The sequence below is a fragment of the Gossypium arboreum genome, chromosome 6 (assembly GCF_025698485.1).
Source record: "Gossypium arboreum isolate Shixiya-1 chromosome 6, ASM2569848v2, whole genome shotgun sequence".
NCBI lineage: Eukaryota > Viridiplantae > Streptophyta > Magnoliopsida > Malvales > Malvaceae > Gossypium > Gossypium arboreum.
This window is the reverse complement of record NC_069075.1, coordinates 35,378,489-35,450,577: the sequence shown is the minus strand read 5'-3', so window position 1 is coordinate 35,450,577 and position 72,089 is coordinate 35,378,489. Positions and strand designations below refer to the sequence as shown.

The 72,089-nt window shown below is 36.2% G+C and overlaps 1 long non-coding RNA gene, 1 other non-coding gene and 1 pseudogene across 2 annotated transcripts; 2 read left to right on the top strand and 1 right to left on the bottom strand.

Annotated features, from left to right (window-relative positions):
- The first annotated feature begins 20,262 nt into the window (after positions 1 to 20,262).
- LOC108468804 (pentatricopeptide repeat-containing protein At4g33170-like) lies at positions 20,263 to 33,912 on the top strand (annotated as a pseudogene).
- Positions 33,913 to 54,545: 20,633 nt separating this feature from the next.
- LOC128293979 (uncharacterized) lies at positions 54,546 to 56,559 on the top strand. The gene is made up of 2 exons (XR_008284144.1): positions 54,546 to 54,653; positions 56,374 to 56,559. It is a non-coding gene; the product is annotated as an uncharacterized LOC128293979 (long non-coding RNA).
- Positions 56,560 to 67,610: 11,051 nt separating this feature from the next.
- LOC128294260 (small nucleolar RNA R71) lies at positions 67,611 to 67,717 on the bottom strand. Its single transcript, XR_008284574.1, has one exon. It is a non-coding gene; the product is annotated as a small nucleolar RNA R71 (small nucleolar RNA).
- Positions 67,718 to 72,089: the final 4,372 nt, after the last annotated feature.

The following is a 72,089-nucleotide window of genomic DNA, read 5'->3' as shown; positions in this document are numbered from 1 at the left end:
TACCGACGATTTGTAAAGGTTTCTCAACGATAGCCACGCCGATGACGGCTACTCCAAAAGGATGTTAAGTTCAAATGGACGGAGAAATGTCGAAAAGTTTCGACCAACGAAAACTTATTTGATGAAGCCCCAATTCTAGTGCAACCCGAATCGGCAAAGAGTTTGTCATCTATAGTGATGCCTCCCTACTTGGGTTAGGTTGCGTATTGATGCAAGAAGGTCGAGTTGTGGCCTGCGCGTCGAGGCAATTAAAGCCACAAGAGAAAAATTATCCGACCCATGATCTCGAATTGGCTGCCATCGTATTCGCCTTGAAGATTTGGCGACATTACTTATTTGGTGAGAGGTGCCATGTGTACTCGGATCACAAAAGTCTCAAATATTTGATGACCCAAAGAGACTTAAATCTGCGACAAAGACGTTGGCTCGAGCTGTTAAAGGATTATGAGCTGGTCATTGACTATCACCCGGGAAAGGCGAATGTGGTTGCGGATGCCTTGAGTCGTAAATCATTATTCACTTTACGAGCGATGAATGTGCACTTGTCCGTTCGATCCGACAACGTGTTAGTAGCTGAATTGAAAGCCAAACCATTATTGATACATCAAATTTGTGAAGCTCAGAAGGTCGACGATGAGTTGGTTGCAAAATGGGTCGAGTGTGTTCCGAACAAGGAATCGGAGTTTCAGATCGATGATGACGATTGTTTGAGGTTCAGAAGTCGTTTGTGTGTTCCAAGGTATTCGGAACTTATTTCGATAATTCTGAACGAAGCCCATTGTAGCCGAATGGCAATCCACCTGGGGAGTACGAAGATGTACAACGATTTGAAACGTCGGTTTTGGTGGCATGGTATGAAACGAGACATCTCCGACTTTGTTTGAGATGTTTAATATGTCAACAAGTGAAAGCGGAACATCAAGTGCCTTCAGATTACTTGGTGATCACGATACCCGAGTGGAAATGGGATCGAGTCACAATGGACTTTGTGTCCGGACTGCCATTGTCAGCAAGTAAGAAGGATGCGATTTGGGTTGTTGTTGATAGATTGACTAAGTCGGCTCACTTTATCCCTGTGCGTACGGATTTTTCATTGGATAAACTAGCTGAATTGTACGTTTCTCAGATTGTGAGATTACACGGGGTATCAATTTCTGTTGTGTCGGATAGAGATCCGAGGTTCACCTCGCGATTGAATTAGCTTGTTAACCCCTCGTGTCCGACACCGACGATGGTCTCGGGTTCGGGGTGTTATAATTTTATTGGTATCAGAGCCACGGTTTAGTCGATTCTAGGACTACCGTAATATGTTTGGGGTCTAGCTATACATGCCATTAAGTGATAAATTCCTTACCTCCTACTCCGTGTGTGTTCTCTCATCTTCCTCTAGGGTGTTTATATAGGCTTTAGAATGCCTCAAAACCCTCCAAAGTGCCATTTTCTGAATAGAACTAGACTTGGGCCTGACAGGGACACTCCCGTGTGACATACCCGTGTGGTGTGGCTTAGGCCGTGTTAAAGTCTGCTAAATAGACACGAGCGTGTGGTCTACTCGTGTGAGGAAGTCCAGGCCATGTTGATTTCTCACGTTGACCCATTTTCTCCGTTTTGGGCCCGTTTTTTGTTCTTTTTACTATCCTATGCTCGCCTAAGTATAAAATATGAAATTAAAAGATTAGGAGCATTAAATTCCAAAAATCTAATGATAATTCATCCAAAAATGTGCTAAGCATGGGATAAAAATATGTATAAATTACGACTTATCAAAATTCAATTAAGAAGTATGTTGAGATATGTTAATTTAAAGTAAGGACTAAATCATAAAAATATGAAAAGTTTATGTTCAAGTGTAAATATCCAGAATTTGATGTTTCAAAGTGTAAAAATAAGAAATTTGAAGGACCAAGAGTAAAAATAACCCAATTTATTATGATATGGAATTGTCATGTAAGGACCAAATTGAATAAATAGAGAAATATGAAGGACTAAATTATAATTTTACCAAATTAATTGATGATTCAAAGATGGAATTATGAAGGATCATGAAGGGCAAAATAACCATTTAGCAAGAAGATAATTTTGAAGTGTAATGATGATGTTGGTGATATCTAAATTAATTAATTAGTTAAAATATTTTATTAATATTTTATTATATATTGTTAGTATAAATGGGAGGAAAGATAAGAAAGAAAGAAAGAAAGAAATTTCTTCTCTTTACAATTTGGTCTTTCCACAAAGAATCTATCAATTTCACTTAGAAATTCAAGGAATTTCTATAACTACCAAGAGAAGAAAATGATAAAGAGTCTATGGAGAGAAAGAATATCAATTTAGATTCAAGAAAATAAAAGTTAGAGAAGAGAGAAAATCAAGCTTTAAGAGAACAAGGTATGAATGTTAAGGTTTTATGTTGTTTATAAGTTTCATAGTATTAGAAAAGTATAGAAATGACACTAAAGTAAAGATTTCTTAGGAAAGTATTATGTTTTTGTCATGTTGAGGAAATAAGAAGTTGATAAAGTGAATTAAGTGATAAAGAGAAGAGCAAGTGTTTTGGATAGAAAAGAGGTAAGTACCCATGAATTCTCTTGTCATTTAAGGATTAAAATATGAACTTTGTGTAATAGGTAGTAAGTTGGTAAAATGAAGTATGAAATAATTTAATAATTGAATAAGGAAATTATGATAAAAGTTTAATGAATGTGTTATGACTTGATGGAATATGCACAAAGAATTGTAAAAGTGAAATTATGGAAAATATGAAATTTTTATGATAACAATGATTAAATTGTAAAACTTGAGGAAATAAGTGGTTAAAATAAGAAAAGTGAAATACATGGAACTTTGATATATGAAATGTGATATTGAAATAAATTAATTGATTAAAATGTTACAAGGAAGAAAATTGATTTAATATGATTAATTAGTGAATGTTAATTTTTATGATATAAAGGACTAAAGCGAAAAGTTATGAAGGTTTACAAGAAAAAATATGTGAAGAATGTAGTAGAAAATACAAAAATACATGAATATTGTAATTCAAATTATATTTTTCTTTAAGTTGTGGAAATTAAGGACTAAATCGTGAACTTGTGAAATTTATGTTTGAAATAATAAAAGTAAGTGCATATAAGTTTGATATGTGAAAATAAATATCGTGGTGAATTAATGCATTAGAGTGCTAAGTAATAGTGAATATTAAATTTCATGAAAATGAAGACTAAATTGAATAAGTACAAAAATATAGTTGGATTGTGAAAATTGTGAATTATGAATAATGATCATGAATAGTCTTAAAATGGAAATGAACAGCTAATGTTTTTGAAATTATTGATTTTTAAGATTATATGTTCATGTAATATTAAATAGTAAATCCTAAACAAAAAGAATGAGAAAGTGTAATGAAATAAGACATCCATGATTAATTATGATAAATCTAGTATCATGAAATGCCCATGTAGACTAGTATTAAATTTTGTGGATATAATTGGCATGCGATAGGAACCTGAGCACTCCCATGTTAATCTTGATCTACATGAGTTTAGCACTTTGGTGCTTACTGTTATGCACTTTGGTGCTTACTGTTATGCACTTTGGTGCTCGTGCTTCTAGCACTATTGTGCTGCATGTTATGTGATATATTCTGTGTATCCATCTAATTCAAACGTGTCTAGCATGGGCTAACTAAAAAGTCGTCGTAAGTGATTTTTGATAAAAGTCTTGTTCCTGATAATCCGTGAAATGATAAAAAGATAAAAGAAAAATAGTAAAGCAAAGTATAGGTAAATTTATCAATATGGTATAAACTATTGGCTAATAGGATATAATCGTAAAATATAATAGTCATAACATTTATGATAAATAGAAATTTAAAGAAATGATAAAATCTGAATTCATAAGTACTTATTAAGCTTTCACGAGCTTAACACGTGTTTTAAACGTGTAGGTGAAAGATTGAATAGAAGGTTTAGATTTGAACCATTCGAGGTGATATTTGTGATACATCTTATCACATCTACAAGGATTCAAAGGCAAAAAGGTATGAATTGAATTTATGGATTAGTATATGGCATGTACTTAGTAAATATCAATAGTGAAAGAAAGTTTGATGGTCTTAGGTGTAGAGTTATGTAACTACTTAATTAAGTTCAAGAAGGAAATAAGGGAATCCTTTTAATTTGTAGAACTTCTAACCATAAAATCGTAACAATACATGGCCAAGGGTATCAATACTTCAAGGCAAGTATCGATACTTTAACTAAGGTATCGGTACCAATGGCTTTTGTTGAATTTTTTTGAAACTTCGAAGCTAAAATTGGTATTAGTACAAAATAAATGTATCAGTACCAAGGCCAGGGTATCAATACCACCTATAAGGGTATTGATACATGTAACACCTGTAACACCCCAAATTTCTGAAATTTCGGCTTTTGTGATTGTTGAGTATGGAAATATCAAAACTTTTGTTTTGATACATTTTGACATAAAATATATGTGGATTAAGAGGTTATGTGCTCTAGGGTGTTTGGGAGGTCCCAAGTTCGAGTCTTAACTTGGGCTAAATTTTGGGTTTTATTTTGGGTAAAGCCTGACTTTTGGCTAGTGGGCTTATAAGAATTTATTGGTAGGAACTTAACAGAATGGGCCTACTGGCAAGGGATTATGCCTGAGATCCCGAGTTTGAGTCGTGAGTGTGGCATTAATTTTGTTGCTAACTCGTGCGGACGTTTGGGCTAGACTAAAACTCTAAAGGGGGGTAAGGTTTATCAGATGTTGCCTAACCTATTTTCCTTTTTCTCTTTGCTCTCCCTGCCATTTTCTTTTTTTTCCCAAACCCCTTGTTGCCAAAATTTATTTCTTTTACCCCTCTCCTCCGTTTTCTTCCTTTTGATTAGTTTTGGCGTGTTGCTGGGGGTTCCGTCAGCTCGGTAAGTATGGTTTTGATCAATTGTAAGGTTTCTTTTTGGAGATCATTTAAGAAAGATTTAATTTTTTGTTTAGGGGATAATTAAGGTTCTGTGGATCATTAATCTGAGTTCTAAATAGCAAGAAATTACCGTTATTCGTTGAAGGTAAGTAGAACTCTCGTTTTGGGATTTGGCTATTCTGAATTATTCGAATCAAGAGACTAAAATTTTGGCTTACGACTGATAATAATAGGTTTTGGAGTGTTCGAGATTGCATTAGGCTTCAATCAGAACCAGGTGTGTACTCTAATCGATCTAAAACCGTATTTTGGCGAAAGCCGAAAACGCTGTTGTCGACACTACACGAGCGTGTGGACTACTCGTGTGGAGGTCGTGTGGTGATACACGACCATGTGATCAACGAGCCAGGCGGTACGCGTGCCACACAAGCATGACGAACACGAGCATGTGAGGCTGGCTAGGCCATGTGCGAGGCACAGGCTAGACCAATTGGGCCGAATGGGCCACACGGACATGTGGGCTCATATGGGTGAACCACACGACGTGTGGGAATCTGGGCTAGGCTGTGTGATCTACACGGGCAAGGCTAAATTGGGCTGTGTGAGCCACACGGGCGAGTGGGCCCACACGGGTAGGGCATACGGGCATATGAGCCCAACTTGTTTGAAATGCTCTGCAAGGTTGCACGGGTCGCCCAAGTCGATTGTGACCTGACTGTAGGGTCGGTAAGCGTTATTTAGATCCTATACTTTGATTTGTTACTAGATTGTATGCAAAAGCATGTTAATTTAAACATGTGTATCTGTCTGATTTTGTACATCTGTTTTGACTTGAGGATGGTATGATCTGATATCTGTATATAAGCATGCCATGTTATTTATGTTGCATTGCATTGGGTTGAGATTGTTGTGAAGAGAAGGAAGACTGAAAGGCTTTCAGCCTGTTATTTGGCAGCTATGCTGCATGTATCTGTCATGTGCCGTTTACGGTACCATTTGGTGTGTAGGGTTAGGTGGGTCGATTCTATCCCCACATGGTGTGTTGGGTTGGACGGAGATGGTGTGCAGGGTTAGTGGGCATGTTTCCCTGATAATCTGATCTGTTATGCATGCGATAACTCTATGGGCTGAGGCCCGATTGTTCTAATACTGCACCTGAGTGGGCTAAGGTCCACACTGATTCTATAAAGGGCTCAGGCCTGGATTATCTGTATTTCATTATCTGTTTGTATGCATACTGCTTATGGGGTTGTACACATTAAGTTTGTAAAAACTCTCCCCTTTATTGTTTTATCTATCAGGTAATCCCTAGCAGTAGATGGATTGGTGCAGCAGAGGGCTCGATGGTGACCACAGCTACATATACTCTGGTTTTTATGGTTTTAATGCTTTTATTACATTAACTGCTATTATTAGGAGTATTTATGTAATTTCTGGGCTCAGACGGTTTGGATTAAATTCGGGATTTTGGAACTACTACTTATTATTTTGAAACTACAACATGTCACGATAATTTTATTTGTTTTTTTTTAACTTCCTCATATAAAGAAACGTTTTCAAGAAAATTAATCAATATATATGTTTTCTGAGCTAAGTAAAAGGTGGTAACTGGAATGGTTTTTGGGTAAACACGGTATTAAATACATTCTCATGTAACTTCGCCATATTCGACCATAACGTTTAGGCTGGGTTTGGGGTGTTACATTTAGTGGTATCAAAGTCAAGTTGCAAAACTCGACTGTAGATTTGGGTTTCAAAATTTGGTTCTAAGAAATGATTTGTAAAGCGATTTGAAATATTTTTTGATAACGAGTATGTGGCACACTGAGCCTTCAATCCTGTAAGTTCTTTAAAACTCTAATATGTGTTGTCTGAAAACATGCTTATACTGAAATCTTGTTTGTATCTATATGAAAATGTTGTGTGTGTAATGAGACAATTGTAGGTAGTACTTTACTAAAACACTATAGGTAGTGTGGACTGAAATTGTAGTGAGACTGTTTCTCACGATAACTGACTCTGAAACTTTATTACTATATTGCATAAAATATCTGCTAATAATTATCAAAACTGGAAACTGATGTGCATAAAACTTCTAAATATAGATTAATTCTATAGTTACGATGAGCGCACGTGGTACTCGTGGACGAGGTACTAGAGGTCGAGGTAGAGGCCGTAGAGGGATTCGAGCTCAGTCCTTTGCATCTAATATGATCGCTAATCTGGACACTAGCGAGACACCGGTGTCACTCATTACTGAGACTGGTGCTGAGTCTTATGACTGTGCAGCTGGGGACGACACACTGTCCCAGGCCATGTTGCGAATTCTGGAGAAGGTTGTTAGGGTCAATACTGGATCTGGAGACCGTGGGTCTGTTATAGAAGGATCCGGTTGAATGGGGCTAAGATATTTAGGGGTATCACTGGAATTGCTCCGAGTGTGGCAGAGTACTGGATGGAGGCCACAGAGCACATAATGGATGATTTGGACTTTACTGATGAGCAGAAGCTCAAGGGGGTTGTGTCTTTGCTTAGCGATAAGGCATATTAGTGGTGGTTGACCGTTGAGGAGGGCACTCAGCCTGAACGACTGACTTGGGATCTGTTTAAGACCACTTATCAGAGTAAGTATGTGGGAGCCAGCTACACTGATGCTAAGCAACTTGAGTTCCTAAATCTCACTCAGGGTGATCGTTCAGTGGCTAAGTTCCTTAGATTGAGCCTTTATACGAGGGGCATGGTGGCGATTGAGTACGAGCACTATGTTTGATTTGAGGATAGTCTCCGTGATAGTCTGTGGGTTTTGATAGCTCTACAAAGGGAACAGGATTTCTCTGCCTTGGTCGAGAAGGCCAGGATAGCCGAAGAGGTGAAGCGCTCTAAGCGTCAAACAGTGAAAAAGGGAAGGATAAGAGGGATTCTGAGACTACGAATGTGGGGATGAGGCCTAAGAAAAAGGTCAGGACTGATAGGCCCGTGAGAACTGGGCCTACTGTTGCTGTTCCTATTAGGGTGGCGATGTGCCAGCTTTGTAATAGATGCCATCCAAACGAGTGTTGGAGAGCTACTGGGGCTTGTTTGAGGTGTGGGTCGACTGAGCATTGAGTTAGGGATTGTCCACTGAGGAGTAATTAGGTGTAAGCTCTAGTTGCTGAGACTGCACAACCGTTGAGAGGGGTATAGTAGCCACCTAGGGGCCGAGGACAGGCTAGGGGTGGTATCGGTATGGGTCGAGGTCAGAGAGTACCAGGCACAGGTTAGAGATGCTCCAGACGTCATCACGAGTATGTTTTTAATTCTTGATGTACCTTATGTTGCACTGATAGACATAGGCTCTACACATTCCTATATTGCATGTTCTATGTCTAAGACCTTGCGAATACCATATGAGAGCACTTCTAGTGAGATTTCAGTGGTGAGTCTGTTGGGGCAGTCTATTAGGGTTAGTAAATTGTTTAGAGACGTTCCGCTGGAAGTACAAGAGACGATATTTTTGGCTAATCTGATGAAACTTCTGTTTGGAGAGTTGGACTTAATTTTGCGTATGGACTGGTTGGTGAAGCATCGTGTAAGTCTGGATTATGCTGAAAATAGAGTTGTTTTGAGGACTGATGAGGATAACAAGATAGTCGTAATTAGAGAACGATGAAATTATTTGACTAATGTGATATCTGGGTTTGTGGCAGAGAAGCTAGTGAGGAAAGGATGTGGGGTGTGTATGGCCTATTTCAGTGTTTCTAATTTTGTGGACTCTTTAGTTAAGGACATCCGTGCTGTGAGGGACTTTTCAGATTTTTTTCAGAGAAATTATCAGGATTGCCTTCTAGTTGTGAGATAGAATTTGGGATCGAGTTGATTCCTAGTACTGCTCCGGTGTCAATTTCCCATTATCGAATGGCACTGAAGGAGTTGGAAGAACTTAAGGCTCAAATTCAAGAGCTGTTGAATCGTGGGTTTATTCATCCTAGTGTGTCTCCATGGGGAACACCTGTTTAGTTCATAAAGAAGAAGGACGGTACGATGAGGATGTGTATCGATTACCGTCAGTTGAATAAATTTATGATTAAGAATAAATACCCACTTTCGAGGATAGACGATTTATTCGATTAGTTTAAGGGGGATTCTGTGTTCTCCAAGATCGACCTGTGGTCAGGTTATTTTCAGCTAAGGGTTAAGGAGGCCAATGTGCATAAGACAGCATTTAGGACTCGTTATAGACATTACGAGTTCTTAGTTATGCCCTTTGGGTTGACTAATGCACCAGCGGCATTCATGGACTTGATGAACCGTGTGTTTCAACCTTACTTAGACCAGTTCGTGGTGGTGCTTATCGATGACATTGTGATTTACTTAAAGTCTGAGGACGAGCACGATGAGCATCTCAGGGTTGTTCTGCAAATCCTTCGTGAGAAACAGCTCTATGCAAAGTTCTCTAAGTGTGAGTTTTGGCTTTAGAAAGTAATCTTTTTGGGACATGTGGTGTCTGCTGGAGGAATTCGTGTTGATCCTTATAAGATTGAGGCTGTGTTGGATTGGAAACAGCTGAAGAATCTGTCGAAAGTTCATAGCTTTTTGGGACTGGGATGATATTACCAACGTTTCGTAGAAGGGTTATCGGTGATCGCAGGGCCGTTGACTAAGTTACTGCGTAAGAGAGTTCCTTTTGTTTGGACAGGAGCACAGCAGGAGAGCTTTGAGAAGCTTAAGACAGCTTTGACTCAAGCTCCAGTTTTGATACAGCCAGAGCCCAGTAAAGACTTCATAGTGTACAGTGATGAGTCACATATGGGTTTGGGTTGCGTCTTGATGCAAGACGGTAAGGTAGCTGCCTATGCATCTCGACAGCTTAAGACTCACGAGGCTAACTATCCGACGCATAATTTGGAGTTAGCTGTAGTTGTCTTTGCATTAAAGATTTGGAGGCTTTATCTGTACGGTGAGAAGTGTGCAATCTACACTGATCACAAGAGCCTCATGTATCTCCTCACTCAGAAGGACTTAAATCTTAGGCAACATCGGTGGGTTGAGCTGCTTAAGGATTACGACTGCAGTATTGAGTATCATTTAGGTAAGGCCAATGTCGTGGCTGATACGTTAAGCCGTAGGGCTATTACAGATTTGAGGGCGATGTTCGCTCGACTGAGTCTTTATGACGATGAAATTCTCCTTGCTGAGTTGCAGGTTAGACCGACATGGCTAGATCAGATTAAAGATAAGTAGTTAGGAGATAAGTCCCTTGAGTTACGATTACGTCAGGTTGAGGCTAGAACTACTACTGATTTTGGGATTGGTAGTGATGGGGTATTGCGTTTTCAAGGTAGGGTCTGTGTACCTAATGACGAGGATTTGAGACTATCGATTCTGAGGGAAGCGCATAGTAGTCCTTACGCTATGCATCCTGGTAGAAATTAAATGTATAAAGATCTTCGAGAGTTATACTGGTGGCCAGGGTTGAAACATGAGGTGACCGACTTTGTTGCTCATTGTTTGACTTGTTAGCAGGTTAAGGCTGAGCATCAGTTACCTTCGGGTTTGCCATAACTAGTAAAGATACCGATGTGGAAATGGGAACGAGTAACGATGGACTTCATTAGTGGGTTGCCTTTAACGCCTAATAAGAAGGATTCTGTTTGGGTCATTGTGGATTGATTGACCAAGTCAAAACATTTCATTCCTGTTAGGATAGACTTCTCTTTACAGAAGTTGGCTAAAATTTACATCTCTGAGATAGTAAGACTGCATGGGGTTCCTGTTTCAATCATTTCCGATAGGGATCCTCGTTTTACGTCTCAGTTTTGGTAGAAAGTTCACAAGGCTTTGGATTCTCGTCTTGACTCCAGTACTGCTTTTCATCCTCAGATAGATGGTTAGTCAGAGAAGGTGATTCAGATACTGGAGGATATGTTGAGGGGTTGTGTTTTAGATTTTTGAGGTTGTTGGGAAGAGTACTTGCCATTGACAGAGTTCGCTTACAATAATAACTATCAGTCTAGTATTTAGATGGCACCGTATGAAGCACTTTATGGTCGTAAGTGTCGCACTCTTTTGTGCTAGACTAAGTTGGGTGAACGACATGTCCTGGGTCCAGAGTTGGTTTCAGATACTGAGGATAAAATCCACTTAATTCGAGATCGACTGAAAGCAGCTTCCGATATATAGAAGTCCTATGCTGATTTGAAGAGGAAAGATATCGAGTATTTTGTGGGGGACTTGGTTTTCCCTAAGGTCTCGCCATGGAAGAAGGTTCTGAGGTTCGCTTGCAAGGGCAAGTTAAGCCCTAGGTTCATTGGACTATACAGGATTCTAAAGTGAGTAGGGTCGGTCGTGTATCAATTGGAGCGTCCTCTAGAGTTGGATCGTATACATGATGTATTCTATGTCTCGATGTTGAGACGTTACCGCTCTAATCCCACGCACATTGTTCCTGTAGCGAAGATTGAGGTTGGACCAGATCTGACGTTCGAGGAGGAGCCAGTTCAGATTTTGGATCGCGACGTCAAGATTCTGCGTACGAAATCTATTCCTTTGGTGAAGGTGCTGTGGCAGAATCATAGCACTGAAAAGGCTACTTGGGAGCCAGAGGATTCGATGCGACAGCAGTATTCTCACCATTCCTGATCAGGTAAAAATTCGAGGATGAATTTTCTTTAAGGGGGTAGAGTTGTAATGCCCCAAATTTCTAAAATTTTGGCTTTTGTGATTGTTTAGTATGGAAATATCAAACTTTTGTTTTGATTCATTTTGGCATAAAATATATGTGGATTAAGAGGTTATGTGCTCTGAGGTGTTTGCGAGGTCTTAAGTTCGAGTCTTAACTTGGGCTAAATTTTGGGTTTTATTTTGGGTAAAGCCTGAATCTTAGTTAGTGGGCTTATAAGAATTTATTGGTAAGAACTTAACAGAATGGGCCTACTAGTTTAGTGGTTGAGTGACAAGGGACTATGCTTGAGATCCCGAGTTCGACTCGTAAGTGTGGCATTAATTTTTACTGCTAAGTCATGGGGACGTTTGGGCTGGACTAAAACACTAAAGGGGGGTAGGGTTTATTAGATGTTGCCTAACCACTTTTCCTTTTTCTCTTTGCTCTCCCTTCTGTTTTCTTTTTTCCCAAACCCCTTGCTGCCGAAATTTATTTCTTTTACCCCTCTCCTCCGTTTGTTTTCTTTCGATTAGTTTTGGTGTACTGCTAGGGGTTTCGCCGGCTCGGTAAGTATGGTTTTGATCAATTGTAAGGTTTTTTTTTGGAGATCGTTTAAGAAGGATTTAATTTTCTACTTAGGGGATAATTAAGGTTCTGTGGATCACTAATCGGAGTTCTAAACAGCGATAAATCACCGTTATTCATTGAAGGTAAGTAGATCTCTCATTTCGGGATTTGGCTATTCTAAATTATTCGAATCAAGAGACTAAAATTTTAGCTTACGACTGACAATAATAGGTTCTGGAGTGTTCGGGATTTCGTTAGGCTTCAATCAGAACCAGCTGTGTACTCCAATCAATCTGAAATCGCGTTTCGGTGAAAGCCAAAAATGATGCTGTCGACGCCACACGAGCGTGTGGAATGCCTGTGTGGAGGCCGTGTGGCGATACACGGCTGTATGATAGACGAGCCAGGCCATGCGCGTGCCATACGGGCACGACGGACACCGGCGTGTGAGGTTGGCTAGGTCGTGTGCGAGGCACGGGCTAGACCAATTGGGCCGAGTCGGCCACACAGGCGTGTGGGCTCACACGGGTGAACCATACGGGCATGTGAAAATTTGGGCCAGGCCGTATGATCCACACGGGCAAGGCCAAATTGGGCTATGTGAGGGACACTGGCATGTGACCCCAACTTGTTTGAAATGCTCTGCAAGGTTGCACGGGTCGGCCAAGTCGACTGTGACCTGACTGTAGGGTCGGTAAGCGTTATTTAGACCCCATACTCTGATTTGTTACTAGATTGTATGCAAAAGCAAGTTAATTTAAGCATGTGTATCTGTCTGATTTTGTACATCTGTTTTGACTTAAGGATGGTATGATCTGATATCTGTATATAAGCATGCCATGTTATTTATGTTAAATTGCATTGGGTTGGGATTGTTGTGAAGAGAAGGAAGACTGAAAAGCTTTTAGCCTATTATTTGGCAGCTATGTTGCATGTATCTATCATGTGCCGTTTACGGTACCATTTGGAGTGTAGGGTTGGATGGGTTGATTATATCCCCATACTTGGTGTGTAGGGCTGGGTGGGTCGTTTCTATCCCCACATGGTGTGTTGGGTTGGACGGAGATGGTGTGCAGGGTTGGTGGGCATGTTTCCCTAATAATTTGATCTGTTATGCATGCGATAGCTATATAGGCTAAGGCCCGATTGTTCTGATACTGCACTTGAGTGGGCAAAGGTCTACATCGATTCTGTAAAGGGCTCAGGCCCAAATTCTCTGTACTTCATTATCTATTTGTATGCATGCTGCTTGTGGGGTTGTACACACTGAGTTTGCGAAAACTTACCCCTTTATTGTTTTATCTGTCAGGTAATCCCTAGTAGTAGATGAATTGGTGCAGCGGAGGGCTCGACGGTGACCACAACTACATATACTCTAGTTTTTACGATTTTAATGCTTTTATTACTTTAACTGCTATGATTGGGAGTATTTATGTAATTTCTGGGCTCAGACGGTTTGGATTAAATTCAGGATTTTAGAACTACTGCTTATTATTTTGAAACTGCAACGTGTCACAATAACTTTATTTGTTTTTTTTAGCTTCCGCGCATAAAGAAACGTTTTCAAGCAAATTAATAAATATATATGTTTTTTGAGTTACGTTAAAGGTGGTAATTGGAACTATTTTTGGGTAAACACGGTATTAAATACATTCTCATGTGACTTCGCCAGATTCGGCCATAACGTCTAGGCCGGGTTTAGGGTGTTACAACACCCCTAACCCATATCCATCGTCGAAACAGGGTTATGGAGCATTACTGGAGTTTATAGTTAAATTACAGTTATTTTAGTCATTACTATTCATTTTCGAAAATCAATCATAATTGATCATAATGTCCCTCATATGGGTCCTCAAGGGCCAAAATATATATTAAAATCTAGTTGAGACTAAACTGGGATCACAGAAATTTTTTTACGAAATCTCAAATTTTTTTTCTTAAGTGCAGTGGACACATGCCCGTGTGCTCAGGCCGTGTGGCTCACGCAGCTAATGACACACCCGTGTCTCAGGTCGTGTGGGCATTCGATGTGAGGCACACGGCCGTGTTTCAGCCCGTGTCCTTACCCATGTAACTTTCTGACTTAAGTCACATGGCCAACCACACGCCCGTGTGCTAGACCTTGTGGACAATTTAATTTTTGAAAATTAGGTGCAGGTGTTACACGGCCAAGACAGACACTCATGTGTTAGGTCATGTGTCTCACACGATTGAGACACACGCCCGTGTCTCTACCTGTGTGCTCAATTCTGAGCATTCTATTTCTCTAGTTTTAAGATGCAGGAGACACACAGCCTAATCACACTCCCGTGCGCATGGCCATGTGTCACACATGGTTGAGACACACGCCCTTGTGTCTGCCCGTGTGGAAAGAATAAGGCCATTTTCCAAACCTTATTTCTCACCCTTTTGACCTTTCACCTACACCAACACTTTAATATATATTCACCAACCAATTCAAGGCATATAATTTAATCTAATGATCAAGTTTTATGCATGACACCTTTACTCATGTTTTCAAGTATCATTTTTACATTAAAATTTTATATTTACCCAAACTTATTTGCATCTAATATATTAAACTATACATGTTCATATGCTAAATATAATAAACTTCATTCATAAGTATGCATTAAATTTACTATCACTAGCCATTCCAATGGCTAGTTACAACCAAAACATTTACATGCCTCATTTGTTATCATTAGTTGATACATGCTATTACACTAAGGTAAGATTCCTATTTATACCAAAACGAGCTGGAGGATAATGTGATGATACTCCAATCGATTCTAGCCTTTATAAGCTTCCAAACACTATAAAATAGAGAAAACAAAACCGAGTAAGCATTTCAAATGCTTAGTAAGTTCGTATAATAGGAATTTAACTTACCAATTATGTTCAGTTTAAGTAATCATGCAAATAACATGCATCCTAAGAAATTAACCAATTGGCTAATTACATTCACTCAACCAAGCAAGTTAGTCATAAATTTCTAAATACTTTTCAGGTAAGAAAGATGAGCTCATCATATAAAAGCTTTCATAGACATATACTTTCCGTATCATATTTTCATATAACATATACATTTCTATGATAAATCATCTCAAGTTCAGATTACCATAACAAAACTTTGCCCGTTGAATTTATTTGAAATATCGATGGATATGCTCATGTAGTACACTTAAAGTGTACAAAACTAAAATCTGTCAATTCATATCCAGGGGTACCCAATTAGGGAACATAATCAGGAAGCACTCTCTTGAGCCATGTAACAAGATGCTCATGTCAGCCATGAATCAGGAAGCTTACCCAGGCTAAACAGGAAACTCATAAGAGTTTTATTCAGGAAGCTCAATGAGCTTAACAGGCAACTCCGAAGAGTTATTATCAAGGAGCTCTGGATAGCAAAACAGGGAGTTCAAGAGAGCCATGTCAGGAAGCTCATAAGAGCCTATATCAGGACGTTCATGAAGAGTTGCATTTGTGTTTGCAATAAATGTTGGATCACAACCGATCGAATCGTGTAACAGGACGCTCACAGAGAGCTGCAGTAGTGTGCAACACATGCAAGATCACTACCAATTAGGATACTCGCAGGAACTATATAACAGGAATGCTCAAGAAGGCTTTTCACAGGATGCTCGTCCGAGCTATAACGTTCGCAACATATGTAGAACTATAATCAATACGGGAAAATACTGTATCTATCGCATTTCATTATTCAAACGGGATTTATCATTTATCGAGCAACATTGGGCATGAGATTAATTCCATACATTAAACACTTATGCAATTCATACAAATACAACACTTGATTCAAACATATTAATACACATAATTTACATGAACATACCTCAACACTTGTTCGTGTATAAAAATCTACTAATCCGTCACTTTTTCTTTTCCTCGATCTAACTCTTTATTTGATCATTCAGGATCTATATAAACAAATTTAACATCAATTTAATCCATTTCATACTCAATTGAACTCAATTCACTTCCTAGGTAAAATTACTATTTTGCCCCTATACTTTTCATAAATGACAAAATTTGTTTCTAAACTCGGAAAATGAAGTTCATGCAATTTAATCCTTATTTCAAGCCTAACTGAATTTTACATGTTACAATAACAGCCCATGAATTTCACAAAAATCAGAATTTTTCCTTGGGTTTTACCATTTTTCAGTTTAGTCTCTAAACCATAATTTCATCAAAATTCTCTTTGTAAAAGTTGTTTATCTGTCAAAAAAATTTCATTTTCTATCATAAATTTCAAAATTTCAGCATATTCATCCATGACAAAATTTCTATATTTTGATATTTTTACAAATTAATCCCCTAAAATAACTAGATTAGGTTATTCCAATCTCAAAAATTTAAAAATTACTAAAAACAAGACAAGCTTGCTTTCTCTTTCCTAGGGTTTCCATAAAATTTGGGGATGAAGATATAAAATGATGATATTAAACATTTATTTAATTTATCATCTTTTATTTATTTCTATTTCCAATTTAGTCCTTTTCTTTTCTAAATTTCCATGGATGAATCATCAAAAATATCTACTAACTTTTCTTAATTGTCTAATTGTCATATAAGGGCATCAAATTTTGAATTCCATATCTATTTGATACTTATAGCTACTAGAAATCAACTTTAGCATTTTATGCAATTTGGTCCTTTCTATAATTAAACATGTAATCGGTAAAATTTTCTTATCGAAAATTTCATACGTTTTTCCTATCATAATGCAAACCATGCAATATTATTAAAATAAATTTTCTTTCTGATTTTGATTTGTGGTCCCGAAACCACTGTTCCGATTTCACTGAAAATGGGCTGTTACAACTCTCCCCTTGAAAGTTTTCGTCCTCGAAAATATTACCAGTAAAAAGGTTCGAGTATTGCTTTTTTATGGTATCCTCCAGTTCTCAGGAAGTTTCTTCAATTTCATGTCGTTTCCAAAGAACTTTTACTAAAGCCACCTTTTTGTTTCTTAACTCTTTCGTTTCACATGCTAAAATTTTGATCGGTTCCTCATTGTAAGTCATATCAGGCTAAATTTCAACTTCTGTCAGGGATATAACATGTGAAGGATCAGATCGATACGGTTGTAACATGGACACTTGAAAAATAATATGAATTCTGTCAAGCTCTGGTGGTAATGCCAGTCGATATGCAACAGGTCCAATTCTTTTTGTAATCTTATAAAGTCTAATGAATCGTGGACTCAATTTTCCTTTACGGCCAAACTGGAGAACTTTCTTCTAAGGTAATACTTTCAAGAATACCTTATCACTGACCTAAAATTCTATCTCTTTTTGTTTAAGATCGGCATAAGACTTTTGACAGTCAGAGGTTACTTTTAAACTATCTCGAATTACATTCACTTTTTCTTCAGTTTCACGAAACCTTGTGTATCTTTTTCTCATTGAGTTTTGTCCAATATAATGAAGTTCTACTTTTTTGGCCATATAGAGCCTCATACGGTGCCATTTTAATGCTAGAATGATAACTATTATTGTATGCAAATTCAACCAAAGGCAAATACTTTTCTCAATTACCTTCAAACTCTAACACACAACACTGAAGCATATCTTCTAAAATTTGTATCACACATTCTGATTGACCATTAGTCTAAGGATGAAATGCAGTATTGAAATGTAACTGCATACCCAGACCTTCTTGCAATTTGCTCCAAAATCGAGATGTATACCAGGGATCTCTCTCGAAAATAATGGAGACTGGTACTCTATGCAGTCTGACAATCTCGGAATCAAGCAATCTATCCCAAGAGAAATCCATACGTACCGGAATAAAGTGTGCAAACTTTGTTAGACGGTCAATGATTACCCAAATAGCATCTTTCTTGTTCAGAGATAAGGGTAATCCAGACACAAAATCCATGGTAACTCTTTCCCATTTCCATTCTGATATTGTAACTGGCTGTAATAATCCCAAAGGCACTTGATATTCAGTTTTCACTTATTGACATATCAAACATTTAGATACAAATCTAGAAATATCTCGTTTCATTCCCGGCCACCAGTATATCCTTTCGAAATCATTGTACATTTTGTTACTAATAGGATGAATAAACATTGTACCTTTGTAAGCTTCATTCAAAATCTTCTATACAAGTTCTGAATTCTTCGGTACACATATTTTGCCTCTGAACAATAAGTAGTTATCAGACCCAATCTGAAATTCTGAATTAGAATTCAACTCACACTGTATCTGTTTAGCTTGTAATTCATCATTACTCTTCTAAGCTTCACAGACCTGTTGTAGGAATACTGGTCTAGTTTTTAACGTAGCTATGACTGAACCATCATCAAACAAAGATAACAGGTTATTCATTGTTTTGCAAGGCAAATAAGGATTTTCTACTTAAAGCATCAGCGACCACATTGACCTTTCCTAGATTATAATCAATAACCAAATCATAATCTTTTAACAGTTCAAGCCACCTTCGTTGTCTCAAATTAGTACTTCAAAATTTTATAATCAGTGAATATATGACACCTTTCACTAAACAAATAATGTTGCCAAATTTACAATGCAAACACAATAACTGCTAACTCCAAATCATGTATTAGGTAATTTCTTTCATGTGGTTTTAGCTGTCTAAAAGCATAAGCTATTACTTTACATTCTTGCATCAATACATAGCCTAAACCATTCAAGGATGCATCACTATAAATTACAAATTCTTTACCCGAATCAGGTTGAACTAGCACATGTGCTTCAGTCAACAAAGCTTTTAATTTTCAAAGCTTTGCTAACATTTATCAGTCCACTTGAATTTCACGTTTTTTTGCAATAGATAAGTTATCAGAGAAGCTATAATTAAAAACCATTTTACAAACATCTGATAATAACTAGCTAGTCCTAGAAAACTTCTAACTTTAGACACATTTTTAGGTGGTTTCTGATTAACTATAGCTGAAATTTTATTAGGGTCTACTCTGATGCCTTCAGCAGATACTATATGTCCAAGGAAACCAATTTCTTGAAGCTAAAAATCACATTTACTGAATTTGGCATATAATTGTTTCTCACGCAGAGTTTGCAGTACAATTCTCAAATGATCAGCATACTCAATTTCATCTCAGGAATATACTAAAATATCATCAATAAACACCACCACAAACCTGTCTAGATACGGTCTAAAAATTTTGTTCATCAAATCCATAAATACCGCTAGTGTATTAATTAAACCAAATGGAATCACAAGGAACTCATAATGTCCATACTTGGTTTTGAAAGTTTTCTTCAGTACATTTGAGTCTTTCACTCGCAACTGAGAGTATCTAGAATAGATATCTATTTTAGAGAACATAGTGGCACCTTTCAGCTGATCAAACAGGTCATCAATTCGAGGCAATGGATACTTGTTCTCGATTGTAACCTTGTTGAGTTGTCTGTAATCAATATACAACCTCAACGATCTATCTTTCTTCTTTAAAAACAGAACCGGTGCACCCCAAGGTGAATGAATAGGTCGAGCAAAGCCCCTATTGTCAATTCTTGCAACTGTGCTTTCAACTCTTTTAACTCCGTTGGGGTCATTCGATAAGGTGCTATAGATATAGGAGTTGTTCCTTGAAGAATATATATAGAAAATTCCACCTCTCTAACCAGTGGTAAACCAGGTAATTCCTCCAGAAACACATCAAGAAACTCACAAACAATCGGTACTGATTTAATTTTTGATTCTGATACTTTAGTATCCAATACATATGTAAGATAAGCATCCAACTTATCAGATTCAACATGAAGTAATTCACCATTCTGACATTTCAACACAATGTATTTTTGTTTACAATTCACCACAACATCATGTTGAGTTAACCAGTCCATTCCCAAAATTACATCAAATTCATCAAAAGGCAGTAGCGTCAAATCAGCCGAGAAGTAATAACCCTTTACCATCAATGGACAGTTTTTACAAAATTTATTCACCATAACATACTGGCCCAGGGGGTTTGAAACTTTAACCACCAATTCAGTGAACTTAACAGGTAAAATCTTAATAGACACTAAATTCGTGCATATATTTGAATGTGTTGAACCAGGATCAATCAAAGTAGTAATATCAATATCAAGAAGAGAAAATGTACCTGTAATGACGTCTGGTGCAGAGGCATCGTCTAGTGCAGAGGCATCGTCTCTTGCATGTATAGCATAAGTCCTTGCTGGTACTCTTGCTTTAGATTTAACTATTGAATCTTTCGTAGCACTTCAGCTACCACTAACATTGCCAGGGTGTCGAGGTGGTCTACCTCTCAAGGCAGGGTTACTTAGTTTTGAAGCCTGATCAGTATCTTTTTCAATCCTTTCTGGACAATCTTTAAGATAATGGTCAAGAGAACCACATTTATAGTAGGCCCAGCTTCTCATATGATACTCCCCAAAATGAAATTTATTACAATGTTTGCATTTCGGTTAGGGGTTACCAACACTTCCAACACTTGTTATAGATGGAGACAAAGATCTCGGGTTAGAGCGTTAATAGCTTCGTTCTTTTCTGGAATATCCCACAAATATGGTAAAATAATCATGATATTTCTTTGATTTTTTTGAAGAGATGCTTGTGACTTCCCCATAAATCTCTTACTAGAAATTTGAGCTTTTCTGTTTGCTTGTCTCTTTTCTTTGCTTAATTCTTCAGCTTTGTGCGTCCGATCAACTAGTACTACAAATTCCCTTAATTCAAGAATTCATATCAATAGCTTGATGTCTTCATTTAATCATTCTTCAAAATGTTTAGACATATCAGCCTCAATCGAAACCCATTCTCTACCATACTTGGTTAACCAAACGAATTCTCGCTCATATTCAAATACTGCCATATTAAATTGTTTAAGCTCTAGAAATTTTTTCTTTTTCTGATCCAAAAATCTCTGGCTAATATACTTCCTTTTGAATTCTGTTTGGAAAAACTCCCATGTAACATTTTCCCTTGGCACAAAAGAAATCAATGTATTCCACCACTGATAAGCTGAATCTTTTAACAATGATACGACACATTTCAGACACTCAGCTGATGTACATGATAATTCATCCAAAACCCTGATTGTATTCTATAACCAAAATTCAGCCCTTTTCAGATCATCTTCAGCAGTAGCCCTAAATTCTTTTACCTCATATTTTTGAATTTTATCTACCGGAGGCTTACCAGTTCTAACTAGTTCAATACCTTATGGCATGTCAAGAACCGGTTGAGGAGCAAGAGGGGGAGGTTGTTGTTCTTAAAAATTTAGTTAACCACCTATTCATCATTTGAAAGAAGGCTTCTTTTACCTCATCACCTCAGCCCTCAGATACGGGCCTTCTACTACTACTAGATGGAGCTCTTTGTACTGAAGCTTGAGTAGTGCTCTCAGCTTCCTCGGATTTAGCTCTAGCTTGGTTGGATGACAATACTATATGAAAAACATGTTTAAAATGGTCAAGAAATGTAACACTATTACAAATTATATAATAGTCCAAGAATGGGCTGAACCATAGCTCTGATACCAATAAACGTAACACCCCTAACCCGTATCCATCACCGGGAAAGGGTTATGGAGCATTACCGGAGTTTACAGTTCAATTACAGTTATTTTATGTCATTTACTATTCATTTCAAAAAATCAATCACAATTAATAATAATGTCACTCATATCCGTCATTAAGGCCCAAAATATATATTAGAATCGAGTCGGGACTAAACTGGTTCACAGAAAATTTTTCGCGAAATCTCAAATTTTTTTTCGTAAGTGCAGGGGACACACGCCTGTGTGGTTAGGCAGTGTGGGCATTCGATGTAAGGCACACGATCGTGTTCCAGCCTGTGTCCTTACCCGTGTAACTCTTTGACTTGAATCACACGACCAGCCACACGCCCGTGTGCTAGACCATGTGGACAATTTAATTTTTGAAAATTAGGTGCAGGGGTTACACGGCCAGGACACACACTCATGTGCTGGGTCGTGTGTCTCACACGGCTGAGACACACGCCCGTGACTCTACCCGTGTGCTCAATTCTGAGCATTCTATTTCTCTAATTTTAAGATGCAGGGGACACACGGCCAACCCACACAACCATATGCATGGCCGTGTGTCACACACGGTTGAGACACACGCCCGTGTGTCTACCCATGTGGATAGAATAAGGTCATTTTTCAAACCTTATTTCTTACCCTTTTTACCTTGCACCTATATTAACACTTCAATATATATTCACCATCCAATTCAAGGCATATAATTCAATCTAATGATCAAGTTTTATGCATGACACATCTACTCATGTTTTCAAGTATCATTTTTACATTAAAATTTCCCAAACTTAATTGCATCTAATATATTAAACCATACATGTTCATATACTAAATATACTAAAGCTCATGCATAAGTATGCATTAAATTTACTATCACTAACCATTCCAATGGCTAGTTACAACCAAAACATTTACATGCATCATTTATTATTATTAGCCTATACATGCTATTACACCAAGGTAAGATTACTATTTATACCAAAATGAGCTGGAGGATAGTCTGATGATACTCCGACCAATTCCAACATTAACGAGCTTTCGAGTACTATAAAACAGAGAAAAGAAAATTGATTAAGCATTTCAACTTACCAATTATGCTCAATTTAAGTAATCATGCAAATAACATGCATCCCAAGAAATTGACCAATTGCCTAATTACATTCACTCAATCAAGCAAGTTACTCATAAATTTCTAAATAATTTTCAAGTAATAAAGATGAGTTCATCATATAATAACTTCCATGCACATATACCTTTTGTATCATATTTTCATATAACATATACGTTTCTATGATAAATCATCTCAAGTTCAAATTAGCCATAACAAAACTTTGCCCTTTGAATTTATTTGTAATATTGATGGATATGATCATGTAGTACACTTAAAATGTACAAAACTGAAATCTGTCAATTCATATCCAGGGGTACGCAATTAGGGAACATAATTAGGAAGCACTCTCTTGAGCTATGTAACAGGATGGTCATGTGAGCGATGTATCAGGAAGTTTATTCGCGCTAAATAGGAAACTCATAAAAGTTTTATTCAGGAAGCTCATTGAGCTTAACAGGAAACTCCGAAGATTAATTTATCAAGCAATATCAGCCATGAGATTAATTTCATACATTAAACATTTATGCAATTCATACAAATACAACATTTGATTCAAACATATTAATACACATAATTAAGTTACACAGACATACCTCGACACTTGTTCGTGTATGAAAATCTACTAATCCGTCACCTTTTCTTTTCCTCGATCAAACTCTTTATTTGATATTTCTAGATTTATATAAATGGATTTAACATCAATTTAATCCATTTCATACTCAATTGAACTCAATGCACTTCTTAGGAAAAATTAGCATTTTGCCCCTATACTTTTCATAAATGACAAAATTTGTTCCTATGCTTGGAAAATGAAATTCATGCAATTTAAGCCTTATTTCAAGCCTAACTAAATTTTACATGTTACAATAACAGCCCAAGAATTTCACAAAAATCAAAATTTATCCACGGGTTTTACCATTTTTCAATTTAGTCCCTAAATTATAATTTTATCAAAATTCTATTTGTAAAAGTTGTTTATTTATCAACAACCTTTCATTTTCTATCATAAATATCAAAATTTTAGCATATTCATCCATGGAAATTTTTTATATTTTGATATTTTTACAAAGTAATCCCCAAAATAACTAGATTAGGTTATTCGATCTCAAAAATATAAAATTACTAAAAACAGGACAACCTTGCTTTCTTTTTCCTAGGGTTTCCATAAAATTTATTGATGAAGAAGATATAAAATGATGATATTAAACATTTATTTAATTTATCATCTTTTATTTATTTCCATTTCCATTTTAGTCCTTTTCTTTTTATAAATTTCAATGGATGAATCATCAAAAATATCTACTAACTTTTCTTAATGGTCTAATTACCATATAAGGACCTCAAATTTTGAATTCCATAGCTATTTGTAACTTATAGCTACTAGAACTCAACTTTTGCATTTTATACAATTTGGTCCTTTCTATAATTAAACATGTAATCGATAAAATTTTCTTATTGAAAATTTCATACGTTTTTCCTATCATAATGCAAACCATGCAATATTATTAAAATAAATTTTCATTCTGATTCGAATTTGTGGTCCCGAAACTACTATTCCGATTTCATTGAAAATGGGCTGTTACAATACATGAGTTTTAAAACTAGCTTTTTGCTTGAAAATTTCATTGGAAGCAAAATATTTCTCAGAGAATTTATCTTCTTTAACGGAAAATAGTATTAGCAAAAATAGTGTATGTGTGGTATCAAATTATTAAATGAACAAAACCTAGCTTATCTTTCCAAGATAGAAGTTACTTTGTCATCAAATGTAACATTCCTGTACCTAGGCCTAGCAAATCGGGTCAGGTATAGAGGTGTTACAATATTTCACCTTAACTACCTAGGTACAAGCCATTTCAACTTACAAAACAGAACGAACTTTACAAAGAGTTAGCTGAACTGAGATGTGAGATTTGGATGCTACTAACACTACTCGGTAAGTCCAAAATCCAATAGTCACTTATGCACGGAAACAAGCAGTCTGCTTGTTGAGCAAAAGAGCTTAGAGGTTCTTACATAATCTCAAGCCTTCATTGTTTATTTAGTAACATTTCCAATTTGACTAATGTGATCAAAACCAACATATCTAAGTGAGGAATGATTTTTTCATCAAGTTGTTCTATTTTCAAATTTTTGCAACACCGAGCCATTAGACAATACTCCATTGTTTCTACATTTTGAGTGACATGTCTTTTAAATCTTAATAAGGGGGAAGCCATTATAAAAAAAGTGGATAATATATATTTTACATAAGGAACATTTGGTTTTTCTGTGAAAAAGAAGTTAATGGGATGGGTTATTTATAGAATTTAAGGCTAGGGTATCATTAAGGTTTTTAATAGGACCCTCTCCACTCATTGGTGTCAAGGTCTCTTTAAATTTTTGAGTTTTCTCATTTTCAAAAAATATAATTGTTTATAAATTAAGGTTTATGTTTTTTAAATTTTTACTACAACCTATATACCTACGAATGTCAAGACCTCTTTAAATATAATAATATTATCCACAATTGCTACAAATTACATAAACAATTATAGTTTAAAGTTCTTAAAATTTTACAAGGACTTGAACACTCAAGGATCGAAACGTCTTTAGGTGTGGAGGTTCTACTAATTGATTGTGTAAAAAATATAATTAAACTTGACACTTGTGAGTATCAAGATACCATGTGGACATGTGATTAACGAGTTCAAGTTAGACGAATATGTAGGTAACAGTTTGGTTGTCTTGTATGCAGAATACGAGAAATTTAGAGATTCAAGAGGCTCTTTGAGGATATACCTAAAAGGAGTGTTGTTTCACGAAATGCATTATTTTCTTGTTATGTGTAGACTGATTACTTTGGCGAAGCAGTGAGTTGTTTCATGAAATGGTTTTGAGTGGAATAAGGCCTAATGAATTTAGTTTGTCTAGCATGATAAACGCCTGCACTGGGTTTGTGGACAAAGGTGAAGAAAGGAAAATTCACGAGTTCTTAATAAAGCTAGGTTAAGATTCATATCCTTTCTCGATTTCTTAAACGCCTGTGTGGTTTGATGAATGACGTAAGAATGGTTTTTGTAACGCCCTAAATTTTGGGCCTAGAATTTTTGAGATTTGAGCATAGGGACAATGAGGATGTTGCACTTAAGAGATTAGTTGTGCAATTTAATGCCAGAATGGGTCTGCTGGTCTAGTGGTTAAGAAAGTGTTAGTGTACCTTGAGGTTCTGGGTTTGAGTCTTTAGGCGCGTTTGTTATTTTAATATTAATTTTGGATTTGTATTAGTTATTTATTTGTTTATTTATTTATTTATTTTATTATTCATTCATTTTCTTTTCACGTTTCTATTTTTCTTTCCTTTTTTTTCTTTTCTACTTTTTCTATTTTTTTCAAATATACTCAAAAATCGATTTTGGCTTGTTGGCATCGGGATTTTTTCTTTTCTGCCATCATCTCTGATCAAGCAATAGGTGTGGGATTCAAACCTTACCTACTCTTCTTTTGTTTTGCAAGTAATTGTTTCGACTTTTCTTGATTGTATGCTAACCCATTAGTTTCGGGTTTTAGCCAATGGAAGTGGTGGGAAATCATCACTTTATGATAAATGATGATAGGAAAAAGGTTAGAGATTGTTACAGTGGCTTAAACGGTGATTTCGGGGCTAATTTGGGGTGGTTTCGTGACCTCTCCGGTGACCACACAGGCGTGTGCCGTGGCACATGGCTGTGTGGATTTGTGAATTAAGGTTCTGGGCCAAATTGGGTGCCACATAACCGTGTCCCTTGGGCATACCGGCGTGTGAATTTGGGAATTAGGGATTTAAGATTTTGAGTCACACGACCTGGCCACATGGTTGTGTGGCTGATTTAGGGATTAGGGTTTCCACACGGGCGTATGCTTCAGAGCACATGGTTGTGTTTGGTGGGCACATGGGCGTGTGAGACCCTCACACGGTCGTGTCTTTCCTACACTTTATTTTAGTGATTTTGGACAGAGAGTTACACGGCTGTGTCTCTGCTCACACGGGTGTGTGCCTCAATTACACGGTTGTGTACTATCCTTCACACAAGCATTTGGATCCCCACACGGCTTGGATTGCTCCAACGGCTGGAGCACACGGGCGTGTGGCCCTAACTCGCCAAATTCTGAATTTAAGTCAATTATTGCAATCACAAATCAATGTGTTCCTACTTTCAACTAAGCTTGACTGAGGGTAATTGTGACTCAGAATTGGGTTGGATTTATGCAATACTCGTGATTGATTGTACAAATAATCTATTACTGATATGGAATACATGAGTGTACATTTTTCTGACTGACTGAATGTGATTGACGATTTCTAAATGAATGTCAGAAATCGTATTCTGAGTTGGCGCATTTGTATTCATACATTTGCATACATCCATTTGCATAAACCATTTTGGGTTGGGATGTTGAAGAGAAAGAAGACTGATTTGATCTGGCAGTTCAACTGCATTGATGATCATCATTACCGGGCAACCTAAGATGACATCTTATAATGGTATAGTGGTTTACTGCATTACACCGTACCACACGTACGTTAGATATGCAATGTACTTTTATCTGATCTGGCAATTCATACTGCATGTCTGTACCGTAATTCACCGCATTGCACTGTATAGCCTATATGCTAGATTTGCTGCGTAATTTACGTGACTGACAGTTAATCTACATACTGTTAGCCCGAATTCCCACAGGGTCGAGGGCAGTCCCAATACCCTGAGGGTCGTGGACATTGCTGATGATCATCATTGCTGAGCAACCCGGGATGACATCATATGGAGTGAAGGTTTGGATGGGCTTTTCGAGGTCCTACTTGGAGTGTAGGGATGGGCAACCCCCATAGTAAGTACAGGGTTGGATGGAGAGGTGTGTTGGCTGGATGGGTGGGTGCATTTTGTAGCTCATCTGCACTCATATGCATTTGTTTGAATCTGATTGACTAGATGTGTTACAATGACCAAATTGATTGTATGGTGGTCTGACATGTCTGATTGACTGTTTGCGAATGACTGAGTGACTGAAAAGCACTTGTGCCTAAGAGGATTCTATAGATATGACTGCTACTGTCTGACCAGATGGTTATTGAGAGAGGCTAAGGCCCCAACTGAAAACTGGTATTGATTCTAGAAAAGGGCTTAAGCCCAGTTTGTGACTACTGGGAATTACCGTTACTGTGTCTGATAGAGCCATATGACTGTAAAGTTACATATGGTCTGTAGTTGTTTTAATTGGTCTATAAGTATATTTTTTCTGAACTGCTTCTAGTTTCTTAGTTTCCCTTCTATAGTTTAACTGGTTTGATATTACATTGAGCTCGAGTAGCTCACTCCCTCTTCTGCTTCCTATTTCAAGTATAGTTTCTAGACTCCGTTGTTAGGATTAGCACGCAGAGGTCTCGGACAGTCATGGAGGATCGAACATTAAAATTAATTGCTATTTGGTTTTGGTTTTGAATTGTAAAACTTTATAAAGATCTGGTACAAATTTTCGTTATATGTTACATCTATACATTTAAACTAGTAACTTTTCGATAGAAGATTTTTAACAATTATTGGTTTAGTTTTACTTAAGAAATAAAGGGGTTATTTTGTAAAATATTCTCATGATCACTTCGATGATCAATGTAGTATTCCTAGATTCGGTATAGACTTCTAGGCCAGGTTTGGGGTGTTACATTCAGTGGTATTAGAGCCAGGTTTGCAAAAACTCGACTTGTGTTTATTACGTGGATTTATGCGCAAATAATGGATTTTGAAAAAAAAACATTTGAAAGCTGTACCATAGGAATTGAAACGGTTTGGATTTTGTAAACTGATTTACGGAAGTGAATTGTCTGAGACTCTGATGCTGGTCTATGTAGAAATTTGAAACTGAAATACTTGAATTTAGATTTGTACTGATTCTGTGTTTGTCTTCTGAAAGGGTAGATTTTTATTGATATGGATTCTAAGGGTAAACAGGATCATAAGGATCTTTTGTTTCTTCGGAATGTGAGACTGTTCAGGAGGAGGAAGTCAATCTGAGTCTGCCAACTCTGGGTAGCTATAATCTGGAGGTTGGTACTAAGGTACTAACCTGGTTAGTGAGGGAAGTGCTAGAGGAAGTGTTTAAGGCTAAGATAAGGGAGAATAGTGAAGCGTTTTAGGCTAGATACGAGGATTGTGGGAAGAAGAGAGATCGCAGCTTTCTAAGGTTGGAACCTCGATCTGCGAAGCGTGTTAGGATGCATTCGGCTGACAATAAGGGTAGAACTAGTAGTGGTACGAGCGTACCGTCTTGCAAGCATTGTAGAAGGCGTTATTCGGGCGATTGCTGTAGGAAGTTAGGAATGTGTCTCAGATGTGGATCTAAGGAGCATTGGGTTTGAGATTGTCCTCAATGTTTTTTGAGACAGGTATGCTGGTAATTGTTTCGATATGTTATTTTGAGCATAGAAATTGTGTACACAGGTGTGTATCTGCTTCAATGGTTAATTGTTCTGTGTGTGTGTGTGAGGTTTTAAGTTCAAACTTAGTGTGGTAGTGTTTTGGAATCAGAGTGCGCAGCGGGAGCATAGTGGTGTAGTTGTTTATATGACTGTTCTGTTAGTTGGAAATTTTTGGGATGAAATTTCTTTAAGAAGTGGAGAATTGTAACGCCTTGAATTTTGAGCTTAGAAGTTTTAAGATTTGAACATAGGAACAGTGAGAATATTGCACTTAAGAGATTAGTTGTACAATTTAGTGTCAGAATAGGCCTGCTGGTCTGGTGGTTAAGCGAATGTTAGTGTACCTTGAGGTTTTAGGTTTGAGTCTTTGGGCGTGCTTGCTAGTTTTAATTTTAATTTTGGATTTGTATTAGTTAATTAACTATTTATTTAATTTTTTTATTTTTATTTTTTTATTATTCATTCACTTTCTTTTCACGTTTTTGTTTTTCTTTCCTTTTTCTTTTGCTTTTCTACTTTTTCTATTTTTTTCAAATATACTCAAAAATTGATTTTGGCTTGTTGGCATCGAGATTTCCGCATTTCTGTTGTCATCTCTGATCACGCAACAGGTGTGGGATTCGAATCTTAACTACTCTTCTTTTGTTTTGCAAGTAATTGTTTTGGCTTTTCTTAATTGTATGCTAACCCATTAGTTTTAGGTTTTAGCTGATGGAATTGGTGGGAAATCATTACTTTCTGATAAATGATGATAGGGAAAAGGTTAGGGATTGTTACAGTGGCTTAAACGGTGATTTTGGGGCTAATTTGGGGTGGTCTTGTGACCTCTCAGGTGGCCACAACACACGACCGTGTGGATTTTTAAATTCAGGTTTCGGGCCAAATTGGGTGCCACACGGCCTGGCCACACAGTTGTGTGGCCGATATGGGAAAAGTTGTCGATTTTCACACGGTCGTATCCCTTGGGCACATGGGCATGTGAATTTGAGAATTAGGGATTTAAGATTTGGAGTTACACGGTCATGTGGCTGATTTGGGGATTAGGGTTTCCACACAATCGTGTTTGGTGGGCACATGAGCGTGTGAGACCCTCACACTACCGTGTCTTCCCTACACTTTATTTTAGTGATTTTGTACAGAGAGTTACACGGCCTGTTCACACGGCTGTGTCTCTACTCACACAGGCTTCTGCCTCAGTCACAAAGCTGTGTGCTAACCTTCACATGGGTGTTTGGATCCCTACATGGCCTGGATTACTCCACACGGCCGGAGCACACGGGCGTATGGCCCTAACTCGCCAAATTCTGAATTTAAGTCAATTTGATTGCAATGGCAAATCAATGTGTTCCTATTTTCAACTAAGCTTGACTGAGGGTAATCACGACTCTGAATTGGGTTGGATTTGTGCGATACTCGTGATTGATTGCGCGAATAATCTGTTACTGATATGGAATACATGAGTGTACATCTTTCTGACTGACTGAATGTGATTGATCGTTTCTGAATGATTGTTAGAAATTGTATTCTGAGTTGGCGTATTTGCATTCATACATTTGCATACATCCTTTTGCATAAACCATTTTGGGTTGGGATGTTGAAAAGAAGGAAGACTGATTTGATCTGGCAGTTCAATTGCATTGATGATCATCATTGCCGGTAACGCGAGATAACATCTTATAACAGTATAGTGGTTTACCGCATTACACTGTACCACACGTACGTTAGCTACCCTACGTACTTTTATATGATCTGGTAGTTCATACTACATGTCTGTACCGTGGTTCACCGTATTGCACAGTACAGCCTATACGCTAGCTTTGCTGCGTAATTTATGTGACTAACAATTTATCTACATACTGTTAGCTCAAATTCCCACAGGGTCGAGGGCAGTCCCAATACTCTGAGGGTCGTGAACATTGCTGATGATCATCGTTATTGGGAAACCTGAGATGACATCATATGGAGTGCAGGGTTGGATGGGCTTTTCGAGGTCCTACTTGGAGTGTAGGGATGGGTGGGTTGATTAAATCCCCACAGCAAGTACAGGGTTAGACGGAGAGGTGTGTTGGCTGGATGGGTGGGTGCATTTTGTAGCTTATCTGCACTCATATGCATTTGTTTGAATCTGATTGACTAGATGTGTTACTATGACCGAATTTATTGTACGGTGGTCTGACATGTTTGATTGACTGTTTGCGAACTACTGAGTGACTGAAAGGCACTTGTGCCTAAGAGGATTCTGTAGATATGACTGCTACTGTCTGACTGGATGGTTACTGAGAGGGGCTAAGGCCCCAACTTAAAACTGATATTGATTCTGGAAAAAGGCTTAAGCCCAGTTTGTGACTACTGGGAATTACTGTTACTGTGTCTGACAGAGCCATATGACTATAAAGTTACATATGGTCTATAGTTGTTTTAGTTGGTCTGTTAGTATGTTCTTTTTCTAAACTGCTTCTAGTTTCCTAGTTTCCCTTCTTTAGTTTAACTGGTTTGATCTCACACTGAGCTTGAATAGCTCACCCCTTCTTCTGCTTCCTCTTTCAGGTACAGTTTCTGGACTCTGTTGTTGGGATTAGCACGCGGAGGTCTCTTAAGTTATGGAGGATCAAAACTCGGACAATCATGGATGATCAAACTTTAAAATTAATTGCTATTTGGTTTTGGTTTTGAACTATTAAGCTTTATAAAGCTCTGGTACAAATTTTCGTTATATGCTACATTTATACATTTAAACTAGTAACTTTTCAATAGAAGAGTTTTAACGATTATTGGTTTTGGTTTACTTAAGAAACAAAGGGGTTATTTTGTAAAATATTCTCACGATCACTTCGGTGATCAATATAGCATTCTTGGATTCGGTCTAAACTTCTAGGCCGGGTTTGGGGTGTTACAGTTTTTAATTTGATGCCAGACAAAGACTTGATTGCATGGAATGCTATTATCTCTACGCATTCACAAAATAGGGAAGACATAGAAGTTGTATTGCTATTTCCTTTGATGCATGAGGAAGGAGTTGGATTCAATCAAACAACATTATCGGCAATCCTCAAATCCATTGCTAGCTTGTAGGCGAACTACATTTGCAAACATGTTTATGCACTCTCTACGAAATCAGGATTTGAGTCTGACCGTTATGTTGTAAACAGCCTTATCGATGGATATGGAAAATGTGCCCTTCTTGAGGATGCAACAAGAATATTTAGAGAGTGCTTGATTGTAGATTTAGAGGGTTTCACATCTATAATTACAACTTATTCTCAGTCCGGACAAGGTGAAGAAACTCTTAAGTTGTATCTAGAAATGCTAGATAAAGGGATAGAGCCGGATCCCTATGTTTGTAGTTCACTCCTAAATGCATGTGCAAATCTATCAATATATGAACAAGGGAAACAAGTGCATGTTCATGTCTTGAAGCATGGATTTATGTATGATATCTTTGAAGGAAATTCTCTCATTAACATGTATGCCAAATGTGGAAGCATAAATGATGTTGAATGTGCATTTTCTAGTATTCCTGAGACAGAAATAGTCTCATGGTCTGCAATGATAGGAGGACTAGCTCAACATAGGCATGGGAAAAAAGCCCTATGGGTTTTTAATCAAATGCTTAAATATGGTGTTTCTCCCAATCAGATAACTTTGGTCATTGTCCTTTATGCTTGTAACCATGCAGGTTTGGTTACTGAAGCCCAAAAATACTGCAGATCAATGAATGAGTTGTTTGGATTTGAGCCTATGCAAGAGCATTATGCTTGCATGATTGACCTACTTGGTTGAGCCGAGAGATTAGACGAGGCAATGGAACTTGTAAATACCATGCCTTTTCGAGTGGATGGCTCAGTTTGGGGTGCACTTCTTAGTGTTGCTAGAATCCACAAGAATGTTGAGATCGGCCAACGTGCTGCAAATATGCTTTTGACTCTTGAGCCGGAGAAATCAGTACCGATGTTCTTCTTGCTAACATATATGCATCAGTTGGCATGTGGAATAATGTAGTAAAGATGTAGGGGCGAAGCCATAATGATTTTTTAGGGGGGCCGAATGAAATTTTAATTTTTTATAGTCTATATTTTTATAATTTTTAAAAAAATTAAATCGAATTTTTATAATTTAAGGGGCCAAAGTACAATTTTTCCTTTACTAATTTAAAATTTTAAAAAAATTTAGAGGACCTAAATGATAATTTTTTATTTTAAGGGGGCCGGGGCCATGCCGCCCCCTAGAATCACCTCTACAAAGATGAGAAGACTCATGAAAAACTGTAACGTGAAGAAAGAACCCGGGGTTAGTTGGATTGAGGTTAAAGACAAGATATACACTTTCACAGTGGGTGACCGAAGCCATGTTCGGAGTGAAGAAATCTACGCAAAGCTTGATGAGCTAAGTAAGCGTTTGAGCAAAGCCAAGTACATCCCCAAGGTGGAGTTCGGTCTTCATGATGTGGAACGGGATGAAAAGGAAAAGCTTCTATACCACCACAGTGAAAAACTTGCAATAGCCTTTGGGTTGACTGCCACTCTGGCAGGAGCTCCAATTAGAATTAAAAAGAATCTTAGAGTCTGCGTTGATTGCCATACTCCATTCAAATTCATTATTAAAATTGTGTCCAGGGAAATTATTTTGAGAGACATAAACAAACACCACCATTTTAAAGATGGTTCATGCTCTCGTGGGGATTATTGGTGATAATATTTGAGGAAAAACCGGAAATCCCCCGTACAACAATATCGTTAGTCATTACAATAATAGGCCCAAGTTAAGGTATACCTCTTTTTTTCGAGACTAGTGTTCGATCGAATCGAGTCTAATTGAGTAAAAAAAATTGAATTAATTGAGTTGTTGAGTCTTATTTTATCACCCTAACTCGATTTGAAAATTTTTTCTAATCGAGTCGAGAAAAATAAAATTAGAGTCAAATTGAATCTGAGTGAAATTGTTCGAGTTAAATTAAAAATTAAACATATCACAATAAAATCTTATTATAGTATAACCATATATATTTGATAATTTTTCAAAGAAAAGTAATAATAATAAATATTATAATATGATAAACTTGGATCATCAATTAATTTATTTAGGTGTCCAAAATTATTATTTTAGAAATTTTAGAAATTTCTAACTTTCTTTTATAAATTGTTTATAAATTTTTAAAAATATAAATTTTAGAATTTTATAAATATTTCGATTTTTTTTATAAATTTTGTTGAGAAAGAGAACAATTTACTCATTTTCAAAATTGACAAACATCAAAGGGTATTTACACCAATTTATTATTTAAATTGTAAAATTCAACTTGATTTAAACTTGAAACTTAAATTACTTATTCAACTTAAATTGTAAAACAATTTGCGCCGTTTATATAAGCGCCGCAAAAAACACTGCTAAATTTTGCGGTCTTTATGTGGAAAAACGTTGCTATAGAATATGATCCCTTTTTTAAAAATATTATTTTAAGTATATTATACCTTCTAAAAAACCTTAAAATTTTGTTTTCTCTCCAAGTTGTTTGCTCGTGGCAATGTTAGTCTCCGGGTTTTGTTACCACCCGTTTTTTTTCTCTCCAAATGTTTCAAGTTTTTGTAGGCTCTTGTCGTAAGTTTTTTAATTTTGCTTTTGCAAGTTATTTTAGGATGGTTTTGTTGCCATCCTCTCTAGTTTAGTAGATGCTCAGTTTTTTTTGTCGATTTTTGCTCGTCACTTTCGACCATTTTGGGTTGATTTTCTTATTGTATTAAGTGTCTGCAATCACTTCAGATATGTCGTGTTTGAGTTGTGATAGATCCAATTATCAACGTGTCATATTGTTCTATTGATGAGCAACTAAAGCCTTTTTTATATTGATGGAACTTGTTCTTCATCACCTCTGACGAGTATTTGTTATTTTTTTCCTCAAATCATATGATCCCATTCATGTAATGAATTAATGAATTTTCCTTTATATATATATATATATATATATAAATATAACACCTTAAAACTTATCCTAAAATATAAACAACAATCTAATATTAATGTATACACTTAACCAACAACTTTTATTTAATTTTAGGAATGAGTAGATTTTTTATATGAGAAAACGTAAACAATCTAACTCATTAAAAATATTTAATAACTTATAATACTATAAATAACTTAAAAGTATTTTTATAGGGAGTAACTTACATAAGGTTCATTCTAACTTCTAAGAATCATCATTTTTAATACATAAGGTTCATTCTAACTTCTAAGAATCATAATTTTAATAAAGTCATGTCATTAAATTTAAAAGAGATACAAATTTTATCATGCTCCCAACTCTATAAAATAACTATATTTTTAATTACCGTCTACCCAACTCAAAGCCATCACCGGTTACATAGATTTAGAATTAAAAAATCAAAAAACGTTTAGAGTTTATTGTAAAAATCTATCAAAAGTCAAATTTCAATTCAGAAAAGGTACAATCTTATTTTTATACTATTGATTTATAGCTATAATCTATTTTCTATGACGTTCTTGATATATGATTTATACCGAAACTTTTGGGCAATCTAAGGCATTTTCTTTTAGGGTATAGGTTTTGGGAGAAATTGCAAATTCTCATTGCATTTACTTGATCGGAGAAGAATTTTAACTGATTTGGTTGGGTTTCAACAAATCTTTGTATGTTCTCTCTTAAACCTCTATAAATTTTCTTTTCCTCTGAATTATTTGTTGGTTTCAAATGAAATTGAAGTTCTATTGCTCATATTATCTGGATTGACGGTTAATTTTTAATCCATTCTTTCTCGATGAAATTTTTTGAACTATATTTTTATTGAAGGCATCTATGTTGAGGACTGGGTAAGGAATTTATATTCCTCTGCTGCACATCAAAGTTTTGTATTTGGAATGCCATTGGAGTTTGGATACTGTTTGTTATATATCAACTTATTAACTTTCTTATATATCAATTCTAGGCCCTTTGACATAGAGAAAGGATAATTTTATATCTACTTCATAGTAGTGAAAATGTTATCATGGCATGCGTTATGTAATCTTAAATGTCGAAGTTTATATAAATGCACATGGACAAGTTATACTCATGTTTGATCCTTCTAAGTCATATTATATATAAAACTAAAAACTAGACCAGCAAATTAGTGCAGTCAAGTTGATTTTTACGTGAACAATTTTTTTTTTTGGTGGATAAAATTTAGAACTAATTTAATTGCTTTATGTAGAAGGTTAATTTAAAATTCAAAATGTGTGGATTGAGAATGATGAATGGAAGATGTCAGATTAGTTAAACCAACTAATTGTTTAACTCTAGTTTGAATCATTAAACTACAAATATATTCAGTAATTGTTTTTGAAGCAATTAAATTTCAATCAGCTTGTTTGTTTCTAACAATCTATGATTTGCGTATTTGTGTAAAATGTTAGTGTAACACCCTGAATTTTGGCCTAGAAGTTTTAGGCCTTAAGCATCGGAGCGGTTGAAGGCAGCTTATAATATTTTGTTGTGCGTGTAAATTTCGCTAATGAAGGCTTGTTTTAGTGGTTAAGTGTGTTGAGAAGTGTTGGAGAAGTCCTAGGTTTAAAACCTGGACTCTAGCAAAAAAAATTGGTTTAAGGTGAATCAAACCCTGGGTGTAGTAGGTAGGCGTTAAGAATATTGTTGGAGAAATTGTGACACAAAAAGCCTTGTGGTCTAGTGGCAAAGCAGCGCCACATAAGAGGCAGGAAGGTTGCGTTATAGAGGTGGCAAGGAGGTCCAGGGTTCGAAACTCATGGCAAGCGAAGAGCATTTATTTTGCTAACAAGGGGTGGCAAGAGTTGGTGTTGAATTTAAACTCTGATAATGGAGGGATCCCACATCGAAAAGCTAACATAAGAGTGGATGCGAAGCTGGCTTTAAATAGAGAGAACCATGAGGAGAGTAAAGGTACCTTTCTTGGTGATCCTTTCATTTGTATGGCGTGCTCGTTTGGGTTGGGCGTCGGCTAAGAGTGCTCGGAGCGTGGATTAACTCTAGTCTCCAATCAGGTGTGTATTTATCACTACTCTTGTTGTTGGATGGCTACTTCGGGCCGCGATGGGTCGAAAGGGGCCATGTGGGCCTAATGGGCCTACGGGCCCAATTGGATAAGTTGTTTGATTGTGTAGTAAATATTGGACTAGGCTAGGTGAATCGCATATCTGTGGCTAGGTTTGGGCTAAAAGGGCCACACGAGCGTGTGGGCCCATTTGGGCCGAGAATAGGCTTTAGGCCCATTCGTATTGTTATCCCTGTTTAGAATACTTTAGTTTACCAAATTACTGAAATACCCTCAACTTGTAAAATTCCCAGAGTACCCCCGATTTATAAAATTACCCAAATATCCTCGATTTGTAAAATTACAGAAATACCTCGGTTTGCAAAATTCTTGAAATACCTCGATTTGTAAAATTACTGAAATACTCCTGTAAGATAGAATTACCATTTTACCCTCGATTTACAGAATTATCGTTTTACCCTCGATTTATAGAATTACTATTTTTACCCTCGATTTACAGAATTACCGTTTTACCCTCGATTTATAGAATTACTATTTTACCCTCGATTTACAGAATTACCGTTTTACCCTCGATTTATAGAATTACCATTTTACCCTCGATTTATAGAATTACCGTTTTACCCTCGATTTACAGAATTACTGTTTTACCCTTAGTTTACAAAATTACCAAAATACCCTCGATCAGTAAAATTACCAAAATACCCCTGGTTTGTAAAATTACTAAAATACCCCTGGTTTGTAAAATTACTAAAATAATACGGTTTGTAAAATTACTAAAATACCCCTGACTTGTAAAATTACCAAAATACCCCTGATTTGTGAAATTATCAAAATACTCTCGATTTGTATAATATCAAAATACCCCTGTAGGGTAGAATTACCGAAATACCCCTGAAGGGTAGAATTACCGAAATACCCTTGTAGGGTAGAAATACCGAAATACCCTTGTAGGGTAGAATTACTGAAATACCCTTGTAGGGTAGAATTACCGAGATACCTTGTGAGGTAAAAATTACCATTTTGCCCTAGGGTGTTAAATGACTGTTTTGCCCTTGTGGGCAAGTGATTGACTTAATTTGTGTGGTTGTGAATTTGATTGTGAATATATGTTGGTGATATGAATGACTTGATGTGGATTTGTTTGATTCAAATATGGGCGATATTCGATTACGTATGTTGTATGCCATGACATTTATATCGGTTGCATGGGTTATGGGTTATCTTGATGGAGGAAATCTTGAAAGTGGCTTGTCCACGTCTTGGAGGCTTTGCCTCAACTTCTTGATATCTGACGACAATCTTGCAACTGTGGAGTGTAAATTTGGGTGGGTTGAGCTATTCCCACATGGAGTGTAGGGTGGTACGGTGGAGTGTAGCGGTTGGTTATAAAGTGGGTTGGGATTGCATTCACATTCGATTTTGATTACATTACTTGATACCAATTCGATTTTGATCCTATTACGATCTTGATTACGATTCGTCACCTAATTACGATTCGATTCGATTACGATTCTAGTTACGATAATGTTTCTTATACGTAATGGGTTAAAGCCCATCCGTCTTGTCTGTTATAATGGGCTAAGGCCCAATTGGTCTGAAACTATAAGTAAGGTGGGGCAGACGTTTAATTCTTTTATATGACCGTTGTTCCTTTTTATAGTTGGGGATTTCTGCGAGTTTTCGTAAACTCACCCCGTTTATTAACCTTCGGTAATTTCCAGCCTTAGACGGATCGGGGCTTGAGGGGCTCGGAGGAAGCCACACACACTATTTATGTTATAGTTTTGATTATTGCTTTTAAATGTTTTTATGTGGGTTGTTGTAAAGCCGTTGTAATTTTCTGGATTTCAAATTTGGAATTTTATTTATTGTTCTTATAATTGCTAGTATTAGAACATGGTTTTCCAAAGCAACTACTATTGTTCAAAACATCACGTAACCGCAATTGTTTTTAAATTAAGTGTCCGCCACTGCCAGGATTTTTTTTACAAAGTTGTTAAGAATGATATTCAGGTGAGGTTTTCTAAAAAGGTTTAAAAAAGGGTACAAGTTTTTAATTACTAAGAAGGGTTTTAATGGAAACATGGTTTTGAAAAACACTTCAATGTGACACGCCTTGATTCGAGCCAAACTACCGGTAGGGTTTGGGGTGTTACATTTAGTGGTATCGAGCCTAGGTTGCAACAACTCTACGTGGATTGGGTTTTCGAAGGTTGAAGTTCGAAAATTATTTTCAACCACGTGTTCAGTTTGAAGTATTTTTCTTAAAAAGTGTGGCACACCGAGTCTCCAACGCTGAATCCGTAAGTCTTCTGAATACTTTTGTCTGTTTAGAAATTGAAATACTGTGGATTCTTTAGATATTGGTTTGAATTTAAATTTGGTATTTATTTTATGTGAATGTGATGTTTGGATATAGAAATTGTATATATGAGTGATAAATATGTGTCTACTTCAATGAATAAGTGTTCTATGTATGAGATGTTTCAAGTTCTGGTTGAAATATGATAGTGATAGTAGGATCGAGTCTTGCATTGATGGCGTAGTGGGGTAGATGTTACACGACCACCCTGTTAGATGGAAATTTCAGGGACGAAATTTCTTAAAGGGAGGTAGAGTTGTAACACCCTGAATTTGGGCCTAGAAGTTTTAGGCCTTAAGCATCGGAGCGGTTGAAGGCAGCTTATAATATTTTGTTGTGCGTGTAAATTTAGCTAATGAAGGCTTATTTTAGTGGTTAAGTGTGTTGAGAAGTGTTGGAGAAGTCCTAGGTTTAAAACCTGGACTCTAGCAAAAAAAAATTGGTTTAAGGTGAATCAAACCCTGGGTGTAGTAGGTAGGCTTTAAGAATATTGTTGGAGAAATTGTGACACAAAAAGCCTTGTGGTCTAGTGGCAAAGTAGCGCCACATAAGAGGCAGGAAGGTTGCGTTATAGAGGTGGCAAGGGGGTCCAGGGTTCGAAACTCATGGCAAGCGAAGAGCATTTATTTTGCTAACAAGGGGTGGCAAGAGTTGGTGTTGAATTTAAACTCTGATAATGGAGGGATCCCACATCGAAAAGCTAACATAAGAGTGGATGCGAAGCTGGCTTTAAATAGAGAGAACCATGAGGAGAGTAAAGGTACCTTTCTTGGCTGATCCCTTTCGCTGTATGGCGTGCTCGTTTGGGTTGGGCGTCGGCTAAGAGTGCTCGGAGCGTGGATTAACTCTAGTCTCCAATCAGGTGTGTATTTATCACTACTCTTGTTGTTGGATGGCTACTTCGGGTTGCGATGGGTCGAAAGGGGCCATGTGGGCCTAATAGACCTACGGGCCCAATTGGATAAGTTGTTTGATTGTGTAGTAAATATTGGACTAGGCTAGGTGAATCGCATATCTGTGGCTAGGTTTGGGCTAAAAGGGCCACACGGCGTGTGGGCCCATTTGGTAGAGAATAGGCTTTAGGCCCATTCGTATTGTTATCCCTGTTTAGAATACTTTAGTTTACCAAATTACTGAAATACCCTCAACTTGTAAAATTCCCAGAGTACCCCCGATTTATAAAATTACCCAAATATCCTCGATTTGTAAAATTACAAAATACCCTCGGTTTGCAAAATTCTTGAAATACCTCGATTTGTAAAATTCTTGAAATACTCTGTAAGATAGAATTACCATTTTACCTCGATTCTGAATTATCGTTTTACCCTCGATTTATAGAATTACTATTTTACCCTCGATTTACTGTAATTACCGTTTTACCCTCGATTTATAGAATTACTATTTTACCCTCGATTTCTGTAATTCTGCTTTTACCCTCGATTTATAGAATTACCATTTTACCTCGATTTATAGAATTACCGTTTTACCCTCGATTCTGAAATTCTTGTTTTACCCTTAGTTTACAAAATTACCAAAATACCTCGATCGGTAAAATTACCAAAATACCTCGGTTTATAAAATTACTAAAATACCTCGGTTTGTAAAATTACTAAAATAATACTGGTTTGTAAAATTACTAAAATACCCACGACTTGTAAAATTACCAAAATACCACGATTTGTGAAATTATCAAAATACTCTCGATTTGTATAATATCAAAATACCCTGTAGGGTAGAATTATCAAATACCCCTGAAGGGTAGAATTACCGAAATACCCTTGTAGGGTAGAAATACCGAAATACCCTTGAAGGGTAGAATTACTGAAATACCCTTGTAGGGTAGAATTACCGAGATACCTTGTGAGGTAAAAATTACCATTTTGCCCTAGGGTGTCAAATGAGTGTTTTGCCCTTGTGGGCAAGTGATTGACTTGGATTTGTGTGGTTGATTGAATTTGATTGTGAATATATGTTGATGATATGAATGACTTGATTTGTGTTTGTTTGATTCAAATATGGGCGATATTACGATTACGTATGTTGTATGCCATGACATTTATATCAGTTGCATGGTTATGGGTTATCTTGATGGAGGAAATCTCGAAAGTGGCTTGTCCACGTCTTGGAGGCTTTGCCTCAACTTCTTGATATCTGACGACAATCGCAACTGTGGAGTGTAAATTTGGGTGGGTTGAGCTATTCCCACATTGAGTGTAGGGTGATGCGGTGGAGTGTAGCGGTTGGTTATAGGTTGGGTTGGGATTGCATTCACATTCGATTTTGATTACATTACTTGATACCAATTCGATTTTGATTCTATTACCGATCTTGATTCGATTACGTCACCTAATTACGATTCGATTCGATTACGATTCTAGTTCGATAATGTTTCTTATTACGTAATGGGTTAAAGCCCATCCTGTGCTTGTCTGTTATAATGGGCTAAGGCCCAATTGGTACTGGCCTGTAAGTAAGGTGGGGCAGACGTTTAATTCTTTTATATGACCTGATTGTTCCTTTTATAGTTGGGGATTTCACACCGAGTTTTCGTAAACTCACCCCGTTTATTAACCTTTCAGGTAATTTCCAGCCTTAGACGGATCGGGGCTACGAGGGGCTCGGAGGAAGCCACACACACTATTTATGATATAGTTTTGATTATTGCTTTTAAATGTTTTTATGTGGGTTGTTGTAAAGCCGTTGTAATTTTCTGGATTTCAAATTTGGAATTTTATTTATTGTTCTTATAATTGCTAGTATTAGAACATGGTTTTCCAAAGCAACTATTGTTGTTCAAAACATCACGTAACCGCAATTGTTTTTAAATTAAGTGTCCGCCACTGCCAGGATTTTTTTTACAAAGTTGTTAAGAATGATATTCAGGTGAGGTTTTCTAACAAGGTTTAAAAAAGGGTACAAGTTTTTAATTACTAAGAAGGGGTTTTAATGGAAACATGGTTTTCGAAAAACACTTCAATGTGACACGCCAGATTCGAGCCAAACTACCAGGCCGGGTTTGGGGTGTTACATTTAGTGGTATCAGAGCCTAGGTTGCAACAACTCGGCTGTGGATTGGGTTTTCGAAGGTTGAAGTTCAAAAAATTATTTTCAACCACGTGTTCAGTTTGAAGTATTTTTCTTAAAAAGTGTGGCACACCGAGTCTCCAACGCCGAATCCGTAAGTCTTTTGAATACTTTTGTCTATTTAGAAATTGAAATACTGTGGATTCTTTAGATATTGGTTTGAATTTAAATTTGGTATTTATTTTATGTGAATGTGATGTTTGGATATAGAAATTGTATATATGTGTGATAAATATGTGTCTGCTTCAATGAATAAGTGTTCTATGTATGAGATGTTTCAAGTTCTGGTTGAAGTATGATAGTGATAGTAGGATCAGAGTGCGCAGCGGTAGCGTAGTGGGGTAGATGTTACACGACCACCCTGTTAGATGGAAATTTCAGGGACGAAATTTCTTAAAGGGAGGTAGAGTTGTAACACCCTAAATTTGGGCTTAGAAGTTTTAGGCCTTAAGCATCGGAGCGGTTGAAGGCAGCTTATAATATTTTGTTGTGCGTGTAAATTTTGCTAATGAAGGCTTATTTTAGTGGTTAAGTGTGTTGAGAAGTGTTGGAGAAGTCCTAGGTTTAAAACCTGGACTCTAGCAAAAAAAAATTGGTTTAAGGTGAATCAAACCCTGGGTGTAGTAGGTAGGCCTTAAGAATATTGTTGGAGAAATTGTGACACAAAAAGCCTTGTGGTCTAGTGGCAAAGTAGCGCCACATAAGAGGCAGGAAGGTTGCGTTATAGAGGTGGCAAGGGGGTCCAAGGTTCGAAACTCATGGCAAGCGAAGAGCATTTATTTTGCTAACAAGGGGTGGCAAGAGTTGGTGTTGAATTTAAACTCTGATAATGGAGGGATCCCACATCGAAAAGCTAACATAAGAGTGGATGCGAAGCTGGCTTTAAATAGAGAGAACCATGAGGAGAGTAAAGGTACCTTTCTTGGTGATCCCTTTATTTGTATGGCGTGCTTTCGTTTGGGTTGGGCGTCGGCTAAGAGTGCTCGGGCGTGGATTAACTCTAGTCTCCAATCGGTGTGTATTTATCACTACTCTTGTTGTTGGATGGCTACTTGGGCGCGATGGGTGAAAGGGGCCATGTGGGCCTAATGGGCCTCTGGGCCCAATTGGATAAGTTGTTTGATTGTGTAGTAAATATTGGACTAGGCTAGGTGAATCGCATATCTGTGGCTAGGTTTGGGCTAAAAGGCCACACGGCGTGTGGGCCCATTTGGGTAGAGAATAGGCTTTAGGCCCATTCGTATTGTTATCCTGTTTAGAATACTTTAGTTTACCAAATTCTTGAAATACCCTCAACTTGTAAAATTCCCAGTACCCCAGATTTATAAAATTACCCAAATATCCTCGATTTGTAAAATTACGAAATACCCTCAGTTTGCAAAATTACTGAAATACCCTCGATTTGTAAAATTACTGAAATACTCCTGTAAGATAGAATTACCATTTTACCCTCGATTTACAGAATTATCGTTTTACCCTCGATTTATAGAATTACTATTTTTACCCTCGATTCTGTAATTACCGTTTTACCCTCGATTTATAGAATTACTATTTTACCCTCGATTTACAGAATTACCGTTTTACCCTCGATTTATAGAATTACCATTTTACCCTCGATTTATAGAATTACCGTTTTACCCTCGATTTACAGAATTACTGTTTTACCCTTAGTTTACAAAATTACCAAAATACCCTCGATCAGTAAAATTACCAAAATACCCCTGGTTTGTAAAATTACTAAAATACCCCTGGTTTGTAAAATTACTAAAATAGCCCTGGTTTGTAAAATTACTAAAATACCCCTGACTTGTAAAATTACCAAAATACCCCTGATTTGTGAAATTATCAAAATACTCTCGATTTGTATAATATCAAAATACCCCTGTAGGGTAGAATTACCGAAATACCCCTGAAGGGTAGAATTACCGAAATACCCTTGTAGGGTAGAAATACCGAAATACCCTTGTAGGGTAGAATTACTGAAATACCCTTGTAGGGTAGAATTACCGAGATACCTTGTGAGGTAAAAATTACCATTTTGCCCTAGGGTGTTAAATGGTATTTTGCCCTTGTGGGCAAGTGATTGACTTAATTTGTGTGGTTGTGAATTTGATTGTGAATATATGTTGGTGATATGAATGACTTGACTGTGATTTGTTTGATTCAAATATGGGCAGATATTACGATTACGTATGTTGTATGCCATGACATTTATATCGATTGCATGGGTTATGGGTTATCTTGATGGAGGAAATCTTGAGAGTGGCTTGTCCACGTCTTTGGGCTTTGCCTCAACTTCTCGATATCTGAGCGACAATCTCGCAATCGTGGAGTGTAGGGTGGGTGGGTTGAGCTATTCCCACATGGAGTGTAGGGTGATGCGGTGGAGTGTAGCGGTTGGTTATAAGTGGGTTGGGATTGCATTCACATTACGATTTTGATTACATTACTTGATACCAATTCGATTTTGATTCTATTACGATCTCGATTACGATTACGTCACCTAATTCGATTCGATTACGATTACGATTCTAGTTACGATAATGTTTCTTATACGTAATGGGTTAAAGCCCATCCGATCTTGTCTGTTATAATGGGCTAAGGCCCAATTAGTCTTGGCGTAAGTAAGTAAGGTGGGGCAGACGTTTAATTCTTTTATATGGTATTGTGTTCCTTTTATAGTTGGGGATTTCTGCTGAGTTTTCGTAAACTCACCCGTTTATTAACCTTTCGGTAATTTCCACCTTAGGCGGATCGGGGCTACGAGGGGCTCGGAGGAAGCCACACACACTATTTATGTTATAGTTTTGATTATTGCTTTTAAATGTTTTTATGTGGGTTGTTGTAAAGCCGTTGTAATTTTCGGATTTCAAATTTGGAATTTTATTTATTGTTCTTATAATTGCTAGTATTAGAACATGGTTTTCCAAAGCAACTCTCGTTGTTCAAAACATCACGTAACCGCAATTGTTTTTAAATTAAGTGTCCGCTTTGCCGTGATTTTTTACAAAGTTGTTAAGAATGATATTGGTGAGGTTTTCTAACAAGGTTTAAAAAGGGTACAAGTTTTTAATTACTAAGAAGGGTTTTAATGGAAACATGGTCTTCAAAAACACTTCAATGTGACACGCATGATTCGAGCCAAACTACCGGGCGGGTTTGGGGTGTTACATTTAGTGGTATCGAGCCTAGGTTGCAACAACTCTACTGTGGATTGGGTTTCGAAGGTTGAAGTTCGAAAATTATTTTCAACCACGTGTTCGGTTTGAAGTATTTTTCTTAAAAGTGTGGCACACCGAAGTCTCCAACGCCGAATCCGTAAGTCTTCGAATACTTTTGTGCATTTAGAAATTGAAATCTTGTGGATTCTTTAGATATTGGTTTGAATTTAAATTTGGTATTTATTTTATGTGAATGTGATGTTTGGATATAGAAATTGTATATATGTGTGATAAATATGTATGCCTTCAATGAATAAGTGTTCTATGTATGAGATGTTTCAAGTTACGGTTGAAGTATGATAGTGATAGTAGGATCGAGTCTTGTGTGATAGCGTAGTGGGGTAGATGTTACCGACCACCTGTTAGATGGAAATTTCGGGGACGAAATTTCTTAAAGGGAGGTAGAGTTGTAACACCACAATTTGGGCCTAGAAGTTTTAGGCCTTAAGCATCGGAGCGGTTGAAGGCAGCTTATAATATTTTGTTGTGCGTGTAAATTTCGCTAATGAAGGCTTATTTTAGTGGTTAAGTGTGTTGAGAAGTGTTGGAGAAGTCCTAGGTTTAAAACCTGGACTCTAGCAAAAAAAAATTGGTTTAAGGTGAATCAAACCCTGGGTGTAGTAGGTAGGCCTTAAGAATATTGTTGGAGAAATTGTGACACAAAAAGCCTTGTGGTCTAGTGGCAAAGTAGCGCCACATAAGAGGCAGGAAGGTTGCGTTATAGAGGTGGCAAGGGGTCCAGGTTGAAACTCATGGCAAGCGAAGAGCATTTATTTTGCTAACAAGGGTGGCAAGAGTTGGTGTTGAATTTAAACTCGATAATAGAGGATCCCACATCGAAAAGCTAACATAAGAGTGGATCTGGTCGGCTTTAAATAGAGAGAACCATGAGGAGAGTAAAGGTACCTTTCTTGGTGATCCCTTCATTTGTATGGCGTGCTCGTTTGGGTTGGGCGTCGGCTAAGAGTGCTCGGAGCGTGGATTAACTCTAGTCTCCAATCAGGTGTGTATTTATCACTACTCTTGTTGTTGGATGGCTACTTCGGGCCGCGATGGGTCGAAAGGGGCCATGTGGGCCTAATGGGCCTACGGGCCCAATTGGATAAGTTGTTTGATTGTGTAGTAAATATTGGACTAGGCTAGGTGAATCGCATATCTGTGGCTAGGTTTGGGCTAAAAGGGCCACACGGCGTGTGGGCCCATTTGGTAGAGAATAGGCTTTAGGCCCATTCGTATTGTTATCCCTGTTTAGAATACTTTAGTTTACCAAATTACTGAAATACCCTCAACTTGTAAAATTCCCAGAGTACCCCCGATTTATAAAATTACCCAAATATCCTCGATTTGTAAAATTACAGAAATACCCTCAGTTTGCAAAATTACTAAAATACCCTCGATTTGTAAAATTACTGAAATACTCCTGTAAGATAGAATTACCATTTTACCCTCGATTTACAGAATTATCGTTTTACCCTCGATTTATAGAGTTACTATTTTTACCCTCGATTTACAGAATTACCGTTTTACCCTCGATTTATAGAATTACTATTTTACCCTCGATTTACAGAATTACCGTTTTACCCTCGATTTATAGAATTACCATTTTACCCTCTATTTATAGAATTACCGTTTTACCCTCGATTTACAGAATTACTGTTTTACCCTTAGTTTACAAAATTACCAAAATACCCTCGATCAGTAAAATTACCAAAATACCCCTGGTTTGTAAAATTACTAAAATACCCCTGGTTTGTAAAATTACTAAAATAGCCCTGGTTTGTAAAATTACTAAAATACCCCTGACTTGTAAAATTACCAAAATACCCACGATTTGTGAAATTAACGTGTTTGCGTAAGGTGGTAGTAGAATTTTACCTTATTTTTAAAGCCACACATATTTTTTAATAATGTTTTGTTATTAATTGTTTTTATTGAATTAAATTCTAAATTTATTAGGGAGGGTCCGAATTGAATTTAAGGTACATTGGTATTTGCTAGGTAGCTATTTTTGATTTAAGTTTTGTATAGTGACGTTAAACGAAAAAATGTTAGAAACGGCTAATTGAATAAAACTGGAAGCAGGAGTTGGAGGGCGTAAGATTTTTAAGGATGTATTAAAGCCAAAGGGTTAAAACGAGCTTTTGCTTATGGTTTGGTGGGGGTACAGTTCTTTGTGGGAGGCGGCAGGCGCATGATTTTAATGGGACTTGGTTGCCGGGCCTTGATTGCCTTCTATTTTCAATTAACATAAATCCTAAATCCAACTTAAATAACCTTAAATAAACTTAAATAACTAATCTTTCCTATTTCCTTAATTTTCTTATCTCTTATTTTCAATTTTCTTAATCTTTCTTATCTTCCTATTTCCTTTTCAAACAATCAAACGTTAAATAAACGTTAAATAAACGTTTAAATAAACTAAATCAACTTAATAAATTTTAAACCCGAATAACGGGATAACTGAATAACCTGGATAACCTGGATCACTGAAATCTTTCGTATTTCTATTGTTATTTATGATTGTTTAAGGTTTCTTTGGTGGTGGAAGGCGTTCATCGACTGGGGGGGTTCGGTGGGGTAGGTGGTTTTTTTCTCATTTTTTTGTTCATTTTATTTTATTAACCCGTTAGGAGCCATGTAAAGTTATTTATTCTTTTGGGTTCTACTTACTATTCTGGGGGCTTTTTTTTTTTAATTTTTGGTTAACATTTGTTAATTGATTTTTTTTATTAGTTTCAAATTTAAAACATTTTAATACCGTTTTTAATTAATGTTTAAGTTAAAAGATTTATAAGGTTTAGAAGTTAAAACACTCAAGCGGTTGGGTTGGTCTTAAATTGTTATTTTTTCTGTATTTTTTAAAAGCACACATATTCTAATAATGTTTTGTTATTTTTGTTTTTTATTAATTAGAACTTTTTGTTATTAAAAAGAAAACTGATATGATTGTTAAGATACATTCTATTTGCTAGGTAAGCTATTTTTCTAATTTAAGTTTTAGTATATGATGTCAAAAAATGTTAGTAACCGGCTAATTTGAAATAAACTGGAACAAGTTTAGCAGGCGTAGAATTTTTTAAGGAATGTATAAATGGCTAAAAAGGTGTTAAACGAAGTTTTGCCTTTTTTGTAGAATACATTTTTTTGGGGGAGGGGCAGCCCTGATTTTAATGGGATGGTTGGAAAGGCCGGCCTTTAGTTGCCTTTCTAATTTTCAATAACTAAATCCCTTAAATCCAACTTAAATAACTTAAATAACTTAAATTAATAATCTTTCCTATTTTCTTTTTTTCCTTATTTCTTATTTTCTTATTTTCTTATCTTTCCTTATCTCCTATTTTCCTTAAATCAAACAATCAAACTTAAATAAACTTAAATAAACGTTAAATAAACTAAATCAAACCTTAATAAATTAAAACGGATAAACAGGATAAACCTGGAACAACCTGGATTAACCTGGATAACCTTGTGAGGTAAAATTACCATTGCCCTAGGGTGTAATGATTTTCCCTTGTGGGCAATGATTGACTTGACTGTGGTTGTAATTTGATTGTGAATATATGTTGTGATATGAATGACTTGCTGTGTGATTCAAATATGGCGATATTCGATCGATGTTGTATGCCATGACATTTATATCTTGCATGGTTATGGGTTATCTTGATGGAGGAATTGAGTGGCTTGTCCACGTCGGAGGCTTTGCCTCAACTTTGATATCCGACAATCTGAGTGGAGTGTGTGGGTGGGTTGAGCTATTCCACATGAGTGTAGTGCGTGGGTGTAGTTGGTTATAGTGGTTGGGATTGCATTCACATTCGATTTTGATTCATTTGATACCAATTATTTTGATTCTATTACGATGATTCGATTCCACCTAATCGATTGATTCGATTCGATTCTAGTTCGATAATGTTTTTATCGAATGGGTTAAAGCCCATCGTGTCTTATAATGGGCTAAGCCCAATTGGATAAGTATGGGCAGACGTTTAATTCTTTTATATGACGTCCTTTTATAGTTGGGGATTTCCGAGTTTTAAACTCACCGTTATTAACCTTCGTAATTTCCACCTTAGCGGATCGGCTCGAGGGCCGGAGGAAGCCACACACTATTTATGTATAGTTTTGATTATTGCTTTTAAATGTTTTTATGTGGGTTGTTGTAAAGCGTTGTAATTTTCGGATTTCAAATTTGGAATTTTATTATTGTTCTTATAATTGCTAGTATTAGAACATGGTTTTCCAAAGCAACTTTGTTCAAAACATCACGTAACCAATTGTTTTTAAATTAAGTGTCCCATCGATTTTTTTACAAAGTTGTTAAGAATGATATTGTGAGGTTTTCTAACAAGGTTTAAAAAGGGTACAAGTTTTAATTACTAAGAAGGGTTTTAATGGAAACATGGTTAAAAACACTTCAATGTGACCCAGATTCGAGCCAAACTACGGCGGTTTGGGGTGTTACATTTAGTATCGAGCCTAGGTTGCAACAACTTCGTGATTGGTTAAGGTTGAATTAAAATTATTTTCACCCGTGTTCGTTAGTATTTTTTAAAAAGTTGGAAGTCTCCAACATCGTAATTTAATACTTTTCATTTAAAATTGAAACTGTGATTCTTTAGATATTGGTTTGATTTAAATTTGGTATTTATTTTATGTAATGTGATTTGATATAGAAATTTAAATGTGATAAATAGTTCCTTCAATATAGTGTTCATGGAGATGTTTCAATTCGTTGAAGTATGATAGTGAAGTAGGATCAGTGGAGAGTGGGGTAGGTTACACACCACTAATGGAAATTTGACAAATTCTTAAAGGAGTAGAGTTGTAACCTAAATTTGGTTAGAATTTTAGGCCTTAAGATCAGTTGAAGGCATATAAATTTTTTGTCGTGAAATTTTGCTAATGAAGGCTATTTTAGTGGTTAATGTGTTGAGAAGTGTTGAGAAGTCCTAGGTTAAACCGACTCTAGCAAAAAAATTGGTTTAAGGTAATCAAACCGGTGTAGTAGGTAGCCTTAGAATATTGTTGGAGAAATTGGACAAAAGCCTTGTGGTCTGTGGCAAAGTACGCACAAAAGCGAAGGTTTATAGAGGTGGAGGGGTCAGTTAAACTCATGGCAAGAGATATACCCCGACTTGTAAAATTACCAAAATACCCTCGATTTGTGAAATTTATGAATTCATTTTACCTGATTAATTCCTTTACCCATTTATGAATTACATTTTACTGTTTGAATTCTTTCCTGTTTAAGAATTCCTTTTCGATTTATAAATTCGTTTTACCTGATTTATTTTTTTCCTTAGTTTACAAAATTCCAAAATACCCGTAGAAATTACCAAAATACCGTTTTAAAATTCTAAATACCGGTTTGTAAAATTCTAAAATCCCGGTTTGAAAATTCTAAAACCCCTTGAAAATTACCAAAATCCATTTTGAAATTAAAAATTTGTTTGTTAATACAAATCCGAGTAGAATTAAATCAAGGGTAGATTAATACCTGTGGGTAATAAAATACCCTTGTGGATTTAAACCCTGAGTAAATTGATACTTGTAGGTAAATTCTTTCTGGGGTTAAGCTTTCCTTGAAGTGCTGCTTGGTTTAATTTATGTAAAAGTTGGGATTAATCTTTTGTTTTTTAAATTGGGGATTTGTATGTTTATCCTGAATTTATTTGAGGGTATGGGTATCTGATGGAGGAATATGTTGTCCTGAGCTTTCTAATTGTTGACAAATCTATTGGATTAGTGTGGTTAGCTATCCCATGGTGTAGCGTGATGTAGTTGGTTTGTGTTGGATTATTCCTCATTTTTTCTTTACAATCGATTTTGATTTACCGTTATGACCAATATTCTTTGTTTATTGAAATGTTTTATCTAATGGGTTAAAGCCCATCGTGTCTATAAGGCTAGCCCATTGGTAATTAAAATGGACTTAATTTTTTTTCGTTCTTTTTGTTGGGATTTTAGTTTGAACTCACCTTTACTTTCGAATTTCACTAGAGGAGGGCTGGAGAAGCAATTTTATTTATAGTTTTGATTATTGTTTTAAAGTTTTTATGGTGTTTAACCTTTAATTTTGGATTCAAATTTGAATTTTTTTTCTTATAATTGCTTTTAAACTGGTTTTCAAAAATTGTTAAAAAAGACGATTGTTTTTAAATTAATGTCCACTACGATTTTTAAATTGTTAAAATAATTAGGTTTTCTAACAGTTTAAAAGGTACAAGTTTTTATTAAAGGTTTTAATGAAACAGGTTTCAAAAAATTCAATTGACATATTGCCAAATACTGCGGTTTGGGTTTCATTTAAAATATTCTGAGCGTGCAAAATCGATTTAAGATTATCAAAATACTCTCGATTTGTATAATATCAAAATACCCTGTAGGGTAGAATTAGAAATACCACGAAGGGTAGAATTAAGAAATACCCTTGTAGGGTAGAAATACCGAAATACCCTTGTAGGGTAGAATTACTGAAATACCCTTGTAGGGTAGAATTACCGAGATACCTTGTGAGGTAAAAATTACCATTTTGCCCTAGGGTGTTAAATGACTGTTTTGCCCTTGTGGGCAAGTGATTGACTTGGATTTGTGTGGTTGTGAATTTGATTGTGAATATATGTTGGTGATATGAATGACTTGATTGTGGATTGTTTGATTCAAATATGGGCGATATTACGATTACGTATGTTGTATGCCATGACATTTATATCGGTTGCATGGGTTATGGGTTATCTTGATGGAGGAAATCGAGAGTGGCTTGTCCACGTCTTGGAGGCTTTGCCTCAACTTATCGATATCCGAGCGACAATCTTTTGCAACCGTGGAGTGTAAATTTGGGTGGGTTGAGCTATTCCCACATGGAGTGTAGGGTGAAATACGGGTGGGGTGTAGCGGTTGGTTATATTTGGGTTGGGATTGCATTCACATTCGATTTTGATTACATTACTTGATACCAATTCGATTTTGATTCTATTACACGATCTTGATTACGATTACGTCACCTAATTACGATTCGATTCGATTACGATTCTAGTTACGATAATGTTTCTTATTCGTAATGGGTTAAAGCCCATCGATCTTGTCTGTTATAATGGGCTAAAGCCCAATTGGTCTTGGCTGTAAGTAAGGTGGGGCAGACGTTTAATTCTTTTATATGGATTGTTCCTTTTTATAGTTGGGGATTTCTGCTGAGTTTTCGTAAACTCACCCCGTTTATTAACCTTCGGTAATTTCCACCTTAGGCGGATCGGGGCTACGAGGGCTCGGAGGAAGCCACACACTATTTATGTTATAGTTTTGATTATTGCTTTTAAATGTTTTTATGTGGGTTGTTGTAAAGCCGTTGTAATTTTCTGGATTTCAAATTTGGAATTTTATGTATTGTTCTTATAATTGCTAGTATTAGAACATGGTTTTCCAAAGCAACTCATCGTTGTTCAAAACATCACGTAACCGCAATTGTTTTTAAATTAAGTGTCCATAACGCCGTGATTTTTTTACAAAGTTGTTAAGAATGATATTCAGGTGAGGTTTTCTAACAAGGTTTAAAAAAGGGTACAAGTTTTTAATTACTAAGAAGGGGTTTTAATGGAAACATGGTCTTCGAAAAACACTTCAATGTGACACGCCAGATTCGAGCCAAACTACCAGGCCGGGTTTGGGGTGTTACATTTAGTGGTATCAGAGCCTAGGTTGCAACAACTCGGCTGTGGATTGGGTTTTCGAAGGTTGAAGTTCAGAAAATTATTTTCAACCACGTGTTCAGTTTGAAGTATTTTTCTTAAAAAGTGTGGCACACCGAGTCTCCAACGCCGAATCCGTAAGTCTTCTGAATACTTTTGTCTGTTTAGAAATTGAAATACTGTGGATTCTTTAGATATTGGTTTGAATTTAAATTTGGTATTTATTTTATGTGAATGTGATGTTTGGATATAGAAATTGTATATATGTGTGATAAATATGTATGCCTTCAATGAATAAGTGTTCTATGTATGAGATGTTTCAAGTTCTGGTTGAAGTATGATAGTGATAGTAGGATCAGAGTGCGCAGCGGTAGCGTAGTGGGGTAGATGTTACACGACCACCCTGTTAGATGGAAATTTCAGGGACGAAATTTCTTAAAGGGAGGTAGAGTTGTAACACCCTAAATTTGGGCTTAGAAGTTTTAGGCCTTAAGCATCGGAGCGGTTGAAGGCAGCTTATAATATTTTGTTGTGCGTGTAAATTTTGCTAATGAAGGCTTATTTTAGTGGTTAAGTGTGTTGAGAAGTGTTGGAGAAGTCCTAGGTTTAAAACCTGGACTCTAGCAAAAAAAAATTGGTTTAAGGTGAATCAAACCCTGGGTGTAGTAGGTAGGCCTTAAGAATATTGTTGGAGAAATTGTGACACAAAAAGCCTTGTGGTCTAGTGGCAAAGTAGCGCCACATAAGAGGCAGGAAGGTTGCGTTATAGAGGTGGCAAGGAGGTCCAGGGTTCGAAACTCATGGCAAGCGAAGAGCATTTATTTTGCTAACAAGGGGTGGCAAGAGTTGGTGTTGAATTTAAACTCTGATAATGGAGGGATCCCACATCGAAAAGCTAACATAAGAGTGGATGCGAAGCTGGCTTTAAATAGAGAGAACCATGAGGAGAGTAAAGGTACCTTTCTTGGCTGATCCCTTTCGCTGTATGGCGTGCTCGTTTGGGTTGGGCGTCGGCTAAGAGTGCTCGGAGCGTGGATTAACTCTAGTCTCCAATCAGGTGTGTATTTATCACTACTCTTATTGTTGGATGGCTACTTCGGGCCGCGATGGGTCGAAAGGGGCCATGTGGGCCTAATGGGCCTACGGGCCCAATTGGATAAGTTGTTTGATTGTGTAGTAAATATTGGACTAGGCTAGGTGAATCGCATATCTGTGGCTAGGTTTGGGCTAAAAGGGCCACACGAGCGTGTGGGCCCATTTGGTGAGAATAGCTTTAGGCCCATTCGTATTGTTATCCACATTTATAATACTTTAGTTTACCAAATTCTGAAATACCCTCAACTTGTAAAATTCCCGAGTACCCCGATTTATAAAATTACCCAAATATCCTCGATTTGTAAAATTACGAAATACCCTCGGTTTGCAAAATTCTTTGAAATACCTCGATTTGTAAAATTCTTTGAAATACTCTGTAAGATAGAATTACCATTTTACCTCGATTTCTGTAATTATCGTTTTACCCTCGATTTATAGAATTACTATTTTTACCCTCGATTTACAGAATTACCGTTTTACCCTTGATTTATAGAATTACTATTTTACCTTCGATTTACAGAATTACCGTTTTACCCTCGATTTATAGAATTACCATTTTACCCTAGATTTATAGAATTACCGTTTTACCCTCGATTTACAGAATTACTGTTTTACCCTTAGTTTACAAAATTACCAAAATACCCTCGATCAGTAAAATTACCAAAATACCCCTGGTTTGTAAAATTACTAAAATACCCCTGGTTTGTAAAATTACTAAAATACCCCTGGTTTGTAAAATTACTAAAATACCCCTGACTTGTAAAATTACCAAAATACCTCTGATTTGTGAAATTATCAAAATACTCTTGATTTGTATAATATCGAAATACCCCTGTAGGGTAGAATTACCGAAATACCCCTGAAGGGTAGAATTATCGAAATACCCTTGTAGGGTAGAAATACCGAAATACCCTTGTAGGGTAGAATTACTGAAATACCCCTGTAGGGTAGAATTACCGAGATACCTTGTGAGGTAAAAATTACCATTTTGCCCTAGGGTGTTAAATGACTATTTTGCCCTTCTTGCAAGTGGTGACTTGGATTTGTGTGGTTGTGAATTTGATTGTGAATATATGTTGGTGATATGAATGACTTGGTGTGGTTGTTTGATTCAAATATGGGCGATATTCGATTACGTATGTTGTATGCCATGACATTTATATCATTGCATGGGTTATGGGTTATCTTGATGGAGGAAATCTTGAAAGTGGCTTGTCCACGTCTTGGAGGCTTTGCCTCAACTTATCGATATCCGAGCGACAATCTTTGCAACTGTGGAGTGTAGAAATTTGGGTGGGTTGAGCTACTCCCACATGGAGTGTAGGGCTGGTACGGGTGGAGTGTAGCGGTTGGTTATAGGCTAGGTTGGGATTGCATTCACATTCTGATTTTGATTCTGTTACTTGATACCAATTCGATTTTGATTACATTTCGACATCGATTCGATTCGTCACCTAATTCGATTCGATTCGATTCTAGTTCGATAATGTTTCTTATTCTGTAATGGGTTAAAGCCCATCCGGTACTGTCTGTTATAATGGGCTATGGCCCAATTGGTACTGAAACTGTAAGTAAGGCTGGGGCCAGACGTTTAATTCTTTTATATGACTGACTGTTCCTTTTTATAGTTGGGGATTTCATACTGAGTTTTCGTAAACTCACCCCGTTTATTAACCTTTCAGGTAATTTCCAGCCTTAGACGGATCGGGGCTACGAGGGGCTCGGAGGAAGCCACACACACTATTTATGTTATAGTTTTGATTATTGCTTTTAAATGTTTTTATGTGGGTTGTTGTAAAGCCGTTGTAATTTTCTGGATTTCAAATTTGGAATTTTATTTATTGTTCTTATAATTGCTAGTATTAGAACATGGTTTTCCAAAGCAACTACTGTTGTTCAAAACATCACGTAACCGCAATTGTTTTTAAATTAAGTGTCCACCACTGCCAGGATTTTTTTTACAAAGTTGTTAAGAATGATATTCAGCTGAGGTTTTCTAACAAGGTTTAAAAAAGGGTACAAGTTTTTAATTACTAAGAAGGGTTTTTAATGGAAACATGGTTTCCGAAAAACACTTCAATGTGACACGCCAGATTCGAGCCAAACTACCAGGCCGGGTTTGGGGTGTTACAGTTAGTAAAAACAATAATTTTCTTGACGGCTTCTAGCAAAATTATCATATATAATATGAACTCTATTATTGTGCTACTGGCTCAGTCTTCAAGCTGCTCATGCTTGTAGTAATGACTTCATATCAAATGTATTTGATGGCATCTGATCTTATGTCATTGGCCAAGTCTAGAATGTTAATCACCCATTTAAAGAATTAAAACTATGATAAGCCAAGTGTTATCTATAGGTGATGTATGTTTTTACTAGGTTTAATTTATATCCTCAATGATTAATATCCAATCTTAAGATAAGGACAAAGACTAAGATTATTCCCTTCTTTTCTCAATGGAGATGCTTTTTTCCAATACTTGACTTAGTAAAATTCAAGTTAAAAAGAAAAAGAAACAACGTTTTATTGTGGTAGTTAATGAGTGGTATTTGGTTCTTAAAAACTACGATAACCCTTTTAATTCATGTCAAAACTCAAAATAGCTTCCATCTAACTTTCATTAAACCTTCAACCACACGTTACTTTTTAGAAAAAATAATCCATAGCTACCCGTCTCCCAAGTGTAATTCAATTACTTGCACCAAGAAAAATATTGCAAAATTATCTCCTTGTCCTAATATGTTTTATATTTCAAATTTTTTGAGTTACCAACTTATTTCATCAGAGAAGCTTGGGCCTGTTAAAGTGCTGAGGTCCATTTGAAGGAAAAAATTTTTGTTAACAAGTTCAAACTTTACCAACCATTTAGTTGATATTGAGCGTACATTAGAATTTGTAGGTAAAGCATGTAAGTTAGAACGACAATCAAATAACACGTCAAAGGAAATTGATCTTAATGGACTTTACCATTGGATGCATAATAGTTTTAATACGAACCCAAAAGGAATCCACGTGCTTAATGTCACCAAGATTATGGAATATTTATAGGATGGCAAAATTCGAACTGTTCAATTAAATAGATAATTGATTCGTTTTATTTGGAATTGATTTTTTATTTTTTGAAAACTGGATGTGGGGGCGAGATGGTATGATTTTTTTTTCTTTTGATAGTAAGTATGAAGCAATTATGGTAATTGGTTGTCTCATCCTGACCCGCTCCACTATATGAAATTATCATTTTATCTTTGTATATATAGACTATTAAAAGGGTAAATATATAATAATGTAATATAGAAAAATCCATATATTTTATGTTTAAATATTTATTTGACTTTAAAAAGATTGAAAATATTAAAGATGAGTAGCAAAAATTAAATTGAAGCAGAGTGGGGTGGGGTAAATGTAATGCCCTAAAAATTTGAGGGTTGTTTGTTAAATTTTAACATAATTAAGTCTCTATATTTGTGGCTAAGTGATCTGTTTGTATGTTATAGGTTAGAGGTTCAAACCATACTTGTGTTGCTTTGTTTGACTTGACCTTTAGCGTTGAACATTTGACTTAAGTCTATTTCGGCATTAATTTGGGTTAAGAATGAGCTTGTTGGCTCAATGGTTGAGCTTTAGTATACTTTTTAGTTCTGTGTTCGAGTCTCTACGCATGCTTTAAGGAAATATTTTTATGCTACTTGATAAAAGCCTATTAGTTTTTGTTGTTTTAAAACCGATGTTCTTTAACTTTTTCTTTTTCTTCTTCTTCTTTTGTTCTTCTTGTTCTTTTCTTCTTTCTTTCTTCTTTCACCTTTCTTTCTTTTTCTTTTTGCTTGCTTTTATAAACTGTTATTGACTTTAATTGAGAATTCTACATTGTTCGTTGCGTCGTTTGAAAGGTTGTTGCGTAAGTTCTGTCGTAATTTTCTTTTGTTTTTGCAAAATTTCGTTGTTGTTTTTCGAAGTTAGAAATTACTGTTGTTTGTTTGAATTTTCGTTAATTGTGCGATTGGGGTTTTGTTAGGAAAAGGTCTTGTGGAAAATATTCTTCCAGTAGTCTAAATTTGAGTAATTGTTGTTGATTCATTGGTAAGTGTTAGTTGTTATGGGGGTTTGCATTGAAGTTCACAACATGTTGGGTTGATTGTTGTTCTTGTGCGAATTGTTTCGTTTAAGTAGTTGATTAAACCTTTGGTTGTCATTTTTAGGCTTTGGAATCACTCTTGTTGCTTCTGTGTTGAATCCGTATAAAGTGTGTAACGAAAACACAATTTTCTATGAATTTTTAATACCGAAAAACATGGCTCTCGATGCCACACGGTCGTGTGCCAAACTGTGTGGTAGGTCGTGTAAGCCACACGGCAGTGTGTCAGGCCATGTAACTCACTATTTGCCAATTTGGGTCACATGAACCAGGTACACAGGTGTGTGTCCAAGCCATGTGAGGTAAATTGTGGATCAAAAATCACACAAATATGTGTTGGTCTGTAGCTAGACTGTGTAACTCATTATTTTGGGACACATGGCTATGTGTCAGATGGTGTAGCAGGCCGTGTGTGGTAATGAGATGGGCACACAGGCATCTTCCAGGCCGTATGGACTATGGGCCAGCCACCTAGGCCGTGTGAATCTACACGGGCATGTGGGCCAAAAATTAAGATTTTTCCCTATGGCCATAATCATCGTTCTATTCAAACGTAGGCCTATCTTAGGGCCTGTGAGATCTAAAATAGACATTAAAAGTGTTATCTAACAATTTGTTACAGAGTAATCTATTATTCTGATATATATACATTTGCTATGAGATATGATAAATTAGTGTGATTGCATTACATGAGCATGATCTAAAATTGTATTATTGTATACTTGTATTTGATATCTATTAAATCCGGTGGCTAAGCCGCGTACATTTCTAATTTTGGCGAATTATTGCATTTTGATCTGGCAGCTAGGCTACAAGTATTCTGAAATGTGACATGCAGTCACTATGCGATGTGTAGGGATGGATGGGTACTTCATATTTTATATAGTGTATAGGGATGGACGGAGATGGTGTGTAGCGATTAGGGGTAGGAATCTGCATCTGTATCTGAACTATTCTGCAATTGTATCAGATATCTTCTGTTTCTATTTCTGTATCTGATTTTGAGAATTAACTGACTAAAGTGGAACTGAAATCATATATGTTATATTACTGTTTAATTAAGGATATAAGTTACACACTGAGTGAAAACTCATTTTATCTGTTTGTTTGGATTACAGGTAACCCACAGGCTCAAGCAGGTCGACTGTTGATTTCTAGTAGTAAAAGGTTGGCTTATTTTGATATGAATTGATGTAGCCTCTAGACTTGGCCTAAACTTCTAAGCTAGGTAAAGGGTGTTACAATAAAGATGGATGCATCCAACATTAAAGAAGGTGGTAGTGGTTTTCAATATTATTCATCCATAGTGGAGCGAGGTGGATGGTGGTGCAAAGCATGCCAATTGCGAAGCAGAGGTGGATCTAGCAATATTCACTCTGTAACACTCTAAACCCTGCCTAGAAGTTATGACTGAATGTTGAGGAATCACATTAACTTGTTAAAAAGCCTTTGTTTTGATCGAGCTAAAAGCGCGTTTCGAAAACATGAAATTATGGCGAAACTCTTATAGACGTTTTAGAAAAAAAAACCCAAAGTTTGAAAACACTTAATTAAAACCCAGAATTCGAATTCAAAGTCGCACGTTTTGAAAGCGCTAATGTGGCTAGATCATTTTAAGTATTAAAACAAACATTTTTTTAATACCATTTGTTTATTTACAGAAAAACACTTTAAGGGTTACTTAGCTTATAGAAGAAAACTTCCAAATTTTAAATTTAGAAACATTGAATTTTAATTTTTTTTCCCGCGAGGTTTTACAGTATCGTTTTCGCAAATATCTATATTGACAAATTAAACGGAAACCAAAACAAACCTAAAAAAAATTTACAGTCCCCCAAAAGCCTAAATCTAATAATTACGAAAATCACCAATTTTAGTTTAATTGATAAAACCATCCAAGCTCCTGAACATCGCCCGACTCTAATTTATCGATTACTTGAAATGTCAAAAATAAAACATAAGGGTGAGCTATAAAGCTCAATGTATAGCTAAAACTCAAATTGAGATTACACACATTATGATATACAAAATAGAAAACCATAGAAAATTTCATAATGATCAGTCAAATAGAATTGAGTATGCATGATTACGCCAATGCAATATTTTTCAGAAAATCATAATGCGGACTTTTCAAGAAACGTCCTACCCAACTCCACTACACACCAAAATAGATTTCTCTCCCGAACTCATCCATCCAAAACACACTAAAATTATCCCGGGTTTCCCGGCAACAATGGCTTAACAATATGCAGTAAAACTGCCAAATCAAATATATGTGGTCAAGCCACTAAATACGCAAATCATTAAACTGCCAATACAGAATCTTCCTCCTTCAACATTATCCCAGACCTCATGCAATGTATCATGGAATGCATGTACAAAATTAGAATGGTGAGCATGTAGGACATGCTGACGCATAGTAGTAGAAATAAATGGCATGGAAGTCCATGCTCTACAAAACAGATTTATTAAAGCTTGTAGAAACACATCAGTTTTGCCATGAAATCACATGCATGGTTACATAATAGATTCAGAAATAATAATTAACAAAATCATACATTATACAAACTTATACAGACATAGCAAACCAAAACATACCACCATAACTACTAGTATCATAACATGCAAATATATATTACAAATACTCTAAACACATCAACAAAAAAGCATATTCACTGATACCTTGTTTTCAGGTCTTAATTAAGTGGTACGAACCTTACAAAAAGGCTAAATACAAGTATTGAAACAAAACAGACCAAAACAAGAATTTTTAGAAAATGCCTACAGGCCCATGTGGCCCACACAACCCAAAAGGTTAGATCGTGTGCCCACACGATCCAAATAGCCCAAACCATGTATGACACATGGCCTACTACATAGCCTAGCACATGACCATATGGCATCGATAGTTTAGTTTTTGGCTTTCTGTCATTAGCTATTTTTCGAGTTTTTCTATACACAACCTTGACAAATTTTAATGTGAGTACTACCGCGCGAAATCCAAAACCTTCAAGAAACAGCAGCCTAATAACGATCTTAGGTTGTCGGAGAACTAACCACCTTGCCAAGTTTCACCTCAATAATGATCGAAATCACAAGAGAAAAAGGAAAAGAACAAAGTGTTGAACGTCACTAAAAACAAATGAAACCAACCAAAGAAAAATAGAAATAAAATAACAATAGGAGCTAGCAAATGGTGGTTGGAAAAACAAAGAAAGAGAGAGGAAAAAAAACTAATAAAAGAATAAAAAACAACTTGGGAATAAGGATGGAATAAAGCAACGCAATGTGGAAATTTTGGAAAAAAGAAATTTACAGTAAAGGTTTTGATCACAAGACCTTAAGCACGCTCAACTAACACTTAACCACTACAACAAATTAATTTCTTGATAGAATTTCACAACTTTTAACACAAAAACAAAGCATGACCACTCTCACACTTCATTAATCCGATTTTTAGGATGTGACACACTCTCACCTCACTCCATTGCCATCCCTACATATTTATGATATGAATGAAATATTTACGTATTAGATTTATAAAATTTTTTATGAATATTAAATGTCACTTTGGTTGAAATTGCAAAGTTAAGGAAAATAAGATTTTAAGATCTTGAGTCCAAATCCTATTATTTGGTTGTAATTTTTTTCTAAATTGTGAGTAAAAAAAAAAAGGAAAACCTTTAAAATTATATTTGTTTCTTTTATAAAAATATTAGGCTTTTGATAATTTCACAATTGAATTAGAATTTGATTGAGAGTGACATCAACTCAGTCAAAACTTTAAATAATAGTATATATATTTGTTATGACATGGTAGGGTTCACTATGCCCATTGAGGCTAATTTAATTCTATAAAATTTCTTTAACGCAATTGATGCCTCATCAGCCTTTGATTAAAGGTGATATCGATCGAGTTCACTCGGGTTTTTTGGACTTTTTAAACCATCCAATATAATTCGTTTCAGTTATCAAGTTTTCCATATTAATTTTTGAATAATTTCACAATTGAATTGGAATCTAATTGAGGATGGCATCAACCCAGTCAAACCTTTAAATACTATTATAGATATAGATTTGTTATGACATGGTAGGGTTCACTAAGCCATTGGGGTTAATTTAATTCTATTAAACTTCTCTAATACAATTAACACCTCACCGCCTTTAACTAGGGGTGATATCAGTTCCGTTTGGTCGGGTTTTTTGGATTTTTTGAATCACCCATTATAATTTGATTCAATTCAGTTATTGGATTTTTCATATTAATTTTTTGTTTAGGATTTTAGACTCATTTTGACAAAATGAGCTTTGCTTTATGTCTTTTGAGTATTATTTGACAAAATTTTAAAACAATTTTCACAAATATTTCTAAAAATAAATAAATGTTTAAGAATTTTCAAAATATTTTTACTATTTTAAATATAAAATATTTGCTTCTATATCATAAAAATTTAAATAAATTATATATTAAATAAAAATAAAATTCAATTCGATTTCAAATAACCACGATTTTTAAACTTATATTTAAATACTTCAATTCGAGTATTAAGTTTTTCTTAAAACAACATCTTTTTTATTCTAAATAACGGTCCAATAATTCTATTTCGTTTTCTTTATTTATTGCCAGCCCACTGGATGATTAATCTGAAACTTGAGGGCTTTTGTCTTGGGTCACACATATTCGATAGATGAAGGACATATAGTTGACAAAAACTATTTATGTTATTATCAAGGACACTTAATCTCGATTTTTAAACTTTAGATAAATCTATTACTTCTTATTTAGAAAAATCCCTCTCCTCTGCTACTCATGAAAGAGTTATAAATACAACTAAATTCACCGGCCAGACAAATATGTATAGGTTGCTAAGAGGCTAACACCTAAGAGATGCTAGTACGGTCTCGGCCAGCTCCACAATTAAGGTCCTTTTGCATTGGTAGCTGTGTTATTATCGAGGAGCATGGGTTTACATGTCCTTGGCCATGGACCCAAATCCAGCCAAAGACAAATGAACATGAGGACAAGCTTCTAAGATTTTGATGAAATAATAAATTAGCCTTTATATATGTAATTTATGGTAGCATATGTCCTCAGGTGTTGAATTTAATTTATGAGCTCTTCATCGCTTTACAGCGCTGTTTTTTCCAATAAAACTGTCTTCATGGCGGCAATAATGAGGAATTTGAATACCATGATTGTGAATTTCAGGGACAAGGGGCCCTCAAATTCCTGCTCTACCAGACAAAACCAGTTCAACACTACTTTAGGCTTATTTAACGTTCCCTTTGAAACTCGAATTTTTTTTATCCACTAGACAACCATCTTTTGGGTTCAAACCAGCTGTCTAAACCAAATCCAAAAGTTAGAAAATCTAGCATTTGGTTTTTCAAAAAGCTAATTTGAGTGTCAAATCATTAATTTTCTTCTCATTTATATAAATTAAAAATTAAAATATAATTGACATATTCAAATTAAATTTTATAAATAATTTATATTAGTTATTAAAAAATAGTTAAATTTATATTTCATATGTTATAAATTAACAACGGGTACTATAATTTTTATATTTTTATTATAATCTAAGTTGAATATTTGTTAATGTTGGGAAAGTTTTTGAAGTGTCAACTATCTGCCAATGGAATTGCCCACTTCCATCACCACTATGACAAAGTCCTACTTGTCCTATTTATAGTTGGCAATTTCTTGAAATAAAATCTTTGGGCTATGTTGATATTGTCAAATTATTCAAGTCCATAAATGAAGATCAATTCATCAGGAGGGACATATCTTAATGATCAAACCAAATCAAGTCATGTAACAACTTGATTTTGGGTTTAGTCGGAACAGTGGTTTCGAGACCACCAATCTGAAGTCAGAGAAAGTATTTTATTATTATTTTAGAGTTATAGCATGTTTATATCAGTGCATGAAAAATTTGGTGAAATAATTTTAGCATTTGTGAGCTTAATTGCGAAAAAAGACTAAATTGCATAAAGTGCAAAAGTTTTAATTTGATAGTTAAGGGTGTTAAATTGTCATGTATCATAAATTAGAGGTCTTTAAAGTAAAATTAGGCCATTATATAAGTGATGGCTGGCCAAGGGAAAAGGAATTCAAAGAGTCAAAGGTTAGGTAGGTGTTGGTGGCTTACTTAACAAAATAGAAATAAAATAAAAAAAAGGTGCTATCACTTTATCATCTTCTTCTTCTTCACCGATTTTCAGCATCAAAAAGGGGGTTTTAGAGAGCTCAAAATATTAGCCATTTGTATCTCTTACAAGTAAGTCATTTAGAAGGTTATTCTTGATGATTTTTGTATTTTTGAACCCCTTGTAACATGAACTTTCTAATAAGAGGACTATTTTGCAAAAATGGTTGAAAGTCTAGGGTTTTAGCATTAGAGTGTTCATGATGTTTTCTGAAATTTTATGGAAGAAAATGAATCATGGTTGTGAAATAAACAACTTTTGTGAAGAGATTTCTCATGAAAACCCTAAAAATGACCATTTTGCATAAGTTTTAAAATAGGTCATAAATGTAACACCCCTTACCTCTACCCAAGATCGGGACAAGGTACGAGGCATTACCGTGAATAGACAGGGCATTTTCAAAACACATGGATTATCAAATTTCATTCCAAATTAAAATCAATCAAACAAAATCATATTGTCCTTATTATGGACCTACGAGATCCAAAACATACATTAAAAACAATCCGAAACTAATTCGAGAACTTAAAAGAATTGAAAAACTGTAAATTATACATATTTTTGCCCCATGTTTAATGCATTTTATGGATGATTTCTCATTAGAATTGGTGAATTCGATGCTCCTAATGCTTTAATTTCATGTTTTATACTTAGGAGAGCATAGGAGAGCGAAAGGAACGAGAAAAGGGCCAAAAACGGAGAAAATGAGCCAAAGTACACAATCAACACGGCCTGGACCTCCTCACACGGGCAGACCACACAGTCGTGTCAATTTGGCAGGCTCAAGCATGGCCTGAAGTAATCAAACACGGGCGTGTGCCATGGACGTGTCCCTGCCGAGTCCAAGTTGAGTCCAATTCGGAAAAGGCCAATTTTGAGGATTTTTAGGCATTCCAAAGCCTATAAATACACCCTAGAGGAGGAGAAAAAGGGAGGCAGAGAAGAGGGATTAAGGAATTACTACTAGGAAGCCGATTGATCCATCTTAGAAGCCGGATTCATCATCAAAACTGAAGATCTCTCCTCAATTCCCCTTCAGGAGTTTTTGGGTTTTCTTTATATTCTTCTGAGATGTTTTCTTATTTAGTTATGAACTAAAACCCCTAAATACCTAAGGGGAATGAAACCTAAGACGAATCTTGTTATTATTTTCTGAATCGTATGATAAATATTTAACTTGTTCTTAATTATGTGTTCTTAATTCTTGTTTTGATATCACAGGATACTGTTTGAAGACATGCTCTTATTCAGAGGAGAAATAGACCCTGTCTAAGAGTACATTTGTCATAATTAAGCGGAGTTGATTGCGCGCTTAGAAATAGGGTGACAAGATTTTGCCGGATTAGGGTGAAACCTAATAAGGGGATTCATAGATCGAGTTAATACAACCCTAGAGTGTTAATTAGAGAAAAGGCTCGGTTATTCAATCTAAGGATTAGATGTTATTAGTATTGAATAGGGATAATAACATAACTTAGGGATCTCTACGGAACAAGTTGAATGAATAAATCGTCTGATTTGGAGCCAGAATAACAAGTAAAGTCCAGGTGGATTTTTCCTTAGGTATTGTCTTCATTCAATCGATTTTCCCAAAAGCAATTCCCTAATTCTATTCTTTGTATGTTCTTAGTTTAGATCATTAGTTAATTAAAACAAAACCTCTTTATTCTTAGGCTAGATAATAAAAAGACAGTCATTACTAGTACTTTTAGTTCCTTTGGGTTCGACAATCTAGTCTTGCTAAAACTATACTACTGTTTAATAGGTACACTTGCCTACATCGCGATAATAGTTAGTTCAAGAACGAGTAATTATAAATATTTAAAACCTATCACGAAATCACGCGATCAAGTTTTTGGCGCCGTTGCCGGGGAACTAAGATATTAGGAACGCTCAATTTTTATTACTTTAGTCATTTATTTTTCTTGAAATTTAATTTAATTTTTTTATTATTATTATTTATTAATCTACTCTTTCTTTCTCTTGGCAGGTTTTGATAGTTTATAACTAGAAGAAACTTGTCAGGGTCACTAATTTTTGACGAAGAAATCGATCCCACAGTTCATAGAAACCAAAGAGAAATAAGGCGAAGCTTAAGATACACAGAGAATGAGCAAGAAGACGATACTCAATCCCCAACCGAAGAGATGGCTGAAAACCAAGGTAATCATCTACCTCCTGCAATTGCGGTTAATCAAAATCCTGCTCCATGCACTATGTATGATTATGCTAAACCTTCTTTATCAAGAATTGAATCTAGCATAGTTAGACCTGCTATAGCTGCAAATACTTTTGAATTAAAACCTAACACTATTCAGATGATACAAAAATTTGTTCAGTTTGATGGTTTGCAGGATGAAGATCCCAACGCTCACTTAGCAAACTTTCTGGAATTTTGTGATACATTTAAAATCAATGGCGTTTCTGATGATGCCATTCGTCTTCGGTTATTCCTTTTTTCTTTAAGGAAAAAAGCTAAACAGTGGTTGAACTCGTTACCACGAGGGTCAATTACTACTTGGGAACAAATGACTGAAAAATTTTTACTGAAATATTTTTCGTCGGCTAAACTGGCTAAATTACGTAATGATATCTCTTCTTTTGTGCAGATGGATTTAGAAACACTCTACGATGCATGAGAGAGATAAAAGGACCTTTTGAGAAGGTGCCCTCACCATGGGTTACCACTTTGGCTCCAAGTACAAACATTTCACAATGGTCTGAATCTTTCGACTCGGCAAATGGTTGACGCAGCTGCTAGCGGAACCATCAACAATAAAACACCGGAAGATACCTATGAGTTTATAGAAGAAATGTCACTGAATAACTATCAGTGGCAAGTCATGAGGACAAAGCCAACGAAAACAGCCGGTGTTTATAACGTCGATTTGGTCACCATGCTCTCTAATCAGGTAGAATTCTTAAATAAAAAGATTGATGGTTTTCTTAATTCATCACAGGTTCACCCAGTAATGCAGTGCGAAGCAAGTAGTGGTGGAACAAACCATTCGGCATACCAACCTTATGGCCATAACATGGATAACGAGCAATTAAATTACATGGGTAATAATCCTCGACCTCAAAACAATCCATACAATAACACTTACAATGCAGGTTGGAGGAACCACCCCAATTTCTCGTGGGGCGGACAAGGAAATCAAAGACGACAACATCCTCCAGGCTACCAACAACCACCCTACCAATAGGAAAAGAAGCCAAATCTTGAAGAGATGCTCTCAAAGTTCATATCAGTGTCAGAAACCCATTTTTAGAACACCGAGCAGCACCTAAGAATCAACAAGCGTCGATCCAAGGGCTCGAGACTCAGATAGGCTAGCTTTCCAAACTAATCTCTGAACGACCACAAGGTAGTTTGCCAAGTAATACCGAACCTAACCCAAGGGAACAACTCAACGCAATTAATATTCAAGATGACGTATGAGTCATTGAGCCTGAACCAGAACCGATGCACGAAATTGTGGTAAGCAAAGGTCAAGGTGAGGTAGATTATAATAAAAACAAACCAGTGCCTGTCGAATATAAATTTCGTGTGCCATACCCCAACGCGACAAGGAAAGACCGCTCAGATGAACAATTTGGTAAATTCCTTAAACTCTTAAAAAAATTACATATTAACTTACATTTTATTGAAGCTCTATCGCAGATACCAAACGCAATGAAATTTTTAAAGGAGCTTTTAGCAAATAAGCGAAAGTTGGACGAGGCGTCGCATGTGGAGCTAAACGCAGTTTACTCAGCCATTCTCCAAAATAAACTACCCAACAAACTAAAAGATCCAGGGAGCTTTACTATTCCTTACTTAATTGGTAGTTTAGATATTAATTATGCATTGGCTGATCTAGGGGCTAGTATCAACGTCATGCCTTACAAAATGTTTAAGCAACTAGGTCTCGGGAAACCCAAACAGACTAGGATGAGCATTCAATTAGTTGATAAAACTATAAGATTCCCTAGAGGTATTATTGAATATGTGCTAGTTAAAATCGATAAATTTATATTTCCCGTTGACTTTATTGTTCTAGACATAGAAGAGGATAGCAACACTCCCTTAATCCTAGGAAGGCCCTTTTTAGCAACTGTTAAAACTATCATTAATGTTGGCACAGGTGAACTCACACTCCAGGTGGGAGTCGAAACAATCACCCTTCAAGCTTGCAATTCTGGTAACACATCAGGGATTGAAGGTAAGTATTTAAACCATCCTACTAAAACTAACAATATGGTGAAACCTACTTTGCAAAAAATGAGTCTGAAGGAAGCACACGAGTCGTTCTCAAGTAATAGTAGAGGACCTGTTCATGAAGATCGAAGACTACATATCGAGGAACTCGATGAATGGAGAACACACAAACCAAGAACACCCGAAAAATCAAAACTATGCCAAAACGAGCCCGATACCTCTTCAAATCAACTTAAGGCTGGTGATACGGTCTTATTAGAATTGTACATATTTTTACCCTAAAACGAGCCCGATACCATAAATTATACATATTTTTACCCCATTTTTAATGCATTTTATGGATGATTTCTCATTAGAATTGGTCAATTCGATTCTCCTAATGCTTTAATTTCATGTTTTATACTTAGAAGAGCATAGGAGAGCGAAAGGAACGAGAAACGGGCCAAAAATGGAGAAAATGGGCCAAAGTACCAAATCAACACGGCCTGGACCTCCTCACACGGGCAGACCACATAGTCGTGTCAATTTGGCAGGCTCAAGCATGGCCTGAAGTAATCAAACACGGGTGTGTCCCTGCCGAGCCCAAGTTTAGTCCAATTCAGAAAAAGGTCAATTTTGAGGGTTTTTAGGCATTCCAAAGCCTATAAATACACCCTAGAGGAGGAGAAAAAGGGAGGCAGAGAAGAGGGAGTAAGGAATTACTCCAAGGAAGCCGATTGATCCATCTTAGAAGCCAGATTCATCATTAAGACTGAAGATCTCTCCTCAATTCCCCTTCAAGAGTTTTTGGGTTTTCTTTATGTTTTGTATTCTTTATTCTTCTGAGATGTTTTCTTATTTAGTTATGAACTAAAACCCCTAAATACCTAAGGGGAATGAAACCTAAGATGAATCTTGTTATTATTTTCTGAATCGTATGATAAATATTTAACTTGTTCTTAATTCTTGTTTTGATATCCCAGGATACTGATTCAAGACATGCTCTTATTCAGAGGAGGAATAGACCCTGTCTAAGAGTACATTTGTCATAATTAAGTGGAGTTGATTGTGCACCTAGAAATAGGGTGACAAGATTTTTCTAGATTAGGGTGAAACCTAATAAGGGGATCCATAGATCGAGTTAATGCAACCCTAGAGTGTTAATTAGAGAAAAGTCTCGATTATTCAATCTAGGGATTAGATGTTATTACTTTTGAATAGGGATAATAACATAACTTAGGGATCTCTACGGAACAAGTTAAATGAATAAATCGTCCGATTCGGAGCCAGAATAACAAGTAAAGTCTAGGTGGATTTTTCCTTAGGTATTGTTTTCATTCAATCAATTTTCCCAAAAGCAATTCCCCAATTCTATTCTTTGTGCATTCTTAGTTTAGATCATTAGTTAATTAAAACAAAACCTCTTTATTCTTAGGCTAGATAATAAAAAGACAATCATTACTAGTACTTTTAGTTCCTTTGGGTTCGACAATTCGGGCTTGCTAAAACTATACCACTGTTCGATAGGTACACTTGTCTACATCGTGATAATAGTTAGGTCAAGAACGAGTAATTATAAATATTTAAAACCTATCACGAAATCACGCGATCAAGAATTCTAAGAAAATTTCTAAGGTTGAGCCTCACACACCAATGTGGAGGCGATGCACATGTCCGTGTACTTTGGGACACACTCGTGTCCCGTACCTGTGAGGGATTTCTAAAAATTATTTTTCATTTCGAACTTACAGGGGTTTTCACATGGTCGAGCACATGCCTGTGTCCTTGGCCCGTGTCCCTCACAATGCCTAGACACGCCCGTGTCCTCGCCTGTGTCCAAAAACCTGAACATTCTGTTTATGACGTCATCACTTATTTAGGGGCACAAGGCCATGGCACACACCCATGTGCTAGGCTGTGTCCTTCACACGGTTGAGACACACAGCCGTGTCTCTACCCGTGTGTTTACTACCATGCAAACTGACTTAGAAATTTTAGGTGCAGGGGACACACGGCTGGGCAACACGTCCAAGGGGCTGGCCATGTGTCACACATGGCCTAGACACATGCCTGTGTGTCTGCCCGTATGGATCTTTTTGGAGGCTATTTTCCAAGCCATTGGTCACCCTCAATCACTCATACATTCAAACACACTTTATAACATGCAACATGACATATTTATACAATCAAACATTCTACACCATGGCAATCTCACATCTTCACAATGTCATCTTATTGCACCCTTATTTGTTGCACCATTTAGAGGCATTCCACACCCATTTTATGCATTATTAAACTTGTTACCATAACCTCAAATTGTGTATTCATGCACATAGTCATTTTAAGTCATTAGGTCATCCTTTAACTTTTAGCATTTAATCCACACTTTACCATACATTCATCAATCAACAACATACCACATCATTATCATGCATTCACCAAGCAATAACATATCCTACCATCAAGGCACTAACACATGCATGTATGGGTAATTAGATTACAACCCAAATGTTCAAATATGAGCCATATCACATGGCCATTACAAAAGAATCATCATCATCATAGGCCTTCACAAATTGGCCAAATAACATAACACATATAAAAAAAATGACCAAGTTCCTATATATGCCATACTTAAAATAATAATTTCACTATACCCAATAGTCTTTTGATAGTATGATCAAATATTCCGATAGCTTCCAATCCCCGAGCTAGCTTGGTAGAACTACAAAGGATGGAAAGAGAGGGGAGTAAGCATTAAAGCTTAGTAAGTCTATATATAAATAATATGTAAAAGTAATAAACAATCAATATGTAAAAACATGGTAACATATACATAAATATTTTTCTCCATTCAAACCTTTCTGCTTACTCA